Source organism: Petromyzon marinus, chromosome 56, assembly GCF_048934315.1.
Source record: "Petromyzon marinus isolate PM22_M1 ecotype Great Lakes invasive population chromosome 56, UKy_Petmar_22M1.pri1.0, whole genome shotgun sequence".
Classification (NCBI taxonomy): Eukaryota; Metazoa; Chordata; class Hyperoartia; order Petromyzontiformes; family Petromyzontidae; genus Petromyzon; species Petromyzon marinus.
This window is the reverse complement of record NC_133722.1, coordinates 4,932,028-5,001,154: the sequence shown is the minus strand read 5'-3', so window position 1 is coordinate 5,001,154 and position 69,127 is coordinate 4,932,028. Positions and strand designations below refer to the sequence as shown.

At 55.9% G+C, this 69,127-nt stretch overlaps 3 protein-coding genes across 3 annotated transcripts in view; 1 reads left to right on the top strand and 2 right to left on the bottom strand.

The window, feature by feature from the left end:
• The window catches only part of LOC116954743 (myosin light chain 3, skeletal muscle isoform-like), a 16,419-nt gene extending 9,567 nt beyond the window's left edge, over positions 1–6,852 (bottom strand). Inside the window, exon 1 of the mRNA XM_032975513.2 lies at positions 6,542–6,852. Within this exon, the coding sequence (XP_032831404.1) occupies positions 6,542–6,685 (144 nt within the window). The 5' untranslated portion in view covers positions 6,686–6,852. The remainder of the gene's footprint in view (positions 1–6,541) is intronic.
• Positions 6,853–16,222: 9,370 nt separating this feature from the next.
• Positions 16,223–22,706, top strand: PYM1 (PYM1 exon junction complex associated factor). Its single transcript, XM_032975506.2, has 4 exons — positions 16,223–16,365; positions 18,321–18,414; positions 20,644–20,953; positions 21,809–22,706. Exons 1-4 carry the CDS (start codon positions 16,335–16,337, stop codon positions 22,046–22,048), a joined length of 675 nt encoding a protein of 224 aa, XP_032831397.1. The 5' UTR covers positions 16,223–16,334; the 3' UTR covers positions 22,049–22,706.
• Positions 22,707–27,571: 4,865 nt separating this feature from the next.
• Positions 27,572–41,176, bottom strand: LOC116954734 (brorin-like). The gene is made up of 3 exons (XM_032975498.2): positions 40,347–41,176; positions 29,036–29,165; positions 27,572–27,768 (listed from the first exon to the last, which is right to left on the bottom strand). The coding sequence occupies exons 1-3, from the start codon at positions 41,097–41,099 to the stop codon at positions 27,626–27,628; spliced, it is 1,026 nt and encodes a 341-aa protein (XP_032831389.2). The 5' UTR covers positions 41,100–41,176; the 3' UTR covers positions 27,572–27,625.
• Between the last annotated feature and the right edge of the window lie 27,951 nt (positions 41,177–69,127).

The window sequence follows — 69,127 nt, the reverse complement described above, 5'->3', positions numbered from 1 at the left end:
TTGGCAGGACCCTCCTGAAAAAAAAGCGCCCTGAGACTAACGGTGATGCTACCCCGGGGTCAACAAAACGCAATAAATAATACCGCCACTACTAATTATTACTGTTGCGTTAATGTTTCTCAAAAACTAAATTCGAGAAGCGCGTTACCCCTTCCTCACCTGTGACTACACGACGTTCACAGTGCCGCGCGTTGCTGCCCGCCCGACGTTTCGGTCCTCGGGGCAACTGCAGCTGCAGAACGCTTCAAGTGCCCGAAGCACCACAGATTTGCACAGACGGCGACGTGAAAAATCCTCGCCGTGCAAAAAAAAAAAAGTCGCACGATCTTGTTGAATCAGCACCGCCACGTGGAGAACATTCCCTCGGAACATCCGAATCCAACGCGTTTCGGAATCGCCCCACCGAAACGCCGCCGCTCCTCGCTTGGCCGCGGGGGGCGAAGCCGTCCCTGCAAAGGGGAAGATGTCCGAGCCTCTGGCCCCTCGGTCTCGCCGCTGAGCGCTCGCACGCGCACCCCGCATCGTGCGGTGGACCGAGTAGCTCGCCCCGTTCCCCCCCCCCCCCACCACCACCGCCTGCCAGCGGAGGGTGACGCTCTCCGCGAGAGGAGTTGTGGGAAGCTGGCTGGCGAGCGATGGCTCTCGTTATCACAACAACTCAAAAACGGGGGCCCTGCTCTGTTCGCCCAACACGTGAGGCGGCCAGCAACAAACGGCGCCGTCAGAGTTGGTGGGGGGTGTGATATGTGTAAGAGTAACGCGTTTCTTGAATGGGAGCGAGATTATTATTATTCTGAGAGCTTGGCTAATGGAGACGGTGATGGGGGAGGGGGGGAGTTCTAAAGTGGAGCAGTGAGAGGAAAGAGGCTGACAATGGGTGAGTGAGTGACAGGGTGAGTGAGTGACAGGGTGAGTGACAGAGTGAGTGAGTGACAGAGAGAGTGAGTGAGTGGGTAAGTGACAGGGTGAGTAAGTGGGTGACTGGGTGAGCGAGTGAGTGAGTGACAGGGTGAGTGAGTGAGTGACAGAGTGAGTGAGTGGGTGAGTGACAGGGAGGGTGAGTGAGTGACAGGGTGAGTGAGTGAGTGGGTGCCAGGGTGAGTGAGTGACAGGGTGAATGAGTGAATGAGTGACAGGGTGAGTGAGTGAGTGAGTGATTGACAGGGTGTGTGAGTGAGTGGGTGCCAGGGTGAGTGAGTGACAGGGTGAATGAGTGAATGAGTGACAGGGTGAGTGAGTGAGTGAGTGATTGACAGGGTGTGTGAGTGAGTGGGTGACAGGTTGAGTGAGTAAGTGAGTGACAGGGTGGGTGAGTAACGGGGTGAGTGAGTGAGTGGGTGAGTGAGACGGTGGGCGACTTTATTGGCGTGACCCGCGAGCAGGGTAGGATGGGACAAGGCGATGTGCGATTCCGGCGACAGAAGCATCCCAACTTGGAAGAAGACAAAGATGGACCTCAGCGATAAATCGCAAGACTCTGCGAGGAGTCGACGACGTTGGCGAACGGGAGGTCAGCGGCTACGGGGCCGTGCGTGGCCTCAGCCACGGCCGACGAGAAACCCGACTCGGACGCCAGGCGGCGCGCGTCGCTCTGAGAGAGAGAGAGAACCGCGCCGTGGTGACACCCGGCAGCCTGGACAAGGCGGCGCTTTCGAAGGGGTGTCGAGTCGCGGGTACTGCAAGGAGCGCGCGGTGGAGATGACGAACTAGGAGTGGGCAGGCAGGGGGTGGGGGCGGGGGGATAGGGCACGCGGCGCGTGTCGTCGCTGACGCCCTGGGACGTCCAGGCAGACGTCTGAGACATCCCACCTCAAAGGGACTTTCCGGTTGAGATATTTCAACGTAAGCGGTCGTCCTCAGGCGGAAGAAATGATCCAGCTCCAGTTCCACTGCTGTAGCAGCTGCGCTCGAAACGTCGTGATGTATAATTTTTGTTTGTTTTATTTTTACTTTTTCTACCTACCTGATGACTTTACCGAAAGAACCAAAGAGCATGGATTGCTGCAGTCACGAAAGCTTTAAATCAAGATTGAGATATTTCAACTTAACGGAAACAAAAAGTTAACTTTCAAAAAAAAAAACATTGCCAGCTCGTGAAAAGAAGCCTCGCCTTTAATTAGGTCGGAGTCGAGACGCTTCTGCGAAACGGCCGCGACAAACACCGGCGTGGACGACGACGCAGCTCGATAATTTGCCACGGGGGCGACAGGTTGACATCCCCACCCCCCCCCGCCCCCCCGGGGGTGTCCAGGTGACACGGTCGCGGTTCGACCCGACTCAGCAGCTGAGTGGCGAGTGCTGCACCCTCGTGCCAGCGTGTCACACGGCGCTTGGGTCCGGGTGACGACCCCGGCGGCTGCTGTCGACTTGGGGAGGAAGTCGCGACACAGCCGGGCGGGGTGACGCGGCAAAGCCACACGCTAAGCTCGCAGCTTCATTGTTGAGAGAGAGAGGACAAATCAAATGGGGCAAAGCATCACTTGGGAATGATGGAAGGACTTTAAAAGGAATAGCGGAGCCACCAGGAATGAAGGAGCACCAGGAAGACAGCCTGAACCACGAGGATTGATGGACCTCCAGTTATGAAGAACCACCAGAAATAAAGAGCCACCATGATTGATGGACTTCCAGTTCTGAATGACCACTAGGAATGAAGGACCACCAGTAATGAAGAACCTCCAGTTATCAAGGACCTCCAGTTCTGAAGGACCACCAGAAATGAAGAACCTCCAGTTATCAAGGACCTCCAATTATCAAGGATCTCCAATTCTGAAGGACCACCAGAAATGAAGAACCTCCAGTTATCAAGGACCTCCAGTTATGAAGGACCTCCAGTTCTGAAGGACCACCAGGAATGAAGAACCTCCAGTTATCAAGGACCTCCAGTTATCAAGGACCTCCAATTCTGAAGGACCACCAGAAATGAAGAACCTCCAGTTATCAAGGACCTCCAGTTATCAAGGACCTCCAGTTCTGAAGGACCTCCAGGAACGAAGAGCCTCCGGGAATTCGGGACATCTGGGAAACAAGTACCACCAGGAAGAGTTCTTGGAAAACAAAGAACCTTCTAAACGTTGAAGGATCCACCGACAAGGGTGAAGGACCAAGCAGGGAAAGCGATGGATCTTCTGGACGATAGAGGGCCCATCCAATCGGAAAGTTCGACGGACTGCCCAGACCGGCGCTGGGCCCTCTAGGCAAGGTGAAGGACCACCGTGAGGGTCAAGCGAAGGACCCGTCAGGTGAACGCGAGGCCTGCCACGGGCCTCGAGGAGCCGATGTTCAACTCGGGAACTCGTGACCTAAGCGGAGACCGCCGACCATTGTACGGGGTTGGGGTGGGGGGGGTCACCGCGTGGGCTGGGTTGAGGGGGTCACGGTCAAGGTCACGTGGTTGTACGGAGGGCGAGAGAGATAGAGAGAAAGAGGGGAGATGGGGGCGGGAGGGGGGGGGGGTTGAGTGATGATTTGTTTTTACCTCTTAACTTCTCCATTAATTCATTAGTTAGCGCCGCGACAGAGCACGGGTCGGTCACACACTCGTGTCGTATGCGTTGACAGCTAAACAGGGCTCTCTCACACTTCTCCACAACCACAACAGCGTCACAGGAACAGATCGAGGACAAACTCTACAAATCCCGGTCCGCACTTTTAGCGATTTGCAGCGCGACGCTAGCGCGCTGCTGCAGCTGTAGCAGCAGCAACAGCAGCAGCTCGGATAAGTTCGACACCGCGTCCGCGTCGCGTGTGATTCGCGTGACGCGAATCAATCAGCGACGTGAGCTTAGGCTCACGTCGCTTCTTCGATCATTGCATGCCGCAACGGTCCGGTAAATCGGCGCCTGCCGCGGGGATTACTTTGACACGCCACATTCATCTCGTCTCGTTTACTGTGAACTTGTTCCGTGGGTCATAGGATTATAGGGGGAAAATGGCATTACTATGACGGACATGCGCACCTTGTACTCTCGTGGTAGTGCCTTACGCCGGTGTCGGGAGTCAATGTCTGAATCTGGACCGGCTCTGAAATCGCTTCGCGCGACCAGGGATTTATAATAACAACAGCACCAACAGTCACAGCAGCAATAGCAGCATGCACGAGCCATTGCCACGTGTCCGTACAGCAAGCACACCGCGCATCACGTGTCCGTACAGCATGCACACCTGTGTCACGTGTCCGTACAGCATGCACACCGCGCATCACGTGTCAGTACAGCATGCACACCTGTGTCACGTGTCCGTACAGCATGCACACCTGTGTCACGTGTCCGTACAGCATGCACACCTGTGTCACGTGTCCGTACAGCATGCACACCTGTGTCACGTGTCCGTACAGCAAGCACACCGCGCATCACGTGTCCGTACAGCATGCACACCTGTGTCACGTGTCCGTACAGCATGCACACCTGTGTCACGTGTCCGTACAGCATGCACACCTGTGTCACGTGTCCGTACAGCATGCACACCTGTGTCACGGGTCCGTACAGCATGCACACCTGTGTCACGTGTCCGTACAGCATGCACACCGCGCATCACGTGTCCGTACAGCATGCACACCTGTGTCACGTGTCCGTACAGCAAGCACACCTCGCATCACGTGTCCGTACAGCATGCACACCTGTGTCACGTGTCCGTACAGCATGCACACCGCGCATCACGTGTCCGTACAGCATGCACACCTGTGTCACGTGTCCGTACAGCAAGCACACCGCGCATCACGTGTCCGTACAGCATGCACACCTGTGTCACGTGCATGCCCCTAGCTCACGCCTGGCGTCCGATTGTCTCAACGACGTCACTGACCCTGGCCGGTGGCTCTCCCAACTCTTTGTACCCTGACGCTAACCCCATCACGTGACCGTGCTCCGTGTGCGGATTTGGAGTAAGAGCAGAGCAGCGGGTCACCCCCTCCCCACATCACTACCCCTCCGCCCTCCTCCCCAACACCCACCACCCCCTCTGCTACCCTCGGTATAAAGGGGAAGGACCCCCTTCCATTACCCAGACCCCGCTCGAGTGAAAGGTGTTCCCTGCACACAGGCGCCCCGTTCACTCGTGGCGAGTCTGTGTTGTAACCGCGCGTTCGTCTAATTTCACGCGTAACCCCCCCCCCCCTCTCCGCCTCCACCCCCCCCCCCAACAAAATTGGAGAGGTTAATTGCTGGCGAATCGTCACGTCACTCGAACTGTGGGGGGTTTTAACTCTACTCATCGGCTGTGCCGTTTAGGCGGCGGGTTTTCACGACGCATTAATGTCCAACGCGATCTCGCCGAAACTGAAATTCTCTATTGTGGATAATGTCGGTCGCGAAGAGGCTACGTGTTAAACCAATGAATCTCAGCCGAGGCAAAGCTGCAAGGCTATCACGGGGGAACGCAGAGTGGTTCCACGGGTTTTCACCGCCGCTGGAGCTCATCGGCGAGCTAAGCCCCCTCCTACAGGCTGCCAAGGCGGAGCGAGGGAGTCTGCGAGACGCGGAGACAGCCACGCTGCCTCTTTTTGCGTGTGAAGGGAATTTACAGAGCCGACTTGCGCGGCTACTACCGTGGAGGTGTCGTCCATTGGTCTGGAGGCAGCGGGTAGGGCGCCCAAAGTTCGTGAGCCGTGGGGCGGCCGTCTCTGAAGTTTTCGTCCCACTGAACTCCCTCTCCAAAGACCCCCCCCCCCTCCCCCCGTCTCTCCACGCCGCCAAATCTCTCCGCATTGAGCGAAATCCTCTCGTGCGCGTGCGTCCGCGTGTCCGTCTCTCTCTCTCTCTCACTACGTGTCCGTCTCTCTGTCCGCGCGTCCGTCCGCACGCCTCTCTTGGCGTGGCGCTGTCATTCCGCGCGACCGTCTGTCGCCACGCGCAATTGATGTTTCGTTCGGCCCACGTGGTGAGCGGCACAACAACAAATCTGCTTGTCGTCGTCGTTGCAATCGTATGTAACGTGGATCTGCGCGTTGCGTGAGTTCCGAGCTCTCCTAGCCGCTCGTGCGGGGCAAGCCCCTCCACCCTGACTGTTCGTCGTTTCGTCAAAGAACACCCCGGTCTCAACGTGCACCCTCTGCCTACGCGTCCTGCCACCAGCCCGGGTACACGTCCTCCCCCCCCACCCCCCCGTCCTCCCCCTGTCCATCTGCTTATTCGCTCCGCAAATTTGCCTCCTCGGTGAGTTTATCCCTCGGCTCGTGTGTAGCTCATCACGCACGTCGTTTCGTCCGTCTGCCCATCGGCCTGTCGGTCGTCTCGTGCATCCCTTGCGTCAATAGTGCCGTCCCCCCCCGCTCTCCCCGTCCATCCAATCCATTCGCCCGTCTGCCCATCGTTCCGTCGATTCCATCTGCGAGTCTCTGCGTCCGTCCGTCCGTCCTCTCTCCACCCGCCACAACCTCCTCCGCGTGAATCTTTCAGCCCCCCCCCCCTTTCTCGACCCCCCCCCATCTTCCTCCCTTCCATCCTAAGAACCAGACCCCCCCCCCCCTCCTCCTCCTCCTCCCCTCTAACCCTCACCACCACCCCCTCCCCCACCGCCGCCTCTCCAACCTAACCATCGGTACCTTCACGGAGGAGAGATCGAGCTTGGGCGGGGGTGGTGCAGGCGCGGGCTCCGGGGCCGGTGCCGGAGCGGCGGCGGCTGGGGCCGCCGCCTTGGCCGCGGGTTTGGCCGCCTCGGGCTTTTTCACGTCCTTCTTGGGTGCCATGGCCTCTGACGCTTCTCTCAAATCAACTCCTGCGGCGCGACGAGCGAGACGCGGTCAGGGCGACGACGAGGAGGTTAGAGGGCGGGTAAGGGGGTGGGGGAAGAGTCCACGGAGGGAGGGACGAACGCGCGGTAGCGGTAGCAGCAGCAGCACGAAACCAACCGAATCCACCCTGGCCCTTTGCGAGCCGCTCACCTGCGTTTTATAGGTTCGACCAGGGAGGCGCCGGGAATCTCGCGTCTCTATTGGACGGCGCTTGCTAAGGGGATCATAATGTGGGGCTAAATATGGCGAGGACTTGGGGGGGGGGGAGGGGATCGGGGGGGGGGTCTGTGTGGTGGTGGTGATGGAGGGGGTGGGGTGGAAGGATGTGCGGTGGATGGTGCTGGATGTGTGGGGAGGGGAGTTGCTCGCTAGTGCGGGGTGTGGTGGAGCTCATTGAGTGTGCCCGTGGTGTCTATATGTCTCTGTGTGTGTGTGTGTCTGTGTGAGAGACAAGGAGTTCAGCACTTATTGGAGCTCCACGGTTGACATCTCCGGTGGAGAATCCCAGCGTCAATATTCGGATCCCATCACGAGACGCGGACATCCATTGCGGTTCGCGAGTGCCCGCTTCGTTGCGCCGATGACGTTCCGAGTGTTTGTTCACGCGCGCCCTCTGCGCTCTCACGGAGCCACGGGGTCGGGGGAGACAAGAGAGAGAGAGAGGGAGCAGGGGGAGCGTGGGGGAGCAGGGAGGGGGAGCAGGGAGGGGGAGCAGGAACGGCACCTGGTGCCAACGCGTAGCGAGCGAATGAGATCAGCTCCATCGCAGCGCCTCCAGAAATAACCTCGGCACGAGCCCCCACTGGGCCCCCCCTTCCCCAGACCCCGTGCCCCGCAGACCCCCGAGCCACCGTCCCCAGTGACTCCCTTCTCTCCGGACCCCTGTGCACGGACCCCTGTCCACGGACCCCTGTCCCTCACTGCGCACTTGAGAGCGCCCGCGGTTCCTGATGTCGATGTCTGCGCAGCTGGAGAGTCAACTCGAGCGGGTTGTCGCTCGTCTCCCTCGTTCTCTCCTCCTCATCCTCCTCTCTATCCCACTCTGCCCTAACTCTGTCCCAACTCTACCCCACTCTCTTATCTCCGCACCTCTCGTCTGATCTCCTCCCGTCTCTCCTCCGCTCCTTTCCACGTTCATCCTCGCTCCTTCGCGCGCGCCTCCTCATCTATCCTCTCTCTTCCTCCCCCCCCCCCGTCTCTCCTCCCCCTGCTCTCGCCTCCATACCACGCGTCTCCTTCTCTCTCCTCGTACCCTCACCTCAATTCGTCACTCCTTTCTCCACTCTCATCGCCTCTATTATCTCTCATTCCCTCTCCCCTATCACTCCCTCCTCCTCTGTCCTTCCCTCTCGTCGTCTCTCCTCGTTTCATCGTTTCTCCTTCCCGTCTCCACCCTCACGTCTTGCCTGTCCGTCGTCTCCTCGCTTCTCTCTCTCTCTCTCTTTATTTTTTTATTACGATCACAGGAAACAAGAAGATGCTCGGTGTAGTCGGCACTTTGCTTCGTTCATCATTTCGTTTTTTTTTGCTTTTTCAATGCTTTGCTTTACGTGCCCCCCCGCGCCCCCCCGCGCCCCCCCGCCCCCCACCTTTTTAAATGAATGATTTCACAACAAATGCTACGCTCTGCTCTCGTTCTTCTCTCCCCTCGTATCCCTTCTCCCGGCGCCCCTCCACCACGCCCTGCTCACCGCATGGTTCTGTCCGCTCCTCCGTTATCCGTAACCGCCGAACGCGACGTTGCCCTTCTCTTCATTACTCTTTGGTTCTATTGGGTAAAGTCACGTAGGTAAAAAAATAAAATAACAAAAAATCACGACGAGGTGAAGGGACGAGACTGTCTCGTCCCTTCACCTGATGAAGGCCGCTTGTGTCGTGACCGAAACGTCGTGATTTTTTGTTATTTTTTTTCACCTACGTGACTTTACCCAATAGAACCAAAGAGTGTGGATCCTAGCAGTCACGAAAGCTTTAAATCTAGACTCTTCTCTTCATTGTTTGATGTTGCACGTGGAAGGTCCCGTGCGATGGGACGTGTCGTTGTGCAAGGGGCGTAGTCGGGCTGTCTGCGGGACACGCAGCGAACGCGCCACGCAGCATACATCCGTGGACCCACCGCTTGCGGCGTTTGAGTGGCCAAACGCTCACTGGATATTTGAACGGAACGCTGCTATCGGAGGCAGGCTTGGATTATACAGATTATATTGGCGTAAGGCACCGCCGCTAGATTACAAGGGACGCCATTCCATAATATGCACAACAGCAACAGCAGCCGTCATTCGCAACTATGCGGTGGTGATGTCCCCACGGACGGTTGTGCCAGACTCTGTGCACCGTGCAGTGTCGAATGCTCGCTGGCATGAGGTCACGGGACAGATCCAGGTGGTGCCATGGGTCGACTGAATGGCACCACTGGCAGATGCACCGCCTGTGCTCCCCACTGCGCCAACTCGCTGCGTTTTAGCCGCCCGGCGCTCCGCTCGCTGTTGTGAGCGTCGCTCCTCTGCCCTCCGCTGTTGTTGGAGGGCGACTGCCTCCGACTGCCCAGTAGCAGCGTCCTTCACGAAGCCTCCTCGACCGAGGCCGATCTTGACACCGCTGGTTCGTTAAGGGAACAACTCCAGTTTTTTTTGGCTATGGGTTTCGATTTTCAAAACGGTTACCGACGATGAGTCAATACTCCGAGATTACACTGACTACATGCGTAGGGTACATAACCACGCCGTGTATGATTGATGATGATGCTGAAGAATATACAATCTGATTATTCAAACGTCTGCGGTTTCATCAGACCCCTGGGAAAACAATTCGCGTTGAGCGAGTTTCATTGCAGTGCACGTGATTGCCCATTCAGTTGGTTATCATCGCTTACAATTCAATGCTTTTGACATTAAATTTACATAGCGTGTTGACAGCAGTCTCTGACATAGAACGGGAGCAACAGCAAATGAATGGAATGCGTCCCAGAGGTTCGTCCTTCGAGGAGATGGAGCGATGCAATTATTTCATTGTGCAGGTGCCGGTTTGGAATATTGCATCGTTGTCAGCGAGCACCTATTAAGGCATGCGAGTCGCAGCACAATGCCACACGTTTGCACAGCGCGCCAAGTACTCATTTTAGGCTGAACCGATCTGAGAGAGGTACAGGACCGCGTCCGGGTGTCACTAGCCCACTGATAGTAGTCGTGGAACTTGGCTTGTCGGGGATTCGTCTCTCGGTGCGCTAACCGCTGCACCACCGCTCCCCACGCGTCTTGGTCAAGGCGAGGAGTCCGTAAATCCAGTCACGATGACATCAATGCCGCGGCGGACCCTTCCAGGAACGTTGGTGGCATGTCCAGGGATGTGGGTGGTGGATGAGAGACGGGGGAGGTGGGTGGGAGGTGGGAGATGGGTGGGAGGTCAGTTGGAGATGGGAGGTGGAAGGTCGGAGGGAGGTGGGTGGGAGATGCGAAGTGGGTGGGAGATGGGAGATTAGAGGTGGGTGGGAGGTGGGAGATGGGCAGTGGGTGGGAGGTATGAGATGGGAGGTGGGTGGGAGATGGTGAGAGGTGGGAGATGGGCAGTGGGTGGTAGGTCAGTGGGAGATTGGTGTGAGATGGGAAGTGGGTGGAAGGTGGGAGGTAGGTGGGAGATGGGAGGTTTGTGGGAGGTGGGAGCCGTGACAAGGTGGGATATGGAGCAGAGTTGTTGGGCTTCGAAGCAGGCGCGGCCACTGTTAGTGTCGTGTCTAGATGTGTCTAATAAGACACCTCCAACAAACGTTTTTGAACACGACAAGTCGTATGCTTTGGGTAAAAAAAAACCGCGCACAAGCAAAATACATTTCTCTGCGACCACCCACGACCACCTCAAGGTATGAATCAGTCCACCAGACCACGGGCTTTCCAGACCAATATTACGCAGCCGCGTTTGTGAGCCATCGACCGGGTCTCGGTCAGCCGATGCAGGCTTATGAAACAAATGATATTGCTGCTGCTGCTGCATTACCCAAATTTTCCTTGGCAAGAGCACTCCATACTCTGTTTGTTCTTTCGGTAAAGTCACGTAGGTAGAAAACATAATAGATCACGACGTTTCGATCGCAACACAAGCAACCGTCATCAGGTGCGCAACAAACACAGGAGGACTGCTGACGTAGGAGAAAGAGCCGCTGCAACGAGAATTGTTTTATGAGTTTCAGTGTCGACGATGGTGAGTCCGCTCGATGCGAGCAGGAGCACGGCGCACGCACGCACCGCGTCTGCGTCTCGTTACTTGCGAGTCCGCGTGGTTTCTACACTCGACGAGGCGACACAAGTGCTGATGATGATGATGCTGATGACGCAACCTTTAAATACCGCACGCATAAGGCTTCGTGGCTGAGTCAGCAGTCGGTAGCTGAGCGCAACTGATACACACTGCGTGTCTTACAACACGAGGTTGCTGAGCGCAGACGCGAAAGGCCCAACACGCCAAAGCGGCCAGCAACAAAGAGCACAATCAAAGTCGTAACAGGAGAATGGAGCAAGTTTATTGTTGTTGAGAAATCTTGGTGGGGGAGGGGGGAGGGGGGAAGAGACGTTGGGAGGGAATTCCACCGTGGTGCAGCGGCGAGGGAAGAAGCGGAGAGAGAGAAGTGTGGTGAGTGAGTCGATGGGCGAATGAGCGAGCGAGCGAGCGAGTAGGCGGTTGAGTGAGTTTGTGAGTGCGTCACCCGCGGTGTAGTGGTCGAACACAGCGTGGGTCAGTCGACCCAGCAACCACAAACCACCCATGCGCTCCTCTATTCAAGTGAATTTCGTTTGAACTGCAGGTGAGAATTCGAGACGAGGGCAGTGCGCAACCTGCCGTGCGAAAGTGACCTCGCGTCGCCAAAAATGACAAAAGTTGACGGCCGTGTGATTTTCTTCTCAATGAGCATCGAAGCGGTGCTCATCTCCCGTTTGCAGGACTCGGCCAGTGGTGGAAATTCCACATTCTTATAGGGAGGGGGGGGGAACCTATACATAGGCCTGTACAAGAGCAATAATTGAAATTACAATAGCAAGCCCTACCCAACATTTCCAAAGTGTGGCTTTCACTTTGGCGAGCGCGTGGGGGGCAGTGGGGGGCAGAGTAAGCGGGGCATGGGGGGGGGGTAGATGGGGGAGAGGGTGTGGGGCAGCAGAGTACGCGATGGAGTGCGGAGCGGGTTGTAATTATAGACATTGTCTTGAGGCATCACGGAGTCAAATATAGTCCCCGGGGTATCAGGTGGCGCGGCTGCCTTGAGATGTCCGTGTATAGGCGAAAACCTGCGCGCGTCCGTCACCAGGGAGGGAGCGACTCCCCTGGGGGTGGAGGGGGGAGCAGAGGGGAGGAGGGACGATGGAGACACTGGATATCACAGCACACACACACACAACCACACACATACAAGGACACACACGCGAAGCGGCTGCGCAAGGCACATTTAAAGTAAGCGAAAGCTGCGAGTCAAAGCAGCTCAAGAGCCGAATAGTGCCTCGGGGTATTTAACAATATATTTATTTACAAAGTAATCATAACAGTTTCAAGGAATATAAGTAACTTTGAAATGTGTTGCTTATATTCTCCACAACGCCGCCACCCATTATTCTGTAATTATAGTTTCGTGTTAAACTAAGACCCGCATCTCACATCCGGCAGTTCACCAACAGGGGTTCAAGCAAAGCCTGACTACTGATGAGACACTGAATATTGAAACCGGTAGTCCAGTTTTGCTTGTGTTGAACCAATGCTGCTGAACTTATGCACCTCCAGAAGGTTGTTGGGCCGATGGGATGTGCAAAATTTAATTTGGGTAAAACTCCGACACCCATGGCTTAATGTCTATGTCCCTGTCCGCTGGTAGAATTAAGTATGTGGCACAGACACGAATAGCCTATGGCAGTGGTTCTTCATTGCAAGGCCCGTGGTGGCCACTGGCGGGCCTCTGGTGGCCACTGGCGGGCCTCTGGTGGCCACTGGCGGCCCCTGGTGGCCCCTGGTGGCCGCTGGCGGGCCTCTGGTGGACACTTGCGGGCCCTGCTGGGCCCTGGTGGCCACTGGCGGGCCTCTGGTGGCCACTGGCGGGCCTCTGGTGGACACTTGCGGGCCCTGCTGGGCCCTGGTGGCCACTGGCGGGCCTCTGGTGGCCACTGGCGGGCCTCTGGTGGACACTTGCGGGCCCTGCTGGGCCCTGGTGGCCACTGGCGGGCCTCTGGTGGACACTTGCTGGCCCTACCGGGCCCTGGTGGCCACTGGCGGCCCCTGGTGGCTGCTGGCGTGCCCCTGGTGGCCACTGGCGGGCTCTGGCGGGCCCTGGTGGCCCCTGGCGTGCCCCTGGTGGCCACTGGCGGGCTCTGGTGGCCACTGGCGGCCCCTGGTGGCCGCTGGCGACCCCTGGTGGCCACTGGCGGCCCCTGACGTGTGCACCCCCCCCCCCCCCCCCAACAATACACAAAGAGTGAACCCCCCTCCCCGATCATCACCATCGTGTTGCTGTCAAACCCCAAATGGTTTCAAATGTGTGGCAGCCCTCGACACTGATGATGTCTTATCGGTGAAAGTGCTCCCCCTCTTAAAGTTAGTGAAGGACCCTGGTCAATGGTTGAAACCTTGGAAGTTAAGCAGGATTGAGCCTGGCTCGCGCTTGGATGCATAACAGGTGTTATAGGCTGCCGCGGGGCTACGTTGAAATCCACTGCACTGGTACTGCTGCTCCGCCGCTCTTCATCAACCCGCACTGACCAGCGTGGTGAAGTATGGACGAACAACGCCACGGCGTGGAGAGACCGCACGCGAGTGAGAGGCGTTGGCCTGGCCTGACCCTGGCTGACGCTGGCTCCGCCTACTGTTCATGTGGCCCCGCCCCCCTGCCCAGGTAGCTCCGCCCACCGCGCAGGTAGCTCCGCCCCCTGCCCAGGTAGCTCCCGCCCACAGGTTGGGTAGTCCCGCCCCCATTACGGAACATGGTCCGTAAAGGGGGTGGGGCTACCCAACCAGTGGGCGGAGTTACCTGGGCAGGCGCGGGGACACACGGACAGGGGGGCGGGTGTACATGAGCAGTAGGCGGACCTACCTGTCCGGTGGGCGGGGCTACGTGGGCAGGGGGCGGAGCTACATGGGCAGTGAGTTGCAAGGCTGCTGTAAAGGGTTTACCCTTTTACCGCAACCTTGCAACTCCTTTGGTTCTCATCGTAAAAATGTTTTTTATAACATTAATAAATACATAGGTTTGATGAAACAAAGTAGTTGTACTTACGTGCCCGTGCTTAAACTGTATTTTTGACGATTTACCTTCTAAAAAAAAAATCTGGCTATGTCTCGCATCCCTAGGGGGTGCGTGCACCCCCGTTTAAGAACCACTGGTTTACATAAACGTGGGACAAAGTTCCGATCTTCGCAAAAGCCTCACGGGGGAGCAACGAGACGTTGCCATTACGATCCCAAGGCGACTGTCCCGGCCAAAACATCACGTTTGGTGCCTTGACCTTTGTATAAGGGGCCGTCCAAAAATGAATGACGTCACGCGATTTTGGACGAATAAATAAAAGCATGCTTCAAATCGCTTTAAACTATTGTCATTGTAGTGCGTATTTAATGTGGCGCTGCACTCTGATGTTGCAGGAGAAAACATTTATTAAAAAGTCTATTTAAATAAGTTAGAACGCGTTGTCTATATTTATTTAAAGTTGCGCATTTTGATATGACGTCACATTTCTCAACCCCCCTCCCTCCCTCGTCACACATCGTCACAAATGTCTGCACCCCCCCCCGCCCCCCAGGTGCGTGACGTCATTTATGGACGGCCCTTAAGGGCCGTTACGCAAAAGTTGACCTGGGTCCCAACATCAACGCAAACACAGCAATGACGTTTAAAGCGACCAGGACAAAAACACGAACACGCATCACGCGAGGCTCTGGTGTGAAATTGATTAAATGAATAAAATGACGAATGCAGAAACAAATCGATCCCTTCCCAGCAATGTCGGCTACATCCACGGTGTCTCCACCTCCATAGCAATGATACCCACGGGGGAGCTGGGACCTTGACTGAGGGACCCCTGCAGGAGAGAAGGGGGTCTCTGGCTGAGTGAACAGGGACCCCTGCAGGAGAGAAGGGGGTCTCTGTCTGAGTGGACAGGTACCCCTGCAGGAGAGAAGAGGGTCTCTGTCTGAGTGGAGAGGGACCCCTGCAGGAGAGAAGGGGGTCTCTGGCTGAGTGAACAGGGACCCCTGCAGGAGAGAAGGGGATCCTGGCTGAGTGGACAGGTACCCCTGCAGGAGAGAAGAGTGTCTCTGTCTGAGTGAACAGGGACCCCTGCAGGAGAGAAGGGGGTCTCTGAGTGAACAGGGACCCCTGCAGGAGAGAAGGGGGTCCTGTCTGAGTGAACAGGGACCCCTGCAGGAGAGAAGGGGGTCCTGTCTGAGTGTACAGGGACCCCTACAGGAGAGAAGGGGGTCCTGTCTGAGTGAACAGGGACCCCTGCAGGAGAGAAGGGGGTCCTGTCTGAGTGGACAGGGACCCCTGCAGGAGAGAAGGGGGTCTCTGTCTGAGTGGACAGGGACCCCTGCAGGAGAGAAGGGGGTCTCTGTCTGAGTGGACAGGGACCCCTACAGGAGAGAAGGGGTGTCCTGTCTGAGTGAACAGGGACCCCTACAGGAGAGAAGGGGGTCCTGTCTGAGTGAACAGGGACCCCTGCAGGAGAGAAGGGGGTCCTGGCTGAGTGAACAGGGACCCCTACAGGAGAGAAGGGGGTCCTGTCTGAGTGAACAGGGACCCCTACAGGAGAGAAGGGGGTCCTGTCTGATTGAACAGGGACCCCTGCAGGAGAGAAGGGGGTCTCTGAGTGAACAGGGACCCCTGCAGGAGAGAAGGGGGTCTCTGTCTGAATGAACAGGGACCCCTGCAGGAGAGAAGGGGGTCTCTGAGTGAACAGGGACCCCTGCAGGAGAGAAGGGGGTCTCTGTCTGAGTGGACAGGGACCCCTGCAGGAGAGAAGGGGGTCCTGGCTGAGTGAACAGGGACCCCTGCAGGAGAGAAGGGGGTCCTGGCTGAGTGAACAGGGACCCCTACAGGAGAGAAGGGGGTCCTGGCTGAGTGTACAGGGACCCTTGCAGGAGAGAAGGGGGTCCCTGCCTGGCACAGGGACCCCTGCAGGAGAGAAGGGGGTCTCTGAGTGAACAGGGACCCCTGCAGGAGAGAAGGGGGTCTCTGATTGAACAGGGACCCCTGCAGGAGAGAAGGGGGTCTCTGAGTGTACAGGGACCCCTGCAGGAGAGAAGGGGGTCTCTGTCTGAGTGTACAGGGACCCCTGCAGGAGAGAAGGGGGTCCTGTCTGAGTGAACAGGGACCCCTGCAGGAGAGAAGGGGGTCCTGTCTGAGTGAACAGGGACCCCTGCAGGAGAGAAGGGGGTCCTGTCTGAATGAACAGGGACCCCTGCAGGAGAGAAGGGGGTCCTGTCTGAGTGTACAGGGACCCCTGCAGGAGAGAAGGGGGTCCTGTCTGAGTGAACAGGGACCCCTACAGGAGAGAAGGGGGTCCCTGCCTGGCACAGGGATTGGCTGGACGAGCCGGGGGCTGCCTCCTTTTCCCGTTCCGGGTCGAGCCGGGCGCTCATGGCCGCGAATTACGGGGAGGGCGATGCTGGTGAGTGAGCCGGTGCGGGGGGCGAGGGGGACCCGCGAAGGGGATCCTGGAGTCCCCAGGGTCCCTCGCTTGAGTCGGGGACCCCCGGAGTCTGGGGGTGCGGGGTTCGGTTGTGCGGGAGTCGGTTTGGAGCTAGGCCGCGCTCGGGCCCTGGCCACTTTCCTGCTCGGCTTGGCCGGGGGAGCCGCTCCCTGGGCCGCCGGTGGGGTCCGCGTGAAAAGGGGGTTACGGGACCCCGAGTAACCAAATTGGACCCCCTTTTCTGGGTAAAATTAGACCTTAGTGGTGTTCTCCCAGTGAAGGGGGCCTTCGTGATGTCTCTCACACGACGTGTAGGGTTTAGTTCAGGGAGTGAAAGCACTGCTCCACACGCCGTGCCGGCCCCGAGGGGCTCGTTTGACCAACCCTTCACCGCGCTTGGCAGTGTTAGCGGGAAGCATAGAATTACTGTACAACCCGTGGGCCTGCTTAAGCTCCTGAGGTGAGGTGGCGTTCTCGCCCCCCACCTCGCCCTGTGCCCTCCCCCTCGCCCCCCCCCCCTCGCCCACCTTTCGCCCCCCCCTCGCCCCGTGCCCCCCACCTCGCCCCCCACCTCGCCCCGTGCCCCCCACCTCGCCCCCCACCTCGCCCTGTGCCCCACCCCTCGCCCCGTGCCCCCCACCTCGCCCCCCACCTCGCCCTGTGCCTCGCCCCGTGCCCCCCACCTCGCCCCCCACCTCGCCTCGTGCGCTCGCCCCGTGCCCCCCCTCCTCTCCCCGTGCCCCCCCTCCTCCCCGTGCCCCCCCTCCTCTCCCCGTGCCCCCCCTCCTCTCCCCGTGCCCCCCCTCCTCCCCGTGCCCCCCCTCCTCTCCCCGGGCCCCCTCTCCTCTCCCCGTGCCCCCCCTTCTCTCACCCCCTCTCCCCGTGCCCTCCCTCTCCCCGTGCCCCCCCCTCCCCCCGTGCCACCCCCCTCCCCCCGTGCCCCCCCTCCCCCCGTGCCCCCCCTCCCCCCGTGCCCCCCCTCCCCCCGTGCCCCCCCTCCCTCCGTGCCCCCCCTCCCCCCGTGCCCCCCCTCCCCCCCTCGAGACCGACGGTGAAGCGTTCCCTTCTTGAGGCCTGGGTAGAGGCACAGCCCTGCAAGTGCTCGCGCACGCCGTTGCTGGCTGAAGGGGCCTCCACCAGAGGGAGCTCTAAGGTTGGGGTGAGCGCGAAGAGGGGGAGAGGGGGGGGCGTTTGGTCTCCTCCTCCACGTTGCCCAGACGTTCATAGTTCATAGTTTTATTTATTTGGTATAGCCCTGTGGGCCATTCGGCTCTTGAATCGGGTGCAACCTCAACAAACAAAAAACATGAACAAGAAAACATCAAAAAATGATTATGTGACTGTGCAAACAGAAAATCCAGGAAAAAAATCAAAATATTCCTGAAATAGCACCGTACACCAACGCTGTGTGCTAAAATCCCAGTGGGATGCAAGTCAAATAACAACAAGACAACTAAGATTTAGGCCATCAGTCTAACTCCGTACTACAATAAACAAAAACATGGCCAAAACAAAAAGAACCGTTTTCGAAATCACCAAAATAAAAGCCATAAATGCAATGTAACAGTGATCATAGGGACTGTGGCCGAATTTTTAACAATAAACTACATAAATAACATGTAACACCAAACCTTAGAGCCATATTTTAGGCCACTGAATAGCAGTGGTAGCTAGGGGTGTACAACTCCTCTAGAGAGAGTTGTCCTGGAAGTTGGTCAGCTTTGGTTCAAGCGAGCCTTGACGCTGCTGACGAGACACTGAATGTGGAAACCGGTCCCGAGCCCTGCTGGTGTTGAGCCAACGCCGCCGAAATGATGCACTCCCAGCAGGGAGGCCGTGTGGCCGACGATGGTATGGATTTGTGAGGGTGGCGATTTCGCCCGCTTGCCCGCCTGTTTGCGAAACGCCAGCGCTTGCGTGCCCTCTCTCCGCAGGGAAGTTCATCCCCGCGTCGCGTCGCGCCGATGGGACGTGGAGGAAACCGCGGAGGGTGAAGGAGGGCTACGTGCCCCCCGAGGAAGTTCCCGTGTGAGTTCCAACATCGCTAACCGTCGCTAGCCATCGCTAACCATCGGTAACTATCGCTAAACGTCGCTAACCATCGGTAACTATTTCTGACCATCGCTAGACATTGCTAACCATCGCTAGACATTGTTAACCATCGCTAGCCATCGCTAGCCATCGCTAACCATCGGTAACCATCGCTATACATCGCTAACCATCGCTAGACATTTTTAACCATCGCTAGCCATCGCTAACCATCGGTAACTATCGCTAAACGTCGCTAACCATCGCTAGACATTGTTAACCATCGCTAGCCATTGTTAACCATCGCTAGCCATCGCTAGCCATCGCTAACCATCGGTAACTATCGCTAAACGTCGCTAACCATCGCTAGCCATTGTTAACCATCGCTATCCATTGTTAACCATCGCTAGCCATTGTTAATCATCGCTATCCATTGTTAACCATCACTAGCCATTGTTAACCATTGCTATCCATTGTTAACCATTGCGAGCCATCACTAGCCAATGTTAACCATCGCTAGCCATTGTTAACCATCGCTAGCCATTGTTAACCATCGCTATCCATTGTTAACCATTGCGAACCATCGCTAGCCATTGCTAACCATCGCTAGCCATTGTTAACCATCGCTAGCCATTGCTAACCATCGCTAGCCATCGCTAGCCATTGCTAACCATCGCTAGCCATTGCTAACCATCGCTAGCCATCGCTAGCCATTGCTAACCATCGCTAGCCATCGCTAGCCATCGTTAACCATCGCTAGCCATTGTTAACCATTGCTATCTATTGTTAACCATCGCTTGCCATCGCTAGCCATTATTAACCATCGCTAGCCATCGCGAGCCAATGTTAACCATCGCTAGACATTGTTAACCATCGCTTGCCATCGCTAGCCATTGTTAACCATCGCTAGCCATTGTTAACCATCGCTAGCCATTGTTAATCATCGCTATCCATTGTTAACCATCACTAGCCATTGTTAACCATTGCTATCCATTGTTAACCATTGCGAGCCATCACTAGCCATTGCTAACCATCGCTAGCCATTGCTAACCATTGCGAGCCATCACTAGCCATTGTTAACCATCGCTAGCAATTGCTAACGTCCCAAACGTCACTAGCTGTCACTAATGATTGGGTTGCACTGTAAGAGTTTCGAATGGATTCTGTGTTTCTATTATTGGTCAGATGATATATTTGATCGTTCGCCTCCTTCCCATATCCGTCCCAGCAAATGAAAAAAACTAAATTCCTACGCATCCCATCAGCCGCTCGGCCTTCTGGGAGTTAATTTCAGCACCATGGGTTCAGGACAAGGAAACTTTGGGCCGTTTTGACATTCAGTGCCTCAACAGAAGTGAGGCTCGCTGGACCAACGCTGATGCGCTGCCAGATGTTCATGATCAGGGCCCTTTGTTAGATACGGGTCCAAGTTTGAAGCATAACTATACAAAAACAACGCAGAATAATGATCATGAGCATCATTGTGAGGAAAATAAGTAACAATAAATAATCAGTTGAAACGTAGGCTTTCGCGACCATGAATTATTGTTATTATATTAGTCGTAATAAAGGTGGTCAATTTTGTGGATTTACTCTCCAACACACCGGCGGGCTGAAGTAGTAACTAATTGGCACGTTTTGTTTACGTGACAAGCCCTTCCTGGTTGGCAGTGTTGGGTGGTGGCGGGTTTAACAATACATTTACACACGTACACAATCCAACGCACACACACACGCACACGAAAAAAAACACTTTTATCGTGAATAAATAATCAAGACAATCCACCTGCACATAGCGCGTAGGGTCAGATACGGGAGGCAGGAGTACAGTCTGTGTAATGAAATCAACAAGTATGAGCCCTCATTGTTTCTCGCTCCGGCTTCGCTCCACGCGGCCATCTCCATGCACCTCTCTCTCCCCGCGTACTCCCGCTCTCTCCCTCGCCCGGCCTCTCTCTTCCCGCTTTGTCTCCTCCTCCTCCTCCTCCAGTCGCGTCCCCCGCAGGCTCAGCGGCTCGTCCTCCGATGGGAGAGCCGCGAGGCTCTGCTGACGGCTGCTCCCCGCGTTATCCCTGCCCCGCGTTATCCCTGCCCCGCGTTATCCCAGCCCCGCGTTATCCCTGCCCCGCGTTATCCCAGCACGTGCTTGCATCCTTGGCGTTGCTGAAGGAGTGACCTGACTGACTGACCGTACGACTGCCTGCCTGTTTTATTATTGGCACCGCGCAGCTACGAGAACAAGTACGTGAAGTTCTACAAGAGCAAGCCGAGCCTGCCCCCGGGCCTCTCTGTGGCTTCCGCCGGTGAACTGAAGCAGAAGCCGCAGCAGGAGGGCGACCAGTCCGGCGGCGCCGCGCTTTCCAAAACAGCCAAGAAGAACCTTCGGCGCAAGGAGAAGCGCAAGCAGCAGCAGCAGCAGCAGGAGCCTCGCGAGGGCGGCGGTGGGCACGATGAGGACGACGACGACGACGACGACGGTGGGGACGCTGACACCGCGGCCTTGAGCGAGGCTCTGCGCAGGAGCAGCATCGCCGAGCGGGTGAGCTCCACCACCACCGCCGCAACCACTAACTCCAGGTCGGTCCCGCTCGCCGGCTCCACCGTTAAAGCACAGAGGGAGAGAGAGAGAGAGCCGAGGTGGCCCGGTGGCTCGGCGGTCAGGGCGGTGCTGAGCCGGCGCCGCTGAGAACCTGGGTTCGAGTGCGGGTGTCGGCCCCCCGGGTTCTCAAGTGTAGCGAGTTGATGGTCTCACACCCCCCCCCCCCCCCCGTCGCTGATGATTCTCAGAGACACCCATGGACTCGCACAGAGTTCCCCCCATGGACTCACATTTGCTTAGTTATGCCTAACACGAGCTCTCAAGTGTAGCGGATTTACGGTCTCGGCACGGTCACCGGTGACCTGCGCAATAAGAGGAGCGTCGTCACGTTTGATTTTGGTTGTGCCACGCGCGCACACATTGGGCTGAATTCCTCGCTGTGATGTTGAAAACGTCCCGCCGGTTTGACTGTCGCGTGACGAACATCACTCTCGGCGCGAGGTCGGGCAGTAGAAGTCTGAGAGGTTGTTTCCCGCGGGCCGCCACTGGTTAACACCGCGGCGTGGAATTGAGCACAAGGCACTCGTCGCCGCCTGCTTCACTCCGCGGTGGATGTTAAAGGTCCCCGTGACGTCTTCCGAAGAGGAGCCGGCCATCGTGTTGCCGGCGCCACGGTCCGAATTTTCCCCGAATGAAACGCATCGCGGTCGTCGCTTTTCTCCTTAAACCTAGCAGGGGCCTCCTCCCCAACGGGAGTCTGGAGACCCAGGGAGGGGTTTGGTTTTTTTTCCTTCCTGCCGCTCCCACGCCCGCGCTTAAAAGGACCTCGTGTGCGTGCCCTCCCGTCTTCGGCAGGATGGCGGAGACCCCGGCGAGGAGCGGAAAGCGGCGGCGCCCGCCTCCGCCGAGGAGCCCCACGCGGCGGGCGCCTCGGATTTGGTGAAACGAATCAAAAATCTGAAGAAGAAATTGAGACAGATCGAGGAACTGGAGCAGAAGATCCGGTCCGGGGAGTTGCTCCAGCCCAGCAAGGAACAGCAGGAAAAGCTGGCCCGGAAGTCGGCGTTGGAACAGGAGCTGGCGCCGCTGGAGTAACTCTGCCAGGCGGAAGAAAAGCCCGGATCCGTTTTGCCTCTGGAGGGTCGCGTTTTCTTTTTTTTTGTTTTTACTACTTTATTTCCCCTTTGTCCGCCACGGTCCTCCCGCTCGTCTCGGCGTCGCGTTTCCACCGGCCGGGGGCCCTTCACGTGGCTCGGCCCGACAGCCCGCGGCAACGTGCGATTGCTCGAGTGAGCCGACCCGCGGTGCGATCATCGCTCCACTCGGTCGTATCGCGTCCGCCGCTGGACGGAGGGGCGACGGGCGGCACTTGGCGACGTCGTCGTCGACGAGCTCGTCGCGCCGTGCGGTTGTGGGGGGCGCGGGGGGGGGGGGCCGGGGGGATGGCGGGGAGGTTTCCAGAATTTCGGGAGGCAGGGTGTTGGCGGTGGGGGGTGTCAGCCGCGTAACCGACCGTGACGAAAGACACCGATTGCGACGTCGGTCGACCGGTTGACCGCTGCTGCCGATCGCCCTCGCCGGCCCCCCACGGAGCCCCCCACGGAGCCCCCCCCCCGACCACACGGTCTCCCGAACGGGCCGCCGCTCCTCGGTCGGCGGCCAGCCACCTCGTCGCGATGCTCTCAATGCTGTCTCGGTCGCCGCTGCTCGTCGAGAAATAAAGGGAGGCAGCGCGCGCCCCCTGTGTGTTTTACCTCTGCGGATTACTCCGGCCCTTTCAATTGTAAACACACGGTGCGCACACACGCTCCTGCACACACACACGCGCACGTGCACGGAGGGCTCTCAATAGGAGGTAAGCGCCGCTGCCTCGGTGCTCATGTGACCGTGCAAGCCACTTGGGACTCTTGGCAGAGCGATGCCGCGAGAATTGGGTCCCGGGCGCACGCGCGATTTGTCCCAATCACAAGACTCGGCGGTGTTGGTAAACAGCACCATTGTTTTAATGAGTTTTCTCGTACAGAATCAACAACACCGTCGTCTTCGTTGATCGCCACCGGTCTCCGCGGAGTTCACGCGTGGACAATGCGCGCGCGGAGGGTGAGGTGGACGGTACACAGGTGCAGCCCCCGGCAATCACCGGCTCGCGCCACCGCTGTCGGAAGAGGGGTCCCAATCCACGGAGAGTGAACCTCGGGGTGACATTTAGCCCCACGTTGACCCCACGTGCTGGAAGAGAGGGGCGGGCGTACCCACACTTGAACCCGCCGTCACGTGTGTGACTAACTAGTGCAACGCCCCCCCCCCCCCCCGTTCCCCCCCCCCCCCCCCCCCCCCCCCCGTGTGCACTGCTGGATGGACGGGCCTCCTGCAACGCGTTTAACCGGCGCGGAAGAGTGGACCGGACGCATCTAGGGGCTCGCTTTGCAGCGGAGGCCCTAGATGCGGGCGCTGGCGTGAACAGGCAATTGCAGGGTCTGCGCCTTTGCCTGTGTAGTGACGTCCCACCACACCTGTACAAAGAAACGATCATGCTGATGAGACTCGGAGAAGTTTAAAAAAAAAACGGTTTTGGATTTTTGACGCTCAAGCAAATGCTGCTTTGGAAACGAACGGTTCACCAGGCCTGTTTGACCCGACGGGCATTTCCATTGGCATCGTAGTCATAACAGAAAGAAGAGGCCCTTTCCTGCCTGCGTTCTGATCGCGTATTGCTGTTCACATGCCTCTTAGTCACGGGCTACCCGTACAGGCAGCCCGGGGCTTTCACTCTGGAAGAGAAACGCAGTCGGTCTCCAGAGGTGAGATCGACCAATTAATTCCTGATGCGTTACGATAGCAACGACTCCCCTCTGGAAGTAATAATCCTGACAACCCACGGCATGCGGTGGGGGGAGGGGGGTCAGGAGAGATGGCTGTCGGTGTCGGGGCTGAGAGTCGCATCCTGACAAGGGCGTCGGGGGAAGATGGGGGGGGGGTCATCGGTGGGAGCGTGCGGGAGACGTGAACGGGACACGGGACATGGGCGAGATGGGGGGGCGATTCCCGCCACGCTAAGTTAATGAGATGCTTTTCCGCTGCCACGGTGCCAGCTTAGCGGACTTGCTTCACCAATCGTGACCTTCGCTAAGTCCAGCGCACCCCCCCCCTCCAAGTACAATCTTCTGTGTTGAAATGTAAATCGTGCTAGCTCTGCTGGGTGGAATAAAAATGTGTAAAAGTGGTGGTGGTAGCGAGAGAAGGCCCACTGGGTGTGGTGGTAGTGAGAGAGGCCCACTGGGTGTGGTGGTGGTAGCGAGAGAAGGCCCACTGGGTGTGGTGGTAGTGAGAGAGGCCCACTGGGTGTGGTGGTGGTAGTGAGAGAGGCCCACTGGGTGTGGTGATAGTGATAGAGGCCCACTGGGTGTGGTGGTAGTGAGAGAGGCCCACTGGGTGTGGTGGTGGTGGTAGTGAGAGAGGCCCACTGGGTGTGGTGGTAGTGAGAGAGGCCCACTGGGTGTGGTGGTAGTGAGAGAGGCCCACTGGGTGTGGTGGTAGTGAGAGAGGTCCACTGGGTGTGGTGGTGGTGGTAGTGAGAGAGGCCCACTGGGTGTGGTGGTGGTGGTAGTGAGTGAAGGCCCACTGGGTGTGGTGGTGGTAGTGAGAGAGGCCCACTGGGTGTGGTGGTAGTGACAGAGGTCCACTGGGTGTGGTGGTAGTGAGAGAGGCCCACTGGGTGTGGTGGTGGTAGTGAGAGAGGCCCACTGGGTGTGGTGGTGGTAGTGAGAGAGGCCCACTGGGTGTGGTGGTAGTGAGAGAGGCCCACTGGGTGTGGTGGTGGTGATAGTGAGTGAAGGCCCACTGGGTGTGGTGGTAGTGAGAGAGGCCCACTGGGTGTGGTGGTGGTGGTAGTGAGAGAGGCCCACTGGGTGTGGTGGTGGTAGTGAGAGAGGCCCACTGGGTGTGGTGGTGGTAGTGAGTGAAGGCCCACTGGGTGTGGTGGTGGTGGTGGTAGTGAGTGAAGGCCCACTGGGCGTGGTGGTGGTAGTGAGAGAGGCCCACTGGGTGTGGTGGTGGTAGTGAGAGAGGCCCACTGGGTGTGGTGGTGGTAGTGAGAGAGGCCCACTGGGTGTGGTAGTAGTGGTGAGTGAAGGCCCACTGGGTGTGGTGGTGGTAGTGAGAGAGGCCCACTCGGTGTGGTGGTGGTAGTGAGTGAAGGCCCACTGGGTGTGGTGGTGGTAGTGAGAGAGGCCCACTGGGTGTGGTGGTGGTAGTGAGAGAGGCCCACTGGGTGTGGTGGTGGTGAGAGAGGCCCACTGGGTGTGGTGGTGGTAGTGAGAGAGGCCCACTGGGTGTGGTGGTGGTAGTGAGAGAGGCCCACTGGGTGTGGTGGTGGTGGTAGCGAGAGAGGCCCACTGGGTGTGGTGGTGGTAGTGAGAGAGGCCCACTGGGTGTAGTGGTAGTGAGAGAGGCCCACTGGGTGTGGTGGTGGTAGTGAGTGAAGGCCCACTGGGTGTGGTGGTGGTAGTGAGAGAGGCCCACTGGGTGTGGTGGTGGTAGTGAGAGAGGCCCACTGGGTGTGGTGGTGGTAGTGAGAGAGGCCCACTGGGTGTGGTGGTGGTGAGTGAAGGCCCACTGGGTGTGGTGGTGGTAGTGAGAGAGGCCCACTGGGTGTGGTGGTGGTAGTGAGAGAGGCCCACTGGGTGTGGTGGTAGTGAGAGAGGTCCACTGGGTGTGGTGGTAGTGAGAGAGGCCCACTCGGTGTGGTGGTGGTAGTGAGAGAGGCCCACTGGGTGTGGTGGTGGTAGTGAGTGAAGGTCCACTGGGTGTGGTGGTGGTAGTGAGAGAGGCCCACTGGGTGTGGTGGTGGTAGCGAGAGAGGCCCACTGGGTGTGGTGGTGGTAGTGAGAGAGGTCCACTGGGTGTGGTGGTGGTAGTGAGAGGCCCACTGGGTGTGGTGGTAGTGAGAGAGGCCCACTCGGTGTGGTGGTGGTAGTGAGAGAGGCCCACTGGGTGTGGTGGTGGTGCTAGTGAGTGAAGGCCCACTCGGTGTGGTGGTGGTAGTGAGAGAGGCCCACTGGGTGTGGTGGTGGTGGTAGTGAGAGAGGCCCACTGGGTGTGGTGGTGGTGGTAGTGAGAGAGGCCCACTGGGTGTGGTGGTGGTAGTGAGTGAAGGTCCACTGGGTGTGGTGGTGGTAGTGAGAGAGGCCCACTGGGTGTGGTGGTAGTGAGAGAGGCCCACTCGGTGTGGTGGTGGTAGTGAGAGAGGCCCACTGGGTGTGGTGGTGGTGGTGGTAGTGAGTGAAGGTCCACTGGGTGTGGTGGTGGTAGTGAGAGAGGCCCACTGGGTGTGGTGGTGGTAGTGAGAGAGGCCCACTGGGTGTGGTGGTGGTAGTGAGTGAAGGTCCACTGGGTGTGGTGGTGGTGGTAGTGAGAGAGGCCCACTGGGTGTGGTGGTGGTAGTGAGAGAGGCCCACTGGGTGTGGTGGTGGTAGCGAGAGAGGCCCACTGGGTGTGGTGGTGGTAGTGAGAGAGGTCCACTGGGTGTGGTGGTGGTAGTGAGAGAGGCCCACTGGGTGTGGTGGTGGTAGTGAGAGAGGCCCACTGGGTGTGGTGGTGGTGGTAGTGAGTGAAGGTCCACTGGGTGTGGTGGTGGTAGTGAGAGAGGCCCACTGGGTGTGGTGGTGGTAGTGAGAGAGGCCCACTGGGTGTGGTGGTGGTAGTGAGTGAAGGTCCACTGGGTGTGGTGGTGGTGGTAGTGAGAGAGGCCCACTGGGTGTGGTGGTGGTAGTGAGAGAGGCCCACTGGGTGTGGTGGTGGTAGTGAGAGAGGCCCACTGGGTGTGGTGGTGGTGGTAGCGAGTGAAGGTCGTGGTGTGTGCTGAGGCCTGACGGACCAACGGAGACTCGGCAGCGTTCGCCGGCCACAACACCGCCAACGTGAGAAGGGGACGAATATAGCCGGGGCGACGTTTCAGGCGAGGCCCTTCCTCATGGCCAAGGGTGAGAACAGCATGCGGGCTGCGTGCTAGCGCACCGCTCGGGAGTGACCTGCTGCTCCAGCCGAGCAGCATCGAGGCGTCGGTGGCCGTCTCTTAATACAGCCCTGCAGAGCCAGTGGTGGAAACTGCACGTTCCTATGGCGGGGGCGGGCGTGGCGCGCGTCTCTCCGTAGGACACGCACCGTGGATCTTGCCCACACAACGCGGCTTCGTCACTTCATCGAGCTGCGCGTCCGCCCCCGTAGCGTCGTAGAGACGGCTGCGATTGAAGCCCTGCTCTCACTTCACCTCCCCTTGGAAGGGATGGGATTTACCGACGCGTCACCCCACCACCACCAGCAGCAGCAGCGCCGCCGCCGCCGCCACCACCACCACCACACCTCACCTGCCAGCACCCAGCACCACATCCGTAATGGGTGCTGGGGTGGACAGAGGCGGGGCGGGGGTGGGGGGAGGAGGAGGAGTGGGGATCTCAGGAACCTGCCCCACTCTTTCAAGTGCTGCGCGTCTGCGTTGTTGTTGTTGTGTGTGTGTGGGGGTGTCCGGGCATTGCTCCCCCGTCCCTCCCCTCCCTCACCTCCCCCCCACAACCGACCCCCTTGACCCCCGCCGAGGATCCCCCGAGGAGGGGGGTGGAGGTGGTGGTGGGGGGTGGGGGTGGGGGGTGGGGGGTGGGGGGAGGTGCGCGCCCCTCAGCAGCCGTGCCGCACGCATGCGGCGTGGTGGTCAGTACGCCACCACTCGCCGGCGCCCGGGCAGCGGCAGAGGAGGCACTCGCTGACCCTCACGTCGCGGCCCCCCGGGATCACCATCGCGCCCGCGAAGCAGTTGGGACCTGGTGGGGGGGGGGGGGCACAGGGGCATCATGATGAGGAGCAGCAAGAGCGGCGGCGGCGGCGGCAGCGTCGTCGTCATCAGCATCATCAGCATCATCAGTATCATCAACAGCATCATTAGCAGCATTATCAGTATCAGCAGCAGCATCATCAACAGCATCATTAGCAGCATTATCAGTATCAGCAGCAGCAGCAGCATCAGCAGCATCAGTATCGGCATATTCAACATCAGCAGCATCATCAACAGTATCATCAGCAGCAGCATCAGCATCATCAGCAGCATCAGTATCGGCATATTCAACATCAGCAGCATCATCAGCAGCGTTGAGGTGGTCTTTATTGTGGTCAGCACCATCACCGAAGTCTGTGCCATTGTGCTCGTGATTAGCTTCATGCCGTTAAGCGGGGTTGGCTGAGAGGGTTGGTTGAGGGGGGTAGTTGAGGGGGTAGTTGAGGGGGGTAGTTGAGGGAGGTAGTTGAGTGGGGTAGTTAGGGGGGTAGTTGTGGGGAGGGGTAGTTGAGGGGGGGGTAGTTGCGGGGGGTATTTGAGGGGGGGTAGTTGGGGGGAGGTAGTTGAGGGGGGGTATTTAAGGGGGGTAGTTGGGGGGGGTAGTTGAAGGGGAGTAGTTGAAGGGGGGTAGTTGAGGGGGGTAGTTGAGGTGGGTAGTTGAGGTGGGTAGTTGAGGTGGGTAGTTGAGGGGGAGGTAGTTGAGGTGGGTAGTTGAGGGGGAGGTAGTTGGGGGGCATTTGAGGGGGTAGTTGAGGGGGGGGTAGTTGAGGTGGGTAGTTGAGGGGGGTAGTTGGAGGGGGGTAGTGGAGGTGGGTAGTTGAGGGGGAGGTAGTTGAGGTGGGTAGTTGAGGGGGAGGTAGTTGGGGGCATTTGAGGGGGTAGTTGAGGGGGGGTAGTTGAGGTGGGTAGTTGAGGGGGTAGTTGGAGGGGGGTAGTTGAGGTGGGTAGTTGAGGGGGAGGTAGTTGGGGGGCATTTGAGGGGGTAGTTGAGGGGGGTAGTTGAGGTGGGTAGTTGAGGGGGGTAGTTGGAGGGGGGTAGTTGAGGTGGGTAGTTGAGGTGGGTAGTTGAGGGGGGTAGTTGAAGGGGGTAGTTGAGGGGGGGTAGTTGAGGTGGGTAGTTGAGGGGGTAGTTGAAGGGGGTAGTTGGAGGTAGTTGAGGTGGGTAGTTGAGGTGGGTAGTTGAGGGGGGTAGTTGAGGGGGGTAGTTGGAGGGGGGTAGTTGAGGAGGAAGGGGGTGGTGGTGGTGGAGCACGTACCGTGCCGGCACATGGGGCAGCACCGCTGTGGCTCGTACACGGGGTCCACGCAGTCGGGCGCGGGGCACGCGGACAGCGCGCAGTGAACGTCGCCATTGGAGCCGCAGCGACACCACTCACACGGGGACGGCTGCGGGGTGGTGGTGGTGGTGGTGGGGGGGTGGTGGTGGTGGTGGTGGGGGGTGGTGGTGGTGGTGGGGTGGTGGTGGTGGTGGGGTGGTGGTGGGGGGGGGGTGAGAGAGGGAAAGGGGTAGAGGAGGAGGCGAGTGGAGGGGAAGACGGGGGAGATGCGATGAGAGACACAGAGAGAGAGAGACGCGCAGGTAAACACGAGGGGCATCGAGTGGGACGATCGACTTGCTGCTGCTGCTGCTGCCTCCTGCAAGGCGGCAGCGGCAGCTCGGTGGGAATCTCACACCGCGTCTCTTGATTTCACGACTCCCGTGTTTTTTTAACGAATCTCACACCGCGTCTCTTGATTTCACGACTCCCATTTGCTTTTTTTTTTAACGCTCCGATATCGCTGCTACCGTGGTCGCTGTTTCCCGTGAGCCTCACTCGTGGGTTCCTCCACTCACTTCTAAACCCACCCACTCGGTGAGTGGACTCATCTGCACTGTGATCAACCAACCAACACTGCGGGTCAACGTAGCACACTCGCTCGCTCACCCACTCACTCGCTCGCTCACCCACCGACTCACCCACCACACTCACTCTCTCTCACCCACACGCTCGCTCACTCACCCACTCACCCGCTCGCTCACCCACGGACTCACTCACCACACTGCAGGTCAACGCAGCACACACTAACTCTCTCTCACCCACTCGCTCACTCACTCACCCACTCACCCACCACACAACAACAACAACAACCGCCATTCGCCACTAAGTTGCGGTGACGTCACCACGACGCTTGTGCCAGGCTATGTGCACCTTGAGGCCACGTGAAGTGTCGAACGCCCGCGGGCAGGAGGTCACGGGGCAGACCCAAGTGCCACGGGTCGACTGACTGAGATGACTGGCTGATGCACCACCTGTGCCCCCTACTGTGCCAACCTGCTGTGCTTTATCCACCCGGCGCTCCGCTCGTTGTTATGAGCGTCGCTTCTCCGTCCTCCGTTGTTGTTGGAGGACGACTGCCTCCAGCTGCCCACCACACTCACTCTCTCTCACCCACTCACCCGCTCACTCACCGATTCACCCACCACACTAACTCTCACCCACTCGCTCACTCACTGACTCACCCACCACACTCACTCTCTCTCTCACCCACTCACCTGCTCACCCACTCGCTCGCTCACTCACCCACTCACCCACCACACTAACTCTCTCTCACCCACTCGCTCGCTCACTCACCCACTCACCCACCACACTCACTCTCTCTCACCCACTCACCTGCTCACCCGCTCGCTCACTCACCCACTCACCCACCACACTCACTCTCTCTCACCCACTCACCCGCTCACCCGCTCGCACGCTCACCCACCGACTCACCCACCACACTCACTCTCTCACTCTCTCTGCTTCTTCCCTTACGCTGCTCCACGGTGGAATTCCCTCCCAACGTCTCACCCCCTCCCTCCCAAGCGCTCACGACAACAATAACCTTGCTCCGTTCGAGAACAACAACAACAACAAAAACGCCTTCATAACTCGTCTCATATCACGACGTTGACAATGATGGACGTTCTGGGCCTGTGCCCAGCCCCGTCTCGGATGTCAAATGCGCGTCTCGCACGCGTGGCCATCTCTAGATGTCAAATCCCCACTCGACCCACGCGTTCCTTTTCGTTTGCCTCGACCTTTCTCCGCCTCCAGCACGCAGTCCGGAGCCGGACGGTTCGCTCCAGGTCCACACACGGGTGGCTGCGTCTGCGTCTGCTCGCTGGGAGGCACCGCGCTGGACGAGGGGACCCGCGACAGTGAAGACGCGTGGCGCACTCTGCGCTCGTTACGCAGGGGAAGTAGCGACAAGTCCACGAACTCTCTCTCGCTCTCTGCGTGTGTGTGTGTGTCTGTGTGTGTGTCTGTGTGTGTGTATGTGTGTCTGTGTGTGTGTCTGTGTGTGTGTCTGTGTGCGATTTCAGGATAGGGCTGTCCTGCACAGATGCCATATTTTCTGACCGTCTGCTACAGCAGAGGTGTAGGGAATTCCAACAAGACCTACATCTCTGCTTTATTGACCTGGTCAAGGCCTATGATACCATCAGTAGGCCTGGGCTCTGGGTCGTTCTTCGTGCTTTTGGAGTACCTGACCCTATGCTCACGTTCATTAAGGACCTTCATGATGGTGAGCGGGCCCGGGTAAAACTACGTGGCCGGGAGTCAGAGCCATTCCCTGTACACCTTGGGGTGCGACAGGGATGTCCTCTGGCTCCCACATTATTTAGCATCAATTTTTTTTGACCACGTAGTTCGTCAAGTCTTCAATAGCTGTACCGGGGGAATCTCCATATGGTACAGATATAATGGGAGGCTGATCGATGCCCGGGTGCGGTCAAGGGATGGCTCCCTATTGCTCAACCACGTTATGTATGCTGATGATTTGGTAATAGCTGCTCAGTCAGAGGAGGAGTTGGAGACGCTGCTGCTGAGACTGGAGCGTGCCACTAAGAGGTGGGGCGTTACCATCAGCCCCACCAAAACTAAGCACCTGCCTGGGTATTTTGTACCATCGGATACTCCACCCGCACAACTCCCAATCGGTGATGGGGCAGTTGTGGAGAGAGTGGAGAGTTTCCCATACCTGGGCAGTGTGCTTATGACTGGCTCCAGTTTAACAGCAGAGGTCTCACTCCGAATCAGTCGAGCGGCAATATCTTTTCATCGGTTGCATAACGCTGTGTGGAAGCTACCTGGTCTGTCGCTCAGCACTAAGCTTCAGGTCTTCTCGGCCACGGTCATTCCCTCCCTTCTCTACGCTTGCGAAACGTGGACCCCCCTAATGGAACATCTTCGCTGGTTAGAAACATTTAGGCTGGCCTGCCTACGATCCATCCTGGGTTTAACCAGACTGGATTATGTGAGGAGCTCACAAATCCTTGAAAGATCTGGGCAAGGTCCCATCGGTGAGCTCCTCCGGCGGGCAAGGCTGCGATGGCTGGGTCATGTAGCCGCATGCCCAGCCACCGCATGCCGAAACAGCTTTTGTTCGGCCGGATTGAGGGGGTAAAGCGGGCGCGGCACGGGCTAGAGAAGAGATGGAGTGATGTGGTACAGGAGGACGTGGAGCTGAGTGGACTTGCCGATGACTGGTACCAGCGGTGTCAAGATCGGCCTCTGTGGAGGAGGCTCGTGAAGGATGCTACTGGGCAGTTGGAGGTAGTCGCCCTCCAACAACAACGGAGGGCGGAGGAGCGACGCTCACAACAACGAGCGGAGCGCCGGGTGGCTAAAGCACAGCAGCTTGGCACAGTAGGGGGCACAGGTGGTGCATCAGCCAGTCATCTCAGTCAGTCGACCCGTGGCACCTGGATCTGCCCTGTGACCTCCTGCCAGCGGGCGTTCGACACTTCACGTGGCCTCAGGGTGCACATAGCCTGGCACAAGCGTCGTGGTGACGTCACCGCCACTTAGTGGCGAACGGCGGTTGTTATTGTTGTCTGTGTGTGTGTGTGTCTGTGTGTGTGTCTGTGTGTGTTTGTGTGTGTGTTTGTGTCTATTTGTGTGTCTGTGTGTGTGTCTGTGTGTGGGGAGCGGTAGTGTAGCGGTTAGCGCGCTCCGCTATGAACCTGGTGACCCGGATTCGATTCCCGCGCACGGCCAACACCAGTGACGACTATCTGAACCGGTCCCGGGCCTCCCCTAGGTCGACTCAGCCTCAAATGAGTACCTGGTGCGGTGTGTAAACATCGCCACTAGGGAGACAAAGGCGGTCGGACGTGGTGCTGGTCACCCACCCCCTCGTGTACCGTTCTGGCCTTCATAGGTGCTCGCTAACAGCACTTGCCCCTACAGTCTGTTAAGGCTATATGGGGGATCTTTGTCTGTGTGTCTGTGTGTGTGTGAAAGATCTGGGCAAGGTCCCATCGGTGAGCTCTTCCGGCAGGCAAGGCTGTGTTGGCTGGGTCATGTAGCCCGCATACCCAGCCACCACATGCCGAAACAGCTTTTGTTCGGCCGGATCGAGGGGGCTAAACGGGCGCGGCACAGGCTAGAGAAGAGATGGAGTGATGTGGTACAGGAGGACGTGGAGCTGAGTGGACTTGCCGATGACTGGTACCAGCGGTGTCAAGATCGGCCTCTGTGGAGGAGGCTCGTCAAGGACGCTACTGGGCAGTTGGAGGCAGTCGCCCTCCAACAACAACGGAGGGCGGAGGAGCGACGCTCACAACAACGAGCAGAGCGCCGGGTGGCTAAAGCACAGCAGGTTGGCACAGTAGGGGGCACAGGTGGTGCATCAACCAATCATCTCAGTCAGTCGACCCGTGGCACCTGGGTCTGCCCCGTGACCTCTTGCCAGCGGGCGTTCGACACTTCACGTGGCCTCAAAGTGCACATGGTCTGGCACAAGCGTCGTGGTGTGTGTCTGTGTGTGTGTCTGTGTGTATGTGTGTGTGTCTGTGTGTGTGTCTGTGTCTGGCAAAACAACCCCTTACCTCCTCGCGGTGCCAGATGGGCAACCCTATCGTGGACAGTGCTGTGGGGGGAGGGCCAAATCCGATTAGCCCCTCCCCTCATGGCGTCTGTGATCACCACAGGGGCTAAACGGGGGCTCTAGACGGGTGCGAGGGGCTGGTAACCCCTCCACCTTCAAAAATTTACCACGAAACCACGAATTAAAAATGTAACAAATAAGCTTGTGCCGGAGGCCCTGGGGTGCCAGGCGTCTATGACGTCTCCTGGCCAAACCCCAATTGGCGGTGCCAGAAGATTGAATCTCTACCCTCCGGGCTCCTCCAGAAACAACGAAAATCCACTTCGTGTGGCCACGTGGAATGTTCGAACGCGCACTGCGGAGGAGAGGCTGCCACTCCTCTGTCGTGAGCTGTATCGGTACCGCCTGGATCTGTGGCATTCAGGAGGTCCGGTGGACCGGTTCTGGCTCCTGCCACCATGAGGGGTGGACAGTCCTCTACTCGGGGCAGCAGACTGCCAAACAACAGGGTGTGGCTCTTCTTTTGAACAAAAGAATGAAGGGGGCATGGGAGCGTGGCGGTGAGGTGTGGGAAGCTGTAAGCCCCGGGCTACTTTGGGCTCGCCTTTCGATCAACCGGAGGCGAGGACTGGTGGTCGTGGTTACTTAAGCCCCCACCGAAGACGAACATCCGTGGAGGGATGCAGGCAAAGCCGATGAGTCAGATGCCTTCTTTGACCTCCTGTCACAGGTGCTGGCTAAAGTGGCCCCTCGGGATGGAGTCATCTTGTTTGGTGACTTCAATGCCCGAGTTGGTCATGATGCTGGCACCTGGTCTGGAGTGATTGGAGGGCATGGGCCAGATCAACTCAAATACAACGGTAGGAGGCTGCTAGATTTTTGTGCAGCCCATGGGCTTGTAATTACCAACATGCTGTTCCAGCATTGGCGCATCCACACAACATCATGGATGCATGCCGGGTCCAAGCAAGAACATCTGCTGGACTACATAGTGAAGGACCAGCGGATGCGAGCCCATGTCCTTGACACCAGGACCTACCGTGGAGCTGATCTGCCCTCTGACCATCGATTTGTCATCTGTAATATGCGCCTGCCATTCTTCCATTTCCGTGGTGGGTGTACACCCAGGACCCCATTCCAACCTAAAGTGGCATGGTCTCAGTTATCTGATGAAAGTTGCAAGCGAGAATTTCATCATCGCTTGTGGCTGTGGTTGGCATCGTCCCCCACTCCTCCTGATGTCGAGGGTAAATGTGCGAGGTTAAGGACTGTGACTCATGCAGCTGCATTGGCTGCTTTGGGTACGCGGTCCAGACCTCTCCAGAGACCCTGGCTGACAGAGGAGGTGTTCAGGATAGTTGAGAAAAAGCGACAGGCCCACTGTCATTGGCTACAGAATCCTACGTCAGAGAAGGAGGAGGCTTACCGCAGCCTTCGCTCGGAGGTTCGGAGAGCCGCAAGGCGCTGCAAGGATGGGTGGTGGTCGCGGGTTGCTGAGGAGATGGAGTCTGCCTCAGTGGCCCGCGATCACAAATCTCTATTTAACTCCATCAAAAAAGTAACCTGCAGCACCACACCTATTACCATCATTAGGGGAAAAAATGGTGATCCTATCTCCGACCCCCAGGAACAGATTTGCAGATTTGCTGAGCATTTCTGTGAGGTCCTGGGGGAGGGGAAATCCCTCAGCCAAGAAAACATTGTGGCACAAAGTGGGGATGACCCTGCTGAGGCTGCGGTGCCTCAAATATTGGAAGAAGTCACCCCCTGTGAGAGGCTGGCTGAGGTGCCATCTGTTGAGGAAGTACTGAAGGCGATCCGAGATCTGAGATCAGGAAAGGCACCGGGCAGAGATGATCTCCCAAGCGAAATGCTTGGGAGATCATGTGCCCTATATGACATCATAACAACAGTCTGGACCACTGGACGGGCTCAGCAGGATTGGAAGGATGCCCTGGTGGTCCCCCTCTTGAAGAAGGGGGACCGCACAGACTGTAACAACTACAGGGGCATCTCACTCCTCAGTGTGCCCGGATAGGTCCTGGCAAGGATTATTCAACATCGCCTTGCCAGGCACGCTGAGGAGAGGCTTGCGAAGCCCCAATGCGGTTTCAGGAAAGGGCGGTCCTGCACAAATGCCATATTTTCTGTCCGTCTGCTACAGCAGAGGTGTAGGGAATTCTAGCAAGACCTACATCTCTGCTTTATTGACCTTGTCAAGGCCTATGATATTATCAGTAGGCCTGGGCTCTGGGTTGTTCTTCGTGCTTTTGGAGTCCCTCACGATCATTTAGGACCTTCATGATGGTGAGTGGGCCCGGGTAAAACTATGTGGCCGGGAGTCAGAGCCATTCCCTGTACACCTTGGGGTGCGACAGGGATGTCCTCTTGCTCCCACATTATTTAACATCTATTTTTGATTACGTAGTTCACGAAGCCTTCAATAGCTGTACCGGGGGAATCTCCATTTGGTACAGATATAATGGGAGGCTTATCGATGCCCGGGTGCGGTCAAGTGATGGCTCCCTATTGCTCAACCACGTTATGTATGCCGATGATTTGGTAAAAGCTGCTCATTCAGAGGAGTTGGAGACGCTGCTGCTGAGACTGGAGCGTGCCACTAAGAGATGGGGCCTTACCATCAGCCCCACCAAAACTAAGCACCTGCCTGGGTATTTTGTACCATCGGACACTCCACCCCCACAACTCCCAATCGGTGATGGGGCAGTTGTGAAGAGAGTGGAGAGTTTCCCATACCTGGGCAGTGTGCGTATGACCGGCTCCAGTTTAACAGCAGAGGTCTCACGCCGAATCAGTCGAGCGGCAATATCTTTTCATCGGTTGCGTAACGCTGTGTAGAAGCTACCTGGTCTGTCGCTCCGCACGAAGCTTCAGATCTTCTCGGCCACGGTCATTCCCTCCCTTCTCTACGCTTGCGAAACGTGGACCCCCTTAATGGAACATCTTCGCCGGTTAGAAACATTTAGGCTAGCCTGCCTACGATCCATCCTGGGTTTAACCAGGCTGGATTGTGTGAGGAGCTCACGAATCCTTGAAATATCTGGGCAAGGTCCAATCGATGAGCTCCTCCGGCAGGCAAGGCTGCGTTGGCTGGGTCATGTAGCCCGCATACCCAGCCACCGTATGCCGAAACAGCTTTTGTTCGGCCGGATCGAGGGGGCTAAACGGGCGCGGTTCGGGCTAGAGAAGAGATGGAGTGATGTGGTACAGGAGGACGTGGAGCTGAGTGGACTTGCCGATGACTGGTACCAGCGGTGTCAAGATCGGCCTCTGTGGAGGAGTAGGCTCGTGAAGGACGCTACTGGGCAGTTGGAGGCAGAGGATCGACGCTCACAACAACGAGCAGAGCGCCGGGTGGCTAAAGCACAGCAGGTTGGCACAGTAGGGGGCACAGGTGGTGCATCAGCCAGTCATCTTAGTCAGTCGACCCGTGGCACCGCGGGGTCTGCCCCGTGACCTCCTGTCAGCGGGCGTTCGACACTTCACGTGGCCTCAAGGTGCACATGGCCTGGCACAAGCGTCGTGGTGACATCACCGCCCCTTAGTGGCGTTGTTGTGTGTCAGTGTGTGTCTCTGCTGAAGCCCGCTCGTCGTGGCTGGCAGCAAGAGCAGCGGCAGCAGCTTCACACTGACGTCGACACCACGTACCGTGTCAACCCATACGGTTTTACCCCGTAGTCTTCTACAGGGAAATTTAGTTGTCAGGTCCGTACGGCGTACAGCCGTTTCAATACGGGCAACAAAAAAATCTGTCTGTGTTTCTCCCTTGCGATGGGACTTTGTAGGATGAACGTTGAGATGTATTAGGGGCACTGGGGTGACCAATTAGGTCTGAACGGGTCTGTAATAAGGTAGGGCACTGATAAGGGGGTTGACAGGTAGGTAGTGGTGAGTGTAGTGGTGAGTGTACTCGTGGTGAGTGTAGTGGTGAGTGTATGAGTGGTGAGTGTAGTAGTGGAAAGTTTTGTGGTGAGTGTAGTAGTGGTGAGTGTAGTGGTGAGTGTAGTGGTAGTGAGTGTAGTGGTGAGTGTAGTGGTGAGTGTACTAGTGGTGAGAGTAGTGGTGAGTGTACTGGTAAGTGGACTAGTGGTGACTGTAGTGGTGAGTGTAGTGGTGAGTGTACTAGTGGTGAGAGTAGTGGTGAGTGTACTGGTAAGTGTACTAGTGGTGAGAGTAGTGGTGAGTGTACTGGTAAGTGTACTAGTGGTGAGTGTAGTGGTGGGTGTACTAATGGTGAGTGTAGTAGTGGTGAGTGTAGTGGTGAGTGTACTAGTGGTGAGTGTAGTGGTGAGTGTAGTGGTGAATGTAGTAGTGGTGAGTGTAGTAGTGGTGAGTGTACTAGTGGCGAGTGTACTAGTGGTGAGTGTACTAGTGGTGAGTGTAGTGGTGAGTGTAGTGGTAGTGAGTGTAGTGGTGAGTGTAGTGGTGAGTGTACTAGTGGTGAGAGTAGTGGTGAGTGTACTGGTAAGTGGACTAGTGGTGACTGTAGTGGTGAGTGTAGTGGTGAGTGTACTAGTGGTGAGAGTAGTGGTGAGTGTACTGGTAAGTGTACTAGTGGTGAGAGTAGTGGTGAGTGTACTGGTAAGTGTACTAGTGGTGAGTGTAGTGGTGGGTGTACTAATGGTGAGTGTAGTAGTGGTGAGTGTAGTGGTGAGTGTACTAGTGGTGAGTGTAGTGGTGAGTGTAGTGGTGAATGTAGTAGTGGTGAGTGTAGTAGTGGTGAGTGTACTAGTGGCGAGTGTACTAGTGGTGAGTGTACTAGTGGTGAGTGTAGTGGTGAGTGTACTAGTGGTGAGTGTACTAGTGGTGAGTGTAGTGGTGAGTGTACTAGTGGTGAGTGTACTAGTGGTGAGTGTAGTAGTGGTGAGTGTATTGGTGAGTGTACTAGTGGTGAGTGTACTAGTGGTGAGTGTAGTAGTGGTGAGCGTTCTAGTGGTGAGTGTAGTGGTGAGTGTAGCAGTGGTGAGTGTACTAGTGGTGAATGTAGTAGTGGTGAGTGTAGTGGTGAGTGTACTAGTGGTGAGTGTACTAGTGGTGAGTGTAGTGGTGAGTGTCGTGGTGAGTGTACTAGTGGTGAGTGTACTAGTGGTGAGTGTAGTGGTGAGTGTGCTAGTGGTGAGTGTACTAGTGGTGAGTGTAGTGGTGAGTGTACTAGTGGTGAGTGTAGTAGTGGTGAGTGTACTAGTGGTGAGTGTACTAGTGGTGAGTGTAGTGGTGAGTGTGCTAGTGGTGAGTGTACTAGTGGTGAGTGTAGTGGTGAGTGTAGTAGTGGTGAGTGTAGTGGTGAGTGTAGTGGTGTGTGTACTAGTGGTGAGTGTAGTGGTGAGTGTACTGTTGGTGAGTGTACTAGTGGTGAGTGTTCTAGTGGTGAGTGTACTAGTGGTGAGTGTACTAGTGGTGAGTGTAGTGGTGAGTGTACTAGTGGTGAGTGTAGTGGTGAGTGTAGTAGTGGTGAGTGTAGTAGTGGTGAGTGTACTAGTGGTGAATGTACTAGTGGTGAGTGTACTAGTGGTGAGTGTAGTGGTGAGTGTACTAGTGGTGAGTGTACTAGTGGTGAGTGTAGTGGTGAGTGTGCTAGTGGTGAGTGTAGTGGTGAGTGTACTAGTGGTGAGTGTACTAGTGGTGAGTGTACTAGTGGTGAGTGTAGTGGTGAGTGTGCTAGTGGTGAGTGTAGTGGTGAGTGTACTGTTGGTGAGTGTACTAGTGGTGAGTGTACTAGTGGTGAGTGTACTGTTGGTGAGTGTAGTGGTGAGTGTACTAGTGGTGAGTGTACTAGTGGTGAGTGTAGTGGTGAGTGTACTAGTGGTGAGTGTACTAGTGGTGAGTGTACTGTTGGTGAGTGTACTAGTGGTGAGTGTACTGTTGGTGAGTGTACTAGTGGTGAGTGTACTAGTGGTGAGTGTACTAGTGGTGAGTGTAGTGGTGGTGAGTGTACTAGTGGTGAGTGTACTAGTGGTGAGTGTAGTAGTGGTGAGTGTACTAGTGGTGAGTGTTGTAGTGGTGAGTGTAGTGGTGACTGTAGTAGTGGTGAGTGTAGTAGTGGTGAGTGTACTAGTGGTGAGTGTACTAGTGAGTGTGCTAGTGGTGAGTATACTAGTGGTGAGTGTACTAGTGGTGAGTGTACTAGGGCACTGATAAGGGGGTTGACAGGTTTGCGTCTCGCCTCCCGCTGCTGCTGTTGCCATCGAGCGCCCAGAGAAATTCCTCGCACACCGGGAACCCCACGCTTGAAGCGCGCACGTGGTCTCATCAACATTGACGAGTCGCCCAGCCACCACCAGCTACAGTCCCTGCAGGTACCCCCCTCACCACCGCCACCACCACCAACCCCCCACCCACCACCATCAGCAACCCCAACCCCCCACCCCCACCACCACTACCCCCAAACCCCCACCCCGGCCCCCCCACTACCAACCCCCACCCCGACCCCCTCACCACCACCACTGCCCCCCACCCCGGCCCCCCCACCACCAACCCCCACCTCGACCCCCACCACCACCACCACTGCCCCCCACCCCGGCTCCCTCCACCACCACCACCAACCCCCAACCCACCCATACCCCACCACCACCAACCCCCCCACCCCAACCCCCCAACCACCACCAACCCCCACCCCGGCTCCCCCCACCACTACCAACCCCACTACCACCACCACCACTGCCCCCCACCCCGCCGTCCCCCCCCCTCCCTCACCTGGAACTCGTCCAGGAGGCGGTAGCGGCGTCCGCGGTGCACGCAGAAGTTGCGCACCTCCCTGCACACGGGACAGCACCCGCCGTGACGCACGCGCACGCACCTGCGGGGCAGCCGCGGGCACTGCGGCCGCGGGCACAGCGGGCCCTGGGCCGTGCACACGCAGGGGCAGCGCGAGGTGCCCGCAGTGAACTTGTCGCCCACGCGGTACACGTGGCCCCTCGCGTCCATGCACACGCGGCCGCTCAGCATGGTCGCCTCTGCGGCGGCGGCAGCGTCCTCCTCCTCCTGCTCCTGCTCCTCCTGCCGCTGCCGCTGCTGTCCACGACCGCCGCCAACTCGCGCGACGCCGCTGGAGTTGGCGGCGGTCGCGGACCCGCGGTCGGGACCCGGCTGCGGGTCGCGTCGGCGCTCGGCGGCGTCGTGATTCTCGAGGCCGTGGATCTGTCGGTGGAGCTCGAGGATTTCCTCGTGCAGGTTCCACAGCTCCTCCTGGAGCAGCGCGATCTCGCGCAGGCTGGAGGCGGCGTCCACCGGGCGCGGCTTCTCCACGTGGTTGCTGTTCGCGCCTCCTCCTCCTCCCCGTTCACCAGCGGCGGCGTCGACGGCGTCGACGGCGACGGCGTCACCGACCGCTCTGCTGTGCGCGCTCTTGGGGCCTCTGTGCGCGCCCCTCGCGGGCCACAGCAGCGCGGCCCAGGTCAAGGCCAGGGCCGCGCAGAGCCACGGGGAGGAGGCCCGCGCGGCCGGCATGGGGAGAGCACGAGGCGGGGTGCCCTCCGCGCCGACGTTGCTTCTCTGCGGCTCCTCGCGCGCCTGGGCGTTACGGGGTCGGGTTGGTGGGGGGGGTGGGTGGTTAGTGGGGGGCGGGGGTTCAGTGGTGGGGGGGGGGTGGTGGTGGTGGAGAGCTCGAGATGGAGAGAGAGGAAGGGAGAGAGAGAGAGGCAGAGGGAGAGGGAGAGAGGGAGGGGAGAGTGAGGTGGATTGGAGGAGCTGTTGATATTCAGGGCGCATCGCGTGCACGATTTTTTTTCTCCTTCCCTCCCTCCCCAATCTCCCCACCCCCCGCAGCCCCGCCCCCCCCCCCCCCGAGCCCCCCCCTTCCCCCTCGTGCCCGATTCGTCTCCTCGCACTGGCAGACGACGGCGCGGACGGGCGAGGCGAGCGCCAAGACGCGAGTGAACAGAATGAAGACGCTGCCGCCGTTTGTTAACCGCTGCTGGATGAAGGCATTCGGTCGGCGTGGTGGGGGGGGGGGGGCTGTGACCATACTTCACCACGCAGGGCAGTTGGGTTTGGTGAAAGGGGGAGAGGGGGGGGGCTAGCATGACCGGTTGAGACCTCACTCGCCACTGACGGTAGCCGTGGCCGGGAATGAAACTCGGCTGGATTCGTAGCGCAGTGCGCTAATCGCTGCGCCACCGCCCAGCCGCCTGCCCCACTCAAAGTTTTTGTTTCGTTTTAAATATGAGTCGATTATAATCGCGGTCCGTGGTGAGGGTTCGTGGTGAGGGTTCGTGGTGAGGGTCCGTGGTGAGGGTTCGTGGTGAGGGTTCGTGGTGAGGGTTCGTGGTGAGGGTTCCTGGTGAGAGTCCGTGGTGAGGACCCGTGGTGAGGGTTCGTGGTGAGGGTTCGTGGTGAGGGTTCGTGGTGAGGACCCCTGGTGAGGGTTCGTGGTGAGGGTTCGTGGTGAGGGTTCGTGGTGAGGGTTCCTGGTGAGGGTTCGTGGTGAGGGTTCGTGGTGAGGGTTCGTGGTGAGGACTCGTGGTGAGTGTTCGTGGTGAGGGTTCGTGGTGAACACCCGTGGTGAGGGTTCGTGGTGAGGGTCCTTGGTGAGGGTTTGTGGTGAGGGTTCGTGGTGAGGGTTCGTGGTGAGGACTCGTGGTGAGGGTTCGTGGTGAGGGTTCGTGGTGAGGGTTCGTGGTGAAAGTTCTTGGTGAGGGTCCGTGGTGAGGGTTCTTGGTGAGGGTTCGTGGTGAGGGTTCGTGGTGAGGGTTCGTGGTGAGGACCCGTGGTGAGGGTTCGTGGTGAGGGTCCTTGGTGAGGGTTTGTGGTGAGGGTCCGTGGTGAGGGTTCGTGGTGAGGGTTCGTGGTGAGGGTCCGTGGTGAGGGTTCGTGGTGAGGGTCCGTGGTGAGGGTTCGTGGTGAGGGTTCGTGGTGAGGGTTCGTGGTGAGGGTTCTTGGTGAGGGTTCGTGGTGAGGGTTCGTGGTGAGGGTTTGTGGTGAGGGTTCTTGGTGAGGGTTCCTGGTGAGGACTCGTGGTGAGGGTTCGTGGTGAGGGTTCTTGGTGAGGACTCGTGGTGAGGACCCGTGGTGAGGGTTCGTGGTGAGGGTTCGTGGTGAGAGTCCGTGGTGAGGACTCGTGGTGAGGGTCCGTGGTGAGGGTTCGTGGTGAGGACCCGTGGTGAGGGTTCGTGGTGAGGGTTCGTGGTGACGACTCGTGGTGAGGGTTCGTGGTGAGGGTTCGTGGTGAGGGTTCGTGGTGAGGGTTCTTGGTGAGGGTCCGTGGTGAGGGTTCTTGGTGAGGGTTCGTGGTGAGGGTTCGTGGTGAGGGTTCGTGGTGAGGACCCGTGGTGGGGGTTTGTGGTGAGGGTTCGTGGTGACGACTCGTGGTGAGGGTTCGTGGTGAGGGTTCGTGGTGAGGGTTCGTGGTGAGGGTTCGTGGTGAGGGTTCTTGGTGAGGGTTCGTGGTGAGGGTTCGTGGTGAGGGTTTTTGGTGAGGGTTCTTGGTGAGGGTTCCTGGTGAGGACTCGTGGTGAGGGTTCGTGGTGAGGGTTCTTGGTGAGGACTCGTGGTGAGGACCCGTGGTGAGGGTTCGTGGTGAGGGTTCGTGGTGAGAGTCCGTGGTGAGGACTCGTGGTGAGGGTCCGTGGTGAGGGTTCGTGGTGAGGACCCGTGGTGAGGGTTCGTGGTGAGGGTTCGTGGTGACGACTCGTGGTGAGGGTTCGTGGTGAGGGTTCGTGGTGAGGGTTCGTGGTGAGGGTTCTTGGTGAGGGTCCGTGGTGAGGGTTCTTGGTGAGGGTTCGTGGTGAGGGTTCCTGGTGAGGGTTCGTGGTGAGGACCCGTGGTGGGGGTTTGTGGTGAGGGTCCTTGGTGAGGGTTTGTGGTGAGGGTTCGTGGTGAGGGTTCGTGGTGAGGGTTCGTGGTGAGGGTTCGTGGTGAGGACCCGTGGTGAGGGTTCGTGGTGAGGGTCCTTGGTGAGGGTTTGTGGTGAGGGTCCGTGGTGAGGGTTCGTGGTGAGGGTTCGTGGTGAGGGTCCGTGGTGAGGACTCGTGGTGAGGGTCCGTGGTGAGGGTTCGTGGTGAGGACTCGTGGTGAGGACCCGTGGTAAGGGTTCGTGGTGAGGGTTCGTGGTGAGGGTTCGTGGTGAGGGTTCGTGGTGAGGGTTCGTGGTGAGAGTCCGTGGTGAGGGTTCGTGGTGAGGGTTCGTGGTGAGGGTTCGTGGTGAGAGTCCGTGGTGAGGATTCGTGGTGAGGGTTCGTGGTGAGGGTTCGTGGTGAGAGTCCGTGGTGAGGGTTCGTGGTGAGGGTTCGTGGTGAGAGTCCGTGGTGAGGGTTCGTGGTGAGGGTTCGTGGTGAGGGTTCGTGGTGAGGGTTCCTGGTGAGGGTTCGTGGTGAGGGTTCGTGGTGAGGGTTCGTGGTGAGGGTTCGTGGTGAGAGTCCGTGGTTAGGGTTCGTGGTGAGGGTTCGTGGTGAGGGTTCGTGGTGAGAGTCCGTGGTGAGGGTTCGTGGTGAGGGTTCGTGGTGAGAGTCCGTGGTGAGGGTTCGTGGTGAGAGTTCGTGGTGAGGGTTCGTGGTGAGGGTTCGTGGTGAGGGTTTGTGGTGAGAGTCCGTGGTGAGGGTTCGTGGTGAGGGTTCGTGGTGAGGGTTCGTGGTGAGGGTTCGTGGTGAGAGTCCGTGGTGAGGGTTCGTGGTGAGGGTTCGTGGTGAGGGTTCGTGGTGAGGGTTCGTGGTGAGAGTCCGTGGTGAGGGTTCGTGGTGAGGGTCCGTGGTGAGGGTTCGTGGTGAGGACTCGTGGTGAGGGTTCGTGGTGAGGGTTCGTGGTGAGGGTTTGTGGTGAGAGTCCGTGGTGAGGGTTCGTGGTGAGGGTTCGTGGTGAGGGTTCGTGGTGAGAGTCCGTGGTGAGGGTTCGTGGTGAGGGTTCGTGGTGAGGGTTCGTGGTGAGGGTTCGTGGTGAGAGTCCGTGGTGAGGGTTCGTGGTGAGGGTCCGTGGTGAGGGTTCGTGGTGAGGACTCGTGGTGAGGGTTCGTGGTGAGGGTTCGTGGTGAGGACTCGTGGTGAGGGTTCGTGGTGAGGGTTCGTGGTGAGAGTCCGTGGTGAGGGTTCGTGGTGAGGACCCGTGGTGAGGGTTCCTGGTGAGGACTCGTGGTGAGAGTCCGTGGTGAGGGTCCGTGGTGAGGGTTCCTGGTGAGGGTTCGTGGTGAGAGTCCGTGGTGAGGGTTCGTGGTGAGGGTCCGTGGTGAGGGTTCCTGGTGAGAGTCCGTGTTGAGGGTTCGTGGTGAGAGTCCGTGGTGAGGGTTCGTGGTGAGGACTCGTGGTGATGACCCGTGGTGAGGGTTCGTGGTGAAGGTTCGTGGTGAGGGTTCGTGGTGAGGACTCGTGGTGAGGGTTCGTGGTGAGGGTTCGTGGTGAGGGTTCGTGGTGAGGACTCGTGGTGAGGGTTCGTGGTGAGGACTCGTGGTGATGACCCGTGGTGAGGGTTCGTGGTGAAGGTTCGTGGTGAGGGTTCGTGGTGAGGACTCGTGGTGATGACCCGTGGTGAGGGTTCGTGGTGAAGGTTCGTGGTGAGGGTTCGTGGTGAGGACTCGTGGTGAGGGTTCGTGGTGAGGGTTCGTGGTGAGGGTTCGTGGTGAGGACTCGTGGTGAGGACTCGTGGTGATGACCCGTGGTGAGGGTTCGTGGTGAAGGTTCGTGGTGAGGGTTTTTGGTGAGGACTCGTGGTGAGGGTTCGTGGTGAGGGTTCGTGGTGAGGGTTCGTGGTGAGGACTCGTGGTGAGGGTTCGTGGTGAGAACTCGTGGTGAGGACTCGTGGTGAGAGTCCGTGGTGAGGACTTGTGGTGAGGGTTCGTGGTGAGGACCCCTGGTGAGGGTTCGTGGTGAGGGTCCGTGGTGAGGGTTCGTGGTGAGGACCCGTGGTGAGGACTCGTGGTGAGGGTTCGTGGTGAGGGTTCGTGGTGAACACCCGTGGTGAGGGTTCGTGGTGAGGGTTCGTGGTGAGGGTTCGTGGTGAGGGTTCGTGGTGAGGGTTTCTGCCTTACAAGAGCGTGCGTCATCAAAACCATCATCGTCATTTTCTTCTCAGAGTCGCCATGATGAACCATCAATTAATCATCACGCAATAAACATCATCAATTAATCATGGCCACCACCACCAACATCACCACCACCATCATCGTCATGAATTCACGCGACACGTCTGGAGTGGGAGGCGGCGAGGCGTCGATGCCCCGGGAGGTGGTGAAGGCGTGGGGCGGGCTTTGGGAGAACTGGTGGGTTGTGGTGGGTTGTGGTGAGTTGTGGTGAGTTGTGGTAGGTGGTGGTGGGTTGTGGTGAGTTGTGGTGAGTTGTGGAAGGGGGTGGTGAGTTGTTGTGGTAGGGGGTGGGTGGGTTGTGGTGAGTTGTGGAAGGGGGTGGTGGGTTGTGGTGAGTTGTGGTAGGTGGTGGTGGGTTGTGGTGAGTTGTGGTAGGTGGTGGTGAGTTGTGGAAGGGGGTGGTGGGTTGTGGTGAGTTGTGGTAGGGGGTGGTGGGTTGTGGTGAGTTGTGGAAGGGGGTGGTGGGTTGTGGTGAGTTGTGGTGAGTTGTGGTAGGGGGTGGTGGGTTGTGGTGAGTTGTGGAAGGGGGTGGTGGGTTGTGGTGAGTTGTGGTGAGTTGTGGTAGGGGGTGGTGAGTTGTGGTGAGTTGTGGTAGGGGGTGGTGGGTTGTGGTAGGTGGTGGTGAGTTGTGGTGGGTTGTGGTGAGTTGTGGAAGGGGGTGGTGGGTTGTGGTGAGTTGTGGTAGGGGGTGGTGGGTTGTGGTGGGTTGTGGTAGGGGGTGGGTGGGTTGTGGTGAGTTGTGGTAGGGGGTGGTGGGTTGTGGTGAGTTGTGGTGAGTTGTGGAAGGTGGTGGTGGGTTGTGGTGGGTTGTGGTGAGTTGTGGTGAGTTGTGGTAGGGGGTGGTGGGTTGTGGTGGGTTGTGGTGGGTTGTGGTGAGTTGTGGAAGGTGGTGGTGGGTTGTGGTAGGGGGTGGTGGGTTGTGGTGAGTTGTGGTGAGTTGTGGAAGGGGGTGGTGGGTTGTGGTGGGTTGTGGTAGGGGGTGGTGGGTTGTGGTGAGTTGTGCTAGGGGGTGGTGGGTTGTGGTGAGTTGTGGTAGGGGGTGGTGGGTTGTGGTGAGTTGTGGTAGGGGGTGGTGGGTTGTGGTGAGTTGTGGTGAGTTGTGGTAGGGGGTGGTGGGTTGTGGTGAGTTGTGGTAGGGGGTGGTGGGTTGTGGTGAGTTGTGGTGAGTTGTGGTAGGGGGTGGTGGGTTGTGGTGAGTTGTGGTAGGGGGTGGTGGGTTGTTGTGGTAGGGGTTGGTGGGTTGTGGTGAGTTGTGGTAGGTGGTGGTGGGTTGTGGTGAGTTGTGGTAGGTGGTGGTGGGCTGTGGTGAGTTGTGGTAGAGGTTGGTGAGTTGTGGTGAGTTGTGGTGGGGTTGGTGGGTTGTTGTGGTAGGGGTGGTGGGTTGTGGTGAGTTGTGGTAGGTGGTGGTGGGTTGTGGTGAGTTGTGGTAGGGGGTGGTGGGTTGTTGTGGTAGGGGTTGGTGGGTTGTGGTGAGTTGTGGTAGGTGGTGGTGGGTTGTGGTGAGTTGTGGTAGGTGGTGGTGGGCTGTGGTGAGTTGTGGTAGAGGTTGGTGAGTTGTGGTGAGTTGTGGTGGGGTTGGTGGGTTGTTGTGGTAGGGGTGGTGGGTTGTGGTGAGTATTGGTCGGGTGTGGTGAGCTGTGGTGAAGGAGTGGGGGCTTAGGGAGGGGAGGGGCTGTGGGTATGGGAGGGCGGTTGTGGAGGGCGGGGGGGTATAAATGGGCTGGGAGGGGGGGGCTGAGACGGCCTGGAGACGTCACGTGATGACGAGTTCGCGCAGTGACGTCGTCCCCGAGAGTTTTCTCGTCGACGGCCCCCCCCCGCACACCCCCCCCCGCACCCCCCGCACCCCCCCCCCCACACCCCCCCGCACCGTCACCACAGCTCGCCAGCTGAAGCAGGGGGGGGGGGCTGACCTGTGCCTGGCCAGCGCCCCCGCCCCCCCCCACCAATGTCAACACCCGGAGCGAGTTGAGGAGTTGGGGGGGGGGTGACTGGAGTGGTGGGGGGGGGGGGCATGGCACGTGCCGAGCCCTCCGCGTCACGGGGGTGCCGTCACCGAGTGAGCCCCGCGAGGAGGGGGGGGGGGGTTGAATGGGGGGAGGGGGGGGGTTGAATGGGGGGGGGGTTGAATGGGGGGGGGGTTGAATGGGGGGGGGTTGAATGGGGGGGGGGTTGAACGGGGGGGGGGGGGGGTGGGGGGGGTGTTGTTATCCCCTGCGCCAGGCGACAGCGCCACCTTCGGGGTCCCTCGCGGGTTCCGTTGGAGATTCGCTTCGGGGTTTTTTTGGTGCTTTTTAGTTTCGAGGCTTTCGACGTTTCGCTTCTCGGTCCCGTGGGGGTTCTCGCGCAGAAGCACAGCGGAGCCACGCGGGGTGGGGGCGGTGCCGGAGTGAGCGAAGTGCAGGGCCTGTAGAATTTGATGTTATAAAGGGGCCGCTAAATAAAAAATACAAATAAACATAAATCTTCTTTGGTTCTTTCGGTAAAGTCACGTAGAGTGAGAATAAAATAATACATTGATAAAATAAAATAACACAGCGCTGTCCTACCAGACAGTCTCGTCCCCTTCACCTGATGAAGGCCGCCTGTGTTGTGGCCGAAACGTCGTGATAATATTATTGTGTAATTTGATTTTATCAATGTATTATTTTATTCTCATTCTACGTGACTTTACCGAAAGAACCAAAGAAGATGAATCCTTGCAGTCACGAAAGCTTTAAATCGAAAAAGAAACATAAATGTTAAAACGCAAATGATTAATTTGCATAGTAAAGCAAATTGCACTTTTTCACTTGCTATACAGCCAGATAATACGACAAATCGCCAACCTTAAACGCCCAGTCGTTCATAACAGTTTAAGGCGGTATAGTACTATAGTTGTAGAGCAAGTGCAGAATCACTGAACCGGAATTGATAGCTTGAAAGCATTTAGTAGCTACTCGTACATTTGTAGTAGCTACTACTACATATATAGCTACTTTTGCTACTACGATAATTCGGTACTGAGTGAGGGGGGTGTGGAGGTTTCTGGTGCCCTCCGTCAGGAGTGGCCAGGTGCATTGCTCCACAGTTATCCTGGATGTGGTATGTGTCCGGTATGGTGGGCTGGATGAAGGACTCTCCATCCCATGGCGTTTATTGGGATTGCTTGCCCATATGTTGAACCACGAGTTGGTGAAAGAGGGTGATGGGGACGCCCATGAGTAACTATCAGTCGCCACTGATGTACGCCGTGGCCGGGAATCGAACGGAATATGCTGTGATCATGACGCAGTACACTAACCACTGCGCCACCACTCCACCGATATCAATCAATCACCCACTCAGTCATCATCATCATCCATCAATTACTCATCATCATCATCCATCAATCACCCACTCATCATTCATCAATTACCCACTCATCATCATCCATCAATCACTAACTGATCATCATCGTCATCCATCAATTACCCACTCATCATCCATCAATCACCCACTCATCCATCAATCACCCCCTCATTATCATCCATCAATCACCCCCTCATCATCCATCAATCGCCCACTGATCATCATCGTCATCCATCAATCACCCACTCATCATCCATCAATCGCCCACTCATCATCATCCATCAATCGCCCACCCATCATCATCCATCAATCGCCCATCATCATCGTCATCCATCAATCACCCACTCATCATCATCATTCATCAATCACTCACTCATCGTCATCCATCAATCACCGGCTCGTCATTATTATCCATCAATCGCCTACCCATCATCGTCATCCATAAATCACCCACTCATCATCCATCAATCACCCACTCATCGCCATCCATCAATCACCCACTCATCATCATTATCCATCAATCATTCACTCATTTTCCATCAATCACCCACTCATCATCATCGTCATCCATCAATCACCCACTCATCATCCATCAATCACCCACTCAACATCATCCAACAATCATCCACTCATCATCATCCATCAATCACCCACTCATCACCATCCATCAATCACCCACTCATCATCCATTAATCACCCACTCAATATGGTCCATCAATCACTCTGTCATCATTATCGGCATCCATCAATCACTCACTCATCATCATTTTCATCCATCAATCACTCATCATCGACATCTTTCAATCACCCACTCAATGGCATCCATCAATCACCCACTCATCATCATCCATCAATCACCCACTCATCATCATCCATCAATCACCCACTCATCATCATCCATCAATCACCCACTCATCATCCATCAATCACTCACTCATCATGATCGTCATCCATCAATCAACCACTCATCATCATCATCCATCAATCACCCACTCATCATCCATCAATCACCCATCATCATCGTCATCTATCAATCACCCACTCATCCATCAATCACCCACTCATCATCCATCAATCACTCATCATCATCGTCATCCATCAATCACCCACTCATCATCCATCAATCACTCATCATCATCCATCAATCACTCACTCATCATCATCGTCATCCATCAATCACCCACTCATCATCATCCATCAATCACTCACTCATCATCATCATCCATCAAGCACCCACTCATCCATCAATCACCCACTCATCATCCATCAACCGCCCATCCATCATCGTCATCCATCAATCACCCACTCATCATCATCCATCAATCACCCACTCATCATCATCGTCATCCATCAATCACCCACTCATCATCCATCAATCGCCCACCCATCATCGTCATCCATCAATTACCCACTCATCATCATCCATCAATCGCCCATCCTGCATCATCGTCATCCATCAATCACCTATTCATCATCCATCAATCATCCACTCATCGTCATCCATCAATCACCCACTCATCATCATCATTATCCATCAATCATCCAGTCATTATCCATCAATCACTCACTCATCATCATCCAACAATCACCCACTCATCATCATCCATCAATCACCCACTCATCATCATCCATCAATCACCCACTCATCATCATCCATTAATCACCCACTCAATATGGTCCATCAATCACTCTCTCATCATTATCGGCATCCATCAATCACTCACTCACTCATCATCATCTTCATCCATCAATCACTCATCATCGTCATCTTTCAATCACCCACTCAATGGCATCCATCAATCACCCACTCATCATCATCCATCAATCACCCACTCATCATCATCCATCAATCACCTACTCATCATCATCCATCAATCACCTCATCATCGTCATCCATCAATCACTCATCATCATCGTCATCCATCAATCACCCACTCATCATCCATCAATCACCCACTCATCATCCATCAATCACCCACTCATCATCATCCATCAATCACCCACTCATCATCCATCATTCACTCATCATCATCGTCATCCCTCAATCACCCACTCATCGTCATCCATCAATCACCCACGCATCATCCATCAATCACCCACTCATCATCATCGTCATCCATCAATCACCCACTCATCATCATCGTCATCCATCAATCACCCACTCATCATCATCCATCAATCACTTACTCATCATCGTCATCCATCAATCACCCACTCATCCATCAATCACCCACTCATCATCCATCAATCACTCATCATCATCGTCATCCATCAATCACCCACTCATCATCCATCAATCACTCATCATCATCGTCATCCATCAATCACTCATCATCATCGTCATCCATCAATCACCCACTCATCATCATCATCCATCAATCACCCACTCATCATCGTCATCCATCAATCACCCACTCATCATCATGCATCAATCACTCACTCATCATCGTCATCCATCAATCACCCACTCATCCATCAATCGCCCATCCATCATCGTCATCCATAAATCACCCACTCATCATCATCCATCAATCGCCCACTCATCGTCATTCATCAATCACCCACTCATCATCCATCAATCGCCCACCCATCATCATCATCCATCAATTACCCACTCATCATCATCCATCAATCGCCCACCCTGCATCATCGTCATCCATCAATCACCTATTTGTCATCCATCAATCATCCACTCATCGTCATCCATCAATCACCCACTCATCATCATTATCCATCAATAATCCACTCATTATCCATCAATCACCCACTCATCATCATCCATCAATCACTCACTCATCATCATCCATCAATCACCCACTCATCATCATCCATCAATCACCCACTCATCATCGTCATCCAACAATCACCCACTCATCGTCATCCATCAATCACCCACCCATCATCATCATCATCATCCATCAATCACCCACTCATCATCATCCATTAATCACCCACTCATTATGATCCATAAATCACTCTCTCATCATTATCGGCATCCATCAATCACTCACCCACTCATCATTATCTTCATCCATCAATCACTCATCATCTTCATCTTTCAATCACCCACTCAATGGCATCCATCAATCACCCACTCATAATCGTCATCAATCAATCACCCACTCATTATCCATCAATCACCCACTCATCATCCATCAATCACTCATCATCATCGTCATCCATCAATCACCCACTCATCATCATCGTTATCCATCAATCACCCACTCATCATCCATCAATCACTCATCATCATCGTCACCCATCAATCACTCACTCATCATCCATCAATTACTCATCATCATCGTCATCAAACAATCACCCACTCATCATCATCCATCAATCACCCACTCATCATCATCCATCAATCACCCACTCATCATCATCCGTTAATCACCCACTCATTATGATCCATCAATCACTCTCTCATCATTATCGGCATCCATCAATCACTCACTCACTCATCATCATCTTCATCCATCAATCACTCATCATCGTCATCTTTCAATCACCCACTCAATGGCATCCATCAATCACCCACTCATCATCATCCGTCCGTCACTCCTCTGCTTCTTTCCTCACTGCTCCAGTTTGGATTTCTCTCCAATCGCCTCTTCTCCCCAGTTCCTACAATAACCTTGCTCATTGCAACAACGAACGCGTTCATCACGTGTGCCCATCACCATTGTGATAGTTTCGTTTTTTTGCTGGCCGCTTAAATCTTTGGGCCTTTGGGCCTGAGCGCAGCCACCGAAATTAGAAAGCATCATCTCACAATCATTGCCATCGTAATAATCATCGTTGTTGGGAATCAACAATCTTGGTTACAGATCAGAATATTCACTATACTCATTGTTTTTTTTCGGTAAAGTCACAGTATGTAGAAATAAAATAAAATTTAACCTAATAAAATAAAATTAAAATAAATCACGACGTTTCGAACGCAACGCAAGCGATCATCATCAGGTGTAAAACAAATAGCGAGGGAGCAGTTTAACGTTCGCTATGTGCTACAGTGAGGGAAAAAAGTATTTGATCCCCTGCTGATTTTGTACGTTTGCCCACTGACAAAGAAATGATCAGTCTATGATTTTAATGGTATGTTTATTTGAACAGTGAGAGACAGAATAACAACAACAAAAATCCAGAAAAACGGATGTCAAAAATGTTATAAATTGATTTGCATTTTAATGAGGGAAATAAGTATTTGACCCCCTCTCAATCAGAAAGATTTCTGGCTCCCAGGTGTCTTTTATACAGGTAACGGGCTGAGATTAGGAGCACACTCTTAAAGGGAGTGCTCCTAATCTCAGCTTGTTACCTGTATAAAAGGCACCTGTCCACAGAAGCAATCAATCAATAAGATTCCAAACTCTCCACCATGGCCAACACCAAAGAGCTCTCCAAGGATGTCAGGGACAAGATTGTAGACGTACACAAGGCTGGAATTGGTTACAAGACCATTGCCAAGCAGCTTGGTGAGAAGGTGACAACAGTTGGTGCGATTATTCGCAAATGGAAGAAACACAAAAGAACTGTCAATGTCCCTCGGCCTGGGGCTCCATGCAAGATCTCACCTCGTGGAGTTGCAATGATCATGAGAACGGTGAGGAATCAGCCCAGAACTAAACTGGAGGATCTTATCAATAATTTCAAGGCAGCTGGGACCATAGTCACCAAGAAAACAATTGGTAACACTACGCCGTGAAGGACTGAAATCCCGCAGCGCCCGCAAGGTCCCCCTGCTCAAGAAAGCACATATACATGCCCGTCTGAAGTTTGCCAATAAACATCTGAATGATTCAGAGGACAACTGGGTGAAAGTGTTGTGGTCAGATGATACCAAAATGGAGGTCTTCGGCATCAACTCAACTCGCCGTGTTTGGAGGAGGAGGAATGCTGCCTATGACCCCAAGAACACCATCCCCACCGTCAAACATGGAGGTGGAAACATTATGATTTGGGGGTGTTTTTCTGTTCAGGGGACAGGACAACTTCACTGCATCAAAGGGACGATGGACGGGCCATGTACCGTCAAATCTTGGGTGAGAACCTCCTTCCCTCAGCCAGGGCATTGAAAATGGGTCGTGGATGGGTATTCCAGCATAACAATGACCCAAAACACACGGCCAAGGCAACAAAGGAGTTGCTCAAGAAGAAGCACATTAAGGTCCTGGAGTGGCCTAGCCAGTCTCCAGACCTTAATCCCATAGAAAATCTGTGGAGGGAGCTGAAGGTTCGAGTTGCCAAACGTCAGCCTCGAAACCTTAATGACTTGGAGAAGATCTGCAAAGAGGAGTGGGACAAAATCTCTCCTGAGACGTGTGCAAACCTGGTGGCCAACTACAAGAAACGTCTGACCTCTGTGATTGCCAACAAGGGTTTTTGCCACCAAGTACTAGGTCATGTTTTGCAGAGGGGTAAATACTTGTTTCCCTCGTTAAAATGCAAATCAATTTATAACATTTTTGACATGCGTTTTTCTGGATTTTTTATGTTATTCTGTCTCTCACTGTTCAAATAAACCTACCATTAAAATTATAGACTGATCATTTCTTCGTCAGTGGGCAAACGTACAAAATCAGCAGGGGATCAAATACTTTTTCCCCCCACTGTATGTGCGTGATGTCCCCGATATGTATGTGTTCCCTCGCTCTTTGTTCTACACCTGATGATGATCGCTTGTGTTGCGTTCGAAACGTCGTGATTTATTTTGATTTAATGTAGTTAAATTTGATTTTATTTCTACATACGTGACTTTACCGAAAACAATCCAATGAGCATAGTCATTTCTGCAGTCACGAAAGCTTCAATTCTATATTAAGAATATTCACGTTACCACGCAGTACGCTTTCGCGACCAATATTATCCATAATAGAGGTTTTTTTTTTGGGAGGTGGGGGGGTGTGTGTGTAGGATTAGGTCGCGTAAATGTGCGTCGTTAAATCCTCTCCCACCCGCACACAGCCAATTAGTTAAGGTTTATCACGAAAACAAAAACATGGGCAATTCCCTGCTGGTGCAGCACACCGGTGTGTTTGGGGAGTAGGTGACGACCCTTACTAATTGGCTGTGTCGGCTGGTGGCGGGTTTAACGACGCATTGATGTTTACGCGATCTAACTCCACACCCCCCAACCCCACCTCGCCCCCCCCCCCCAACAAAACAACAACCCTCGATTGATGATCACAAAACATTTGCCACGTGGTGGCGCGCGTCGGCTGTGCAAAGTACAAAGCGAACGCAGAGTTTGTGGGGGTGGTGGTGGTGGCACTGACCCCGTGATTACTGTTGTTACATTTAATTTTATAGCTTGATTTTGGTGACTTCTGAAACATAGGGTTGGCCTGCTAACTGGAATCTTAATTGTCTTACGGCTGTTATTGTTCCACTTGCATCACACTGGGAGTTGTGCACACGGCGTTGCAATACGGTGGGGATTTTTTGTTTTTCCCCCCTCTGGAAGATGTGCTGGTTTTATCCCAGGAAGTTTCTGTCGCGCGTCGCCGTCGCTTTAAGATGTTTCTCTGTTCATATTTTCGTTCGTTGCGCTTGCACCCGACTCAAGAGCCGCATTGGCTCACAGGGGGGGGGGGGCATACCTAATAAATTAAACTTGAAAACTTGAAACTTGACTCTCCCTCCACCATCACCACCACCACCACCACCCTGCACACCCCTCACCTCCCCGCCCCTCCATCCCATACTCGAGGACCGCACGAGGAGACGCGGCTGTGTTATCGATCACGGCTCGCGGCTGTGTTATCGATCACGGCTCGCGGCTGAGGTTTTATTAGTTGCCATTTGTGATTCATTTTCACGGCGGGGGTGGCCACGCAAAGGGGCGGCTGGGTGCCATCGTCGATGGACGCCCTGCGCCACGAAACAGCCTGCCACGGTCCCAGGTCCCAGGGCCGGATTGAGCTAAGTTCGGGGTGCCTGTAGCATACGATGTTTTAAAGGGGGCCCTAAATACACACACACACACACAAAAACCACGTAAATATTTAAACACATAATATTTCTTTTTTACTTGCGTAGTAAAAGTGATTGCATTTTTTTCATTTGCCATACAGCCAGATAATGCGATAAATCGCTCACCTTAAACAACCGGTCATTCATAAAAGTCGAAGGCGGTGTAGTAACTATAGTAATCGAGCTAGTGCAGAATCACTACGCCGGAATTGATAGCTTGAAAGCTTTTCGGCCGACCCTGCCTTATATAAGTACAAGCTACGGTCAGGGCCGGATTGAGATGTTGTAGGACCCCAGGACTACAGGCACTGAAGCCCCTCCCCCCCCCCCCCCCCCCCACAGTAATAGTTTCAAAAGGAAAAAAAAGTTGAAGAAGATGTACAATTTTATTTTTACGAGGCTAACAACAAATAACAATTCAGCATTCACGAACGGAATAACTTTTCACTTCATCTCTGGAGGCTCTCCAGCTGGACGAGGCCCCCTGGGATGCAGCCCTTAAAGCCCCCCCCCCCGTGCCTTAATCAGGTCCTCTGGCTACGGCGTGCACACATCACCGCAGGGGAGACAAAGGCGGCCGGGCGTGGTGCTAGCCACATCGCCCCTCTCCAACAGCGTGTGAACGTTGCCTTTGTTGCGGTGATGCCAACACGCACACAGGGCATCAAATGTTCCTCGTGAAGGACGTCACGCAGGCTGTTGGGGCAAGTGTTGTTAGCGAGCACCTATTAATGCCGTGACTACGTGCTAGGGCGTGGGGTGGGGTTGGGGGGGGGGGAGTTGGCTCCTTTGTCTTCTCACGTGCTGACGGAGGGAGCACCACTCACTCGTTTAAGTCCAAATCGACCCGAGTCCCGGGGACTCGATCGAGTGGAAGCGGATATGACGGGTTTGGTGGATACCGTGGCTCGCCACTGGCGTTAGCCGCGAGCGGTAAATGCAACTTGGGTCGCGGTTGTTCGGAGCGCAGTGCTCCCAACCGCAGTGCCACCGCTCCCCCTCTCTCGTGACTGAGCCCCTCCCAGTGGCGGAACTGTCGCTATAGCAGGCACGAGAGGCCGCTTCAGCTGCTGTCTCGTCGTTCAGGGAGAGGATGCGTCATCACGGAGGCGGCGGCGGTGTTCGCTGTCAGCGAGAAGCTGGGGTCATCACGTGTCGCCACGTGTCATCACGTGTCACCACGGGTCATCACGTGTCATCGCGTGTCGCCACGTGCACGCCACGTGTCGCCACGTGTCACCACGGGTCATCACGTGTCGCCACGTGTCATCACGTGTCACCACGGGTCATCATGTGTCGCCACGTGCACGCCACGTGTCATCACGTGTGACCACGTGTCATCACGTGTCACCTCGGATCATCACGTGTCGCCACGTGCACGCCACGTGTCATCACGTGTCACCACGGGTCATCACGTGTAATCACGTGTCACCACGTGCCGCCACGTGTCATCACGTGTCACTACGGGTCATCACGTGTAATCACGTGTCACCACGTGCCGCCACGTGTCATCACGTGTCACCACGGGTCATCACGTATCATCGTGGGTCGCCACGTGCCGCCAGGTGTCATCACGTGTCACCACGGGTCATCACGTGTCATCGCGTGTCGCCACGTGCACGCCACGTGTCATCACGTGTCACCACGGGTCATCACGTGTCATCGCGGGTCGCCACGTGCCGCCACGTGTCACGGGGCCAGCGGTGACCTCCTGGATCTCGTGCCCAAGGTGCTCCTCGGACGCAGGCGGCAACGTCGCGTCTCGAACCGCTGGTAGACTCACCACGAATTAGAGAGAGAGTCGCTCTCTCTAACTACGAGGACGTAGAGAGATTCGCTATATAAGTCACTAACATGGTGTGTAAGAGTCGTTCTCTAACTCATCACCCACGTGGTGAGTTAGAGAGCGACTCCCTAACTACTCGTAGTTAGAGAGAGTCGCTCTCTAACTCACAATCATGGTGTGTGAGAGTCGCTCCCTAACTCACCACCGAGTGAGTTAGAGAATTAGAGAGACGCTCTCTAGGGAGTTAGAGAGACGCTCTCTAGAGAGTTAGAGATCATCTCTCTAGAGACTTAGAGAGACGATCTCTAGAGATTCGCTCTCTAGAGAGTTAGAGAGACGCTCTCTAGAGAGTTAGAGAGACGATCTTTAGTAACTTAGAGAGACGCTCTCTAGAGAGTTAGAGAGACGCTCTCTAGAGAGTTAGAGAGAAGGTCCCTAGAGAGTTAGAGAGACGCTCTCTAGAGAGTTAGAGAGACGATCTTTAGAGACTTAGAGAGGCACTCTCTAGAGAGTTAGAGAGACGCTCTCTAGATAGTCGCTCTCTAGAGAGTTAGAGAGACACTCTCTAGAGAGTTAGAGATACTCTCTCCAGAGAGTTAGAGAGACGCTTTCTAGAGACTTAGAGAGTCGCTCTCTAGAGAGTTAGAGAGACGCTCTCTAGAGAGTTAGAGACACGATCTCTAGAGACTTAGAGAGACGCTCTCTAGAGAGTTAGAGAGACACTCTCTAGAGACTTAGAGAGACGCTCTCTAAAGACCTAGAGAGACGCTCTCTAGAGAGTTAGAGAGACGCTCTCGAGAGAGTTAGAGACACGATCTCTAGAGACTTAGAGAGACGCTCTCTAGAGAGTTAGAGAGATGCTCTCTAGAGAGTTAGAGAAAAGATCTATAGAGAGTTAGAGAGACGCTCTTTAGAGATGTAGAGAGACTCTCTCTAGATAATTAGAGAGACGATCTCTAGAGAGTTAGAGAGACGCTCTCTAGAGAGTTAGAGAGACGCTCTTTAGAGAGTTAGAGAGATGATCTTTAGAGACTTAGAGAGACACTCTCTAGAGAGTTAGAGAGACGCTCTCTAGATAGTTAGAGAGGCACTCTCTAGAGAGTTAGAGAGACGCTCTCCAGAGAGTTAGAGAAACGCTTTCTAGAGACTTAGAGAGTCGCTCTCTAGAGAGTTAGAGAGACGCTCTCTAGAGAGTTAGAGACACGATCTCTAGAGACTTAGAGAGACGCTCTCTAGAGAGTTAGAGAGACACTCTCTAGAGACTTAGAGAGACACTATCTAAAGACCTAGAGAGACGCTCTCTAGAGAGTTAGAGAGACGCTCTCGAGAGAGAGTTAGAGACACGATCTCTAGAGACTTAGAGAGACGCTCTCTATAGAGTTAGGCAGACGCTCTCTAGAGAGTTAGAGAGTCGCTCTCTAGAGAGTTAGAGAGATGCTCTCTAGAGAGTTAGAGAAAAGATCTATAGAGAGTTAGAGAGACGCTCTCTAGAGATGTAGAGAGACTCTCTCTAGATAATTAGAGAGACGATCTCTAGAGAGTTAGAGAGACGCTCTCTAGAGAGTTAGAGGGACGATCTCTAGAGAGTTCGAGAGACGCTCTCTAGAGAGTTAGACAGATGCTCTCTAGAGAGTTAGAGAGTCGCTCTCTAGAGAGTTAGAGAGATGCTCTCTAGAGAGTTAGAGAAAAGATCTATAGAGAGTTAGAGAAACGCTCTCTAGAGACGTAGAGAGACGATCTCTAGAGAGTTATGGAGACGCTCTCTAGAGATTTTGAAAGACGATCTCTAGAGAGTTAGAGAGACGCTCTCCAGAGAGTTAGAGAGACGATCCCTAGAGAGTTAGAGAGACGCTCTGTAGAGAGTTTGAGAGACGATCTCTAGAGAGTTCGAGAGACGCTGTCTAGAGACTTAGAGAGACACTCTCTAGAGAGTTAGAGAGTCGCTCTCTAGAGAGTTAGAGAGACGCTCTCTAGAGATGTAGAGAGACGCTCTCTAGATAATTAGAGAGACGATCTCTAGAGAGTTAGAGAGACGCTCTCTAGAGAGTTAGACAGACGCTCTCTAGAGAGTTAGAGAGTCGCTCTCTAGAGAGTTAGAGAAAAGATCTCTAGAGAGTTAGAGAGACGCTCTCTAGAGAGTTAGGCAGACGCTCTCTAGAGAGTTAGAGAGTCGCTCTCTAGAGAGTTAGAGAGATGCTCTCTAGAGAGTTAGAGAAAAGATCTATAGAGAGTTAGAGAGACGCTCTCTAGAGATGTAGAGAAACTCTCTCTAGATAATTAGAGAGACGATCTCTAGAGAGTTAGAGAGACGCTCTCTAGAGAGTTAGAGGGACGATCTCTAGAGAGTTCGAGAGACGCTCTCTAGAGACGTAGAGAGACGATCTCTAGAGAGTTATGGAGACGCTCTCTAGAGATTTTGAGAGACGATCTCTGGAGAGTTAGAGAGACGCTCTCCAGAGAGTTAGAGAGACACTCTCTAGAGAGTTAGAGAGTCGCTCTCTAGAGAGTTAGAGAGACGCTCTCTAGAGATGTAGAGAGACGCTCTCTAGATAATTAGAGAGACGATCTCTAGAGAGTTAGAGAGACGCTCTCTTATGAGTTAGAGGGACGATCTCTAGAGAGTTCGAGAGACGCTCTCAAGAGAGTTAGACAGACGCTCTCTAGAGAGTTAGAGAGACGCTGTCTAGAGACTTAGAGAGACACTCTCTAGAGAGTTAGAGAGTCGCTCTCTAGAGAGTTAAAGAGATGCTCTCTTTAGATGTAGAGAGACTCTCTCTAGAGAATTAGAGACACGATCTCTAGAGAGTTAGAGAGACCCTCTCTAGAGAGTTAGAGGGACGATCTCTAGAGAGTTAGAGAGTCGCTCTCTAGAGAGTTAAAGAAAATATCTATAGAGAGTTAGAGAGACGATCTCTAGAGAGTTATAGAGACGCTCTCTAGAGATTTTGAGAGACGATCCCTAGAGAGTTAGAAAGACGCTCTCTAGAGAGTTAGAGAGTCGCTCTCTAGATAGTTAGAGAGACACTCTCTAGAGACTTAGGGAGACGCTCTCTAGAGAGTTAGAGAGACGATCTCTAAAGACTTAGAGAGTCGCTCTCTGGAGAGGTAGAGAGACGATCTCTAGAGAGTTATAGAGACGATCTCTAGAAACTTAGAGAGACGATCTCTAGAGAGTTAGAGAGACGCTCTCTAGAGAGTTAGAGAGACGCTCTCTAGAGAGTTAGAGAGACGCTCTCTAGAGACTTAGAGAGACTCTCTCTAGAGAGTTAGGGAGAGGATCATTAGAGACTTAGAGAGACGCTCTCTAGAGAGTTAGATAGACTCTTTCCACAGAGGTAGAGAGACGCTCTCTAGAAAGATAGAGAGACGCTCTCGAGAGAGTTAGAGAGACGATGTCAAGAAAGTTAAAGAGACGATCTCTAGAGACTTAGAGAGTCGCTCTCTAGAGAGTTAGAGAGACGCTCTCTAGAGAGTTAGAGAGACGCTCTCTAGATAGTTAATGAGACGATCTCTAGAGAGTTAGAGAGACGTTCTCTAGAGAGTTAGAGAGTCGCTCTCTAGAGAGTTAGAGAGACGCTCTCTAGATAGTTAATGAGACGATCTCTAGAGAGTTAGCGAGACGCCCTCTAGATAGTAAGAAAGGCGATCTCTAGAGAGTTAGAGAGTCGCTCTCTAGAGAGTTAGAGAGACACTCTCTAGAGAGTTAGAGAGACGCTTTCTAGAGAATTAGAGAGACGCTTTCTAGAGAGTTAGAGACACGATCTGTAGAGACTTAGAGAGACGCTCTCTAGAGAGTTTGAGAGTCGCTCTCTAGAGAGTTAGAGAGACGCTCTCTCGAAAGTTAGATAGACGATCTCTAGAGACTTAGAAAGACACTCTCTAGAGAGTTAGAGAGTCGCTCTCTAGAGATGTAGAGAGACGATCTCTAGAGAGTTAGAGAGACGCTCTCTAGAGATATAGAGAGACGATCTCTAGAGAGTTAGAGACTCTCTCTAGAGAGGTAGAGAGACGATCTCTAGAGAGTTAGTCAGTCGCTGTATAGATAGTTACAGAGACGCTCTCTAGAGAGTTAGAGAGACGCTCTCTCGAGAGTTAGAGAGATGCTCTCTAGAGAGTTAGGGTGACGCTCTCTCGAGAGTTAGAGAGACGATCTCTAGAGAATTAGAGAGACGCTCTGTAGAGAGTTTGAGAGACGATCTCTAGAGAGTTAGAGAGACGCTTTCTAGCGATTTAGAGAGACAGTCTCTACAGAGTTAGAGAGTCGCTCTCTAGAGAGTTAGAAAGACACTTTCTAGAGATGTAGAGAGACTCTCTGTAGAGAGTTAGAGAGACGATCTCTAGAGAGTTAGAGAAACGCTCTCTAGAGAGTTAGAGAGATGCTCTCTAGAGAGTTAGAGAGATGCTCCCTAGAGAGTTAGACAGACGGTCTCTAGAGAGTTAGAGAGTCGCTCTCTAGAGAGTTAGAGAGATGCTCTCTAGAATGTTAGAGAAAAGATCTATAGAGAGTTAGAGAGACGCTCTCTAGAGACTTAGAGAGACGAACTCTAGAGAGTTAGAGAGACGCTCTCTAGAGACTTAGAGAGACGCGCTTTAGAGAGTTCCAGAGACGCTCTCTAGAGAGTTAGAGAGACGCTCTCTAGAGACTTAGAGAGACGCTCTCTAGAGACTTAGAGAGACGCTCTCTAGAGACTTAGAGAGACGCTCTCTAGAGACTTAGAGAGACGCTGTTTATAGAGTTAGAGCGACGCCTTCTAGAGAGTTAGAGAGTCGTTCTCTAGAGAGTTACAGAGACGCTCTCTAGAGAGTTAGAGAGACACTCTCTAGAGAGTTAGAGAGATGATCTCTAGATAGTTAGAGAGACACTCTCTACAGAGTTAGAGAGACTCTGTCTAGAGAGTTAGCGAGTCGCTGTCTAGATAGTTACAGAGACGATCTCTAGAGAGTTAGAGAGACGCTCTCTAGAGAGTTAGAGAGTCGCTCTTTAAAGAGTTAGAGAGACACTCTCTAGAGAGTTAGAGAGACGATCTCTAGAGAGTTAGAGAGACGCTCTCTAGAGAGTTAGAGAGACGCTCTCTAGAGAGTTAGAGAGACGATCTCGAGAGAGTTAGAGAGACACTCTCTAGAGAGTTAGAGAGACGATCTCTAGAGAGTTAGCGAGTCGCTCTCTAGAGAGTTAGAGAGACACTCTCTAGAGAGTTAGAGTCGATCTCTAGAGCGTTAGAGAGACGATCTCTAGATAGTTAGAGAGGCGATATCTAGAGAGTTAGAGAGACGATCTCTAGAGAGTTAGAGAGACGCTCTCTAGAGAGCTAGAGAGTCGCTCTCTAGAGCGTTAGAGAGTCGCTTTCTAGAGAGTTAGAGAGACGATCTCTAGAGAGTTAGAGAGACGCTCTCTAGAGAGTTAGAGAGACGCTCTCTAACTCACTACCTCGGTGAGTCCGGGCCGTTGCTTAGACGGGAATGGATGGCACGTGATCAGTTGCTATGGCTAGAAAAATACTGGAGGTGGTGTGCCGGGTGCGGCGTGACTCGCCATTGCTGCTCGGCTTTGAATGTGCAAATGATTGGACTACTTTGTTGAACTGCTATAATGTTGTGGCCAGGTTGCTTCTGAAAAATAATTTGATGCCTCAGTGGGCCTTTGCCTGGTATAGGATGGGCGGATGGTTTCGTGTTTGTATTTGTTTGTGTTTGGGTGATTTGTTTACTTTTCTTGTGCTCTGCACTCATACCGTGTTTGTACTGTTTGTTGTTGTTGTGACGTTCTCGCCCCGTGCCCCTACTGGACATCTCTGACAAGAAGAGCTTCGTAGCTCATCGGATTCTTCCTCCAGTCGTAAATAAACCTTCTGATTAATCATCAGCCACGCGAGACGGAAGCCGCCACTCCACCCCCAAGCGCATCCCTCTGCACAGGACGGAGCAACGTCCCAACGCCGTGCGCGTGCAGCACTTGTGTGTGTGTCAGTATGTGTGTGTGTGTGTCAGTGTGTGTGTGTCAGTGTGTGTGTGTGTGTCAGTGTGTGTGTGTGTGTCAGTGTGTGTGTGTCAGTGTGTGTGTGTGTGTCAGTGTGTGTGTGTGTGTTTAATTCGTAGTTTCGTGGTAATTAATTGAAGGTGGAGGGGTTACCAGCCCCTCGCACCCGTCCAGAGCCCCCGTTTAGCCCCTGTGGTGGACACATATGCCATGAGGGGAGGAGCCAATCAAAATTGGATCTCCCCCCACAGCGCTGTCCACGACAGAGTTGCCCGTCCGGCACCGCGAGGAGGTAGGGGGTTGTTTTGCCGTAGGCAGGCTGGCCTGCCTACGATCCATCCTGGGTTTAACCAGACTGGATTGTGTGAGGAGCTCACAAATCCTTGAAAGATCTGGGCAGGGTCCCATCGGTGAGCTCCTCCGGCAGGCAAGGCTGCGATGGCTGGGTCATGTAGCCCGCATGCCCAGCCACCGCATGCCGAAACAGCTTTTGTTTGGCCGGATTGAGGGGGCTAAGCGGGCGCGGCACGGGCTAGAGAAGAGATGGAGTGATGTGGTACAGGAGGACGTGGAGCTGAGTGGACTTGCCGATGACTGGTACCAGCGGTGTCAAGATCGGCCTCTGTGGAGGAGGCTCGTGAAGGATGCTACTGGGCAGTTGGAGGCAGTCGCCCTCCAACAACAACGGAGGGCAGAGGAGCGACGCTCACAACAGCGAGCGGAGCGCCGGGTGGCTAAAGCACAGCAGGTTGGCACAGTAGGGGGCACAGGTGGTGCATCAGCCAGTCATCTCAGTCAGTCGACCCGTGGCACCTGGGTCTGCCCCGTGACCTCCTGCCAGCGGGCGTTCGACACTTCACGTGGCCTCAGGGTGCACATAGCCTGGCACAAGCGTCGTGGTGACGTCACCGCCACTTAGTGGCGAATGGCGGTTGTTGTTTGTTGTTGTTGTTGTGTGTGTGTCAGTGTGTGTGTGTCAGTGTGTGTGTCAGTGTGTGTGTGTGTCAGTGTGTGTGTGTGTCAGTGTGTGTGTGTCAGTGTGTGTGTGTCAGTGTGTGTGTGTGTGTCAGTGTGTGTGTGTGTCGGTGTGTGTGTGTCAGTGTGTGTGTGTGTGTCAGTGTGTGTGAGTGTCAGTGTGTGTGTGTGTCAGTGTGTGTGTGTGTCAGTGTGTGTGTCATTGTGGGGGAGCGATAGTGTAGCGGTTAGCGCGCTGCGCTATGAACCTGGCGACCCGGGTTCGATTCCCACTCACGGCCAACACCAGTGACGATTATCTGAACAGGTCCCCGGCCTCCCCTAGGTCGACTCAGCCTCAAAATGAGTACCTGGTGCGGTGTGTAAATATCGCCACTGGGGAGACAAAGGCGGTCGGGCGTGGTGCTGGCCACCCACCCCCTCGTGTACCGTTCCGGCCTTCATAGGTGCTCGCTAACAGCACTTGCTCCTACAGTCTGTTAAGGCTATATGGGGGATCTTTGTTCGTGTCAGTGTGCGTGCGTCAGTGTGCGTGCGTCAGTGTGCGTGCGTCAGTGTGCGTGCGTCAGTGTGCGTGCGTCAGTGTGCGTGCGTCAGTGTGCGTGCGTCAGTGTGCGTGCGTCAGTGTGCGTGCGTCAGTGTGCGTGCGTCAGTGTGCGTGCGTCAGTGTGCGTGCGTCAGTGTGCGTGCGTCAGTGTGCGTGCGTCAGTGTGCGTGCGTCAGTGTGCGTGCGTCAGTGTGCGTGCGTCAGTGTGCGTGCGTCAGTGTGCGTGCGTCAGTGTGCGTGCGTCAGTGTGCGTGCGTCAGTGTGCGTGCGTCAGTGTGCGTGCGTCAGTGTGCGTGCGTCAGTGTGCGTGCGTCAGTGTGCGTGCGTCAGTGTGCGTGCGTCAGTGTGCGTGCGTCAGTGTGCGTGCGTCAGTGTGCGTGCGTCAGTGTGCGTGCGTCAGTGTGCGTGCGTCAGTGTGCGTGCGTCAGTGTGCGTGCGTCAGTGTGCGTGCGTCAGTGTGCGTGCGTCAGTGTGCGTGCGTCAGTGTGCGTGCGTCAGTGTGCGTGCGTCAGTGTGCGTGCGTCAGTGTGCGTGCGTCAGTGTGCGTGCGTCAGTGTGCGTGCGTCAGTGTGCGTGCGTCAGTGTGCGTGCGTCAGTGTGCGTGCGTCAGTGTGCGTGCGTCAGTGTGCGTGCGTCAGTGTGCGTGCGTCAGTGTGCGTGCGTCAGTGTGCGTGCGTCAGTGTGCGTGCGTCAGTGTGCGTGCGTCAGTGTGCGTGCGTCAGTGTGCGTGCGTCAGTGTGCGTGCGTCAGTGTGCGTGCGTCAGTGTGCGTGCGTCAGTGTGCGTGCGTCAGTGTGCGTGCGTCAGTGTGCGTGCGTCAGTGTGCGTGCGTCAGTGTGCGTGCGTCAGTGTGCGTGCGTCAGTGTGCGTGCGTCAGTGTGCGTGCGTCAGTGTGCGTGCGTCAGTGTGCGTGCGTCAGTGTGCGTGCGTCAGTGTGCGTGCGTCAGTGTGCGTGCGTCAGTGTGCGTGCGTCAGTGTGCGTGCGTCAGTGTGCGTGCGTCAGTGTGCGTGCGTCAGTGTGCGTGCGTCAGTGTGCGTGCGTCAGTGTGCGTGCGTCAGTGTGCGTGCGTCAGTGTGCGTGCGTCAGTGTGCGTGCGTCAGTGTGCGTGCGTCAGTGTGCGTGCGTCAGTGTGCGTGCGTCAGTGTGCGTGCGTCAGTGTGCGTGCGTCAGTGTGCGTGCGTCAGTGTGCGTGCGTCAGTGTGCGTGCGTCAGTGTGCGTGCGTCAGTGTGCGTGCGTCAGTGTGCGTGCGTCAGTGTGCGTGCGTCAGTGTGCGTGCGTCAGTGTGCGTGCGTCAGTGTGCGTGCGTCAGTGTGCGTGCGTCAGTGTGCGTGCGTCAGTGTGCGTGCGTCAGTGTGCGTGCGTCAGTGTGCGTGCGTCAGTGTGCGTGCGTCAGTGTGCGTGCGTCAGTGTGCGTGCGTCAGTGTGCGTGCGTCAGTGTGCGTGCGTCAGTGTGCGTGCGTCAGTGTGCGTGCGTCAGTGTGCGTGCGTCAGTGTGCGTGCGTCAGTGTGCGTGCGTCAGTGTGCGTGCGTCAGTGTGCGTGCGTCAGTGTGCGTGCGTCAGTGTGCGTGCGTCAGTGTGCGTGCGTCAGTGTGCGTGCGTCAGTGTGCGTGCGTCAGTGTGCGTGCGTCAGTGTGCGTGCGTCAGTGTGCGTGCGTCAGTGTGCGTGCGTCAGTGTGCGTGCGTCAGTGTGCGTGCGTCAGTGTGCGTGCGTCAGTGTGCGTGCGTCAGTGTGCGTGCGTCAGTGTGCGTGCGTCAGTGTGCGTGCGTCAGTGTGCGTGCGTCAGTGTGCGTGCGTCAGTGTGCGTGCGTCAGTGTGCGTGCGTCAGTGTGCGTGCGTCAGTGTGCGTGCGTCAGTGTGCGTGCGTCAGTGTGCGTGCGTCAGTGTGCGTGCGTCAGTGTGCGTGCGTCAGTGTGCGTGCGTCAGTGTGCGTGCGTCAGTGTGCGTGCGTCAGTGTGCGTGCGTCAGTGTGCGTGCGTCAGTGTGCGTGCGTCAGTGTGCGTGCGTCAGTGTGCGTGCGTCAGTGTGCGTGCGTCAGTGTGCGTGCGTCAGTGTGCGTGCGTCAGTGTGCGTGCGTCAGTGTGCGTGCGTCAGTGTGCGTGCGTCAGTGTGCGTGCGTCAGTGTGCGTGCGTCAGTGTGCGTGCGTCAGTGTGCGTGCGTCAGTGTGCGTGCGTCAGTGTGCGTGCGTCAGTGTGCGTGCGTCAGTGTGCGTGCGTCAGTGTGCGTGCGTCAGTGTGCGTGCGTCAGTGTGCGTGCGTCAGTGTGCGTGCGTCAGTGTGCGTGCGTCAGTGTGCGTGCGTCAGTGTGCGTGCGTCAGTGTGCGTGCGTCAGTGTGCGTGCGTCAGTGTGCGTGCGTCAGTGTGCGTGCGTCAGTGTGCGTGCGTCAGTGTGCGTGCGTCAGTGTGCGTGCGTCAGTGTGCGTGCGTCAGTGTGCGTGCGTCAGTGTGCGTGCGTCAGTGTGCGTGCGTCAGTGTGCGTGCGTCAGTGTGCGTGCGTCAGTGTGCGTGCGTCAGTGTGCGTGCGTCAGTGTGCGTGCGTCAGTGTGCGTGCGTCAGTGTGCGTGCGTCAGTGTGCGTGCGTCAGTGTGCGTGCGTCAGTGTGCGTGCGTCAGTGTGCGTGCGTCAGTGTGCGTGCGTCAGTGTGCGTGCGTCAGTGTGCGTGCGTCAGTGTGCGTGCGTCAGTGTGCGTGCGTCAGTGTGCGTGCGTCAGTGTGCGTGCGTCAGTGTGCGTGCGTCAGTGTGCGTGCGTCAGTGTGCGTGCGTCAGTGTGCGTGCGTCAGTGTGCGTGCGTCAGTGTGCGTGCGTCAGTGTGCGTGCGTCAGTGTGCGTGCGTCAGTGTGCGTGCGTCAGTGTGCGTGCGTCAGTGTGCGTGCGTCAGTGTGCGTGCGTCAGTGTGCGTGCGTCAGTGTGCGTGCGTCAGTGTGCGTGCGTCAGTGTGCGTGCGTCAGTGTGCGTGCGTCAGTGTGCGTGCGTCAGTGTGCGTGCGTCAGTGTGCGTGCGTCAGTGTGCGTGCGTCAGTGTGCGTGCGTCAGTGTGCGTGCGTCAGTGTGCGTGCGTCAGTGTGCGTGCGTCAGTGTGCGTGCGTCAGTGTGCGTGCGTCAGTGTGCGTGCGTCAGTGTGCGTGCGTCAGTGTGCGTGCGTCAGTGTGCGTGCGTCAGTGTGCGTGCGTCAGTGTGCGTGCGTCAGTGTGCGTGCGTCAGTGTGCGTGCGTCAGTGTGCGTGCGTCAGTGTGCGTGCGTCAGTGTGCGTGCGTCAGTGTGCGTGCGTCAGTGTGCGTGCGTCAGTGTGCGTGCGTCAGTGTGCGTGCGTCAGTGTGCGTGCGTCAGTGTGCGTGCGTCAGTGTGCGTGCGTCAGTGTGCGTGCGTCAGTGTGCGTGCGTCAGTGTGCGTGCGTCAGTGTGCGTGCGTCAGTGTGCGTGCGTCAGTGTGCGTGCGTCAGTGTGCGTGCGTCAGTGTGCGTGCGTCAGTGTGCGTGCGTCAGTGTGCGTGCGTCAGTGTGCGTGCGTCAGTGTGCGTGCGTCAGTGTGCGTGCGTCAGTGTGCGTGCGTCAGTGTGCGTGCGTCAGTGTGCGTGCGTCAGTGTGCGTGCGTCAGTGTGCGTGCGTCAGTGTGCGTGCGTCAGTGTGCGTGCGTCAGTGTGCGTGCGTCAGTGTGCGTGCGTCAGTGTGCGTGCGTCAGTGTGCGTGCGTCAGTGTGCGTGCGTCAGTGTGCGTGCGTCAGTGTGCGTGCGTCAGTGTGCGTGCGTCAGTGTGTTGGCCGTGAGCGGGAATCGAACCCGGGTCGCCAGGTTCATAGCGCAGCGCGCTAACCGCTACACTATCGCTCCCCAGTGTGTGTGTGTGTCAGTGTGTGTGTGTGTCAGTGTGTGTGTGTGTCAGTGTGTGT

Bases quoted from the DNA above. Each gene is read 5' to 3' on its own strand.
- PYM1 (XM_032975506.2), top strand. From the start codon at position 16,335: ATGGCCGCGAATTACGGGGAGGGCGATGCTG. The intron at 16,366-18,320 runs GTGAGTGAGCCG...CTCTCTCCGCAG, and splicing joins TTACGGGGAGGGCGATGCTG to GGAAGTTCATCCCCGCGTCG. The intron at 18,415-20,643 runs GTGAGTTCCAAC...GGCACCGCGCAG, and splicing joins CCCCCCGAGGAAGTTCCCGT to CTACGAGAACAAGTACGTGA.
- LOC116954734 (XM_032975498.2), bottom strand. From the start codon at position 41,099: ATGCCGGCCGCGCGGGCCTCCTCCCCGTGGCTCTGCGCGGCCCTGGCC. The intron at 29,166-40,346 runs GTGAGGGAGGGG...ACCACCCCGCAG, and splicing joins GCCTCCTGGACGAGTTCCAG to CCGTCCCCGTGTGAGTGGTG. The intron at 27,769-29,035 runs GTACGTGCTCCA...CCCCCCCACCAG, and splicing joins CTGCCCCATGTGCCGGCACG to GTCCCAACTGCTTCGCGGGC.